This window comes from Macadamia integrifolia, unplaced genomic scaffold (assembly GCF_013358625.1).
Source record: "Macadamia integrifolia cultivar HAES 741 unplaced genomic scaffold, SCU_Mint_v3 scaffold2472, whole genome shotgun sequence".
Taxonomy (NCBI): Eukaryota; Viridiplantae; Streptophyta; class Magnoliopsida; order Proteales; family Proteaceae; genus Macadamia; species Macadamia integrifolia.
This window is the reverse complement of record NW_024868738.1, coordinates 36,874-108,962: the sequence shown is the minus strand read 5'-3', so window position 1 is coordinate 108,962 and position 72,089 is coordinate 36,874. Positions and strand designations below refer to the sequence as shown.

The following is a 72,089-nucleotide window of genomic DNA, read 5'->3' as shown; positions in this document are numbered from 1 at the left end:
CAATCTTTTTTATAAACTGGTGTATTCCCCTTGGGTAGCCCAATTGGTGTATTGGTTTGCCAAAGTTTCTTCAATAAAGAAAATGTATAATATGTTGGTTTATGGTTGTCCTTGTTGGCAACCCGGGCACGTGGCGGTGATGACGTGACCAGTTTGGGTGACATGGATGAAAATGATGATATGGTAGTGTCCAGTTTCATCGATGAGATAACAGAGTCGCTTGGTATGCATGGAATGGTTTGATATATCCTTAGTATGTGGTGCGGGTTTCTGGGTCAAAACTGGTAAAATTGGCCTATTTACGCTCGGGGCATTTTCAGCAATGAAAATGAAATTTTTGGAAGATTATTTCCTAATGAAAAATATAGATTGTAATTTATCTAGTCCACTGCATCTGATTTTGTCGCATTCTGATACCGTATAAAGAAGTTACGGCATTTGTGGTAGTCGAGGGCAATTTCAGCATTGAAGATGAATTTTTTAAAGGAAGTGTTCTCCATTTAACAATACGACAAAAATCAAATATTTCCAACAGTTCTGATTTCATCGCATTTCGATTCTGTATGGAAAGGTCTAGGGGCATTTTGATCTTTTTACATGACTGAGTCAGATGATTGAGTCTTCTGAAAAGTCGTAGAGGGTCCAATTACGGTTCCAACGCATTTCGTTTCATCTCGATCTGATATCGTATGAAAATGTTATAAGTGTTTCCGTAAAATCGGTTCGAAAATCGAAACCGAAAATCCATCAGTTGCTCTCGGTGTTGGGTGGATTTTTTGGAATTTATTTTTTAAATTTGAAGGGCTTTTATGTAATTTTGAGATTTTGAAGGTCTTAGTTGATAAGGGGTGTTTAGCACTGAAAATATGAAGGCAAGGGCTTATGTGTATATAAGAGAATCAGAGGGATCCTTAATACATGGCTCAGATTGAGCTATGTCGGTTAGATTCGATCTGACGGTTCATGCAAGAGCTTGCGTTGAAGATGCTTATCTGAGGCTTATCATTGGAGAAGTTTATTAGATATGATGGTATGGCGCCTCACCATATTGAGTCTTTATTGTGTGTAGCACATGTGCATAGAATCTATAAAGAGATTCTCTATATCTTGATCTGAGCCAATCATATCATATCGGTTCCGATCGTTAGTTCAAGATTGATGGAGCTTTAGTAAAGTTAGCCAACAGCGTACCGTGAAACTTGCTACACCAACCAATTGGTGATCGACAACGCGTCTGACAATGTCAGCGCGTACGTCATGATGACGTCATCTAGATTCAAAATCTATGGTTTAGATCTATTGTCCGTTGGTTCAATCGGACAACTCATATTAAGAGATACCTTTTGATGAGATCTACGGCCAGATCTGCACCTCTATTGTGCGCACCACCGGTGTAGCCTACGCCACCCCTACGAAGATTTCATTTCAGGCTATCTCATTGCTCGAACTTCAAATGGTCATATCTCCCTCATTTTAACCTAGATTTGGGTGATTCAAGTTGGGGATTCTTCATCTCTTCGAGCTCTACACACTAGAGGGAAGAAATCAGGCAGAGGGGTTGCTGAGGTGATTGGAAAAACTAGTTGAATCTCATGGAAGGCTAAGGGTTTGAATGAAAGACTTTCATCATCTTGCACTTCATCCATAGCTCCCATTAGAGGCTTAGGAAGCTGCTGAAAACCAAGGCAGAAAGCTCTATTGGTTGTTGCCAAGAGAAAGGAAAAGAAAATGGAAGAGAAGAGAAGAAGAGGGAAATAGAGAAGAAGTTTTTCCCTCTCTTTGTGTGTGTCTTGAATGCCTCTCAAGAAAGATTTTTTCAAATCCAATTAATGGACTTTGATGGTTCTTGTTGAGAATACTATTTCTCTATTAAAGCTTTATTTACAAGTAGAGAGAGAGAGAGAGAGAGAGAGAGAGAGAGAGAGAGAGAGAGAGAGGAGTGTGTGTGTGAGAGAGAGAGTCATTGTTGCTCCATGAAAGTAAAGACAAGGAGAAAAGAAAGAAGAAGAATAAGAGTCTAGAATTTGATTCTTGTGAGTTGCTTCAAGAAACCCAAGTGCCAACCGGGGTTAAAGCATTGGCGGCACTGAGATAACGTGGTTATGGTCCGCATCAAGTGGAGATTGACATTATTGCATCTCCGACGGTTACTCTTGGCCAAGGTAACCTCACTTTTGCCAAATTTCTATTATTATAAATCATTGTAGGCTAGATGTTTGATAAAATACCTAAGTGATAGTTTTAGTCTATTTGGGGGGAAATTTGCATTATGAATGCTTCACTATAGGGCATTGTTATAAGCCCAACTTTAATTTTTTTTGGTGTTCAGTGGGTGCTGGATACAAGGGCTATGTGTTCCTTGGTAGTTACAACTACCTAAACCTATTTGCCGTGGGTGTGGCCTCTCATATCATTATGAGAAAACGATGGTGAAGACCTAGCCATTGTATGTCATTGGTGGAAACTGAAAATCTGTTCCCTTGGCTGTGGGTGTAGTCATAATTAGTATTGAGTAAATACTGAGCCCGACAGTGGGCATTACTCCGTGCATGTAGGCAACTGGCCGAAGCACGTATTTCTTGCGTTATGGATGTGTATGCTAGTATTTGTATTGTAGATTGGAGTGCTTAACTGCAGAATGAGTGTATACATCTGGTAGACCTGATCACTTAGTGGTACAGTGTGGATGTGCATACGATTGTGTATGTATGCAATAGTGATTACCATGTGAGGTTTATGAGACAGCGCTGGGCAGCAAATACAGGTTATGTGAGTAAGTTCTGTGCAACAGTAAGAATGGTCAGTAGTATACATAGCAGCTCTGGGAAACATTAGTAGACTATGCCATTAAAGTGTAAATAGTGATTGCCACATCAGGGGTACAGCTGAAAAATGAAAAAATGTTAGCACACTGATTCACCCCCCTCTCAGTGTCAATCGGGACCCAACATAATAGAGTTATGATTTTATTTTATCATGTGATGATCGAGAAGAAATCAATGACAATGATCGTGAGACGAACAGAGATGTTAATCGGAGATGTTGATCGCTTAGAGGTAGCGACCAAGATCATGATGAATTTTTTTTATTGTTTCTAATGTTATAATTATTTTTTATGTAACTTGCATTCACATTATCATTTAACTTAAGTTCAGTGGGAGTAGCTAATGAAACTATGTTACTCTCACCCATCATGGAATCAAAATGACTTGCATGAGATGCAAAATGAATTTGACTTCGGGTGCCATCCCATAACTACTATAAGTTATTTACATGTGTTATTTATTTTAATTGTTTAATATGAATTACTTTATTAAATGCAATGTAAAGTTAGTTTAAATACATATAATACAATGGTATAACAATGCGTTGAATGTATGTTCGTATAATTATCTATGTATATATAATTATCTATGTATATGAGTTCCTGTTTTCTTCATTATAAAGCAAGTGTAAATGAGAAAACATAACTGGTGGGATTCTCATGGCCCCCCATGGTCGCTGAGTATAGAGATTTTGGAGGTCAATTATAGCAAACACTAATGGGATAATGCTTGTGATTGATCAATGAATGGTCTATACTCATTTCCTATGTGATAAGTAGAGGACATGGTCAATGAGAGGTGTACTACGATAGTAGACACTAGCTCACGATGCCATCATTCACTCTGAGATGATGGGTATACACTTGGCCTAAATATATGTCAGTTGATAGGATTGGGTATGGTACTCATGTGGTTAAAATTATTGGAAGTCTGTGAAAAATAGAATCAATCCAGTCAATCAATATGTGTACAATGAACTCTGATAAGTTAAGTTGTGCATGTAAGGGTCAAATTATTCCAATACACACCCCAAAGCTTTGAGGGAAGCTTAAGGTGTAAGAAACCGTTAATTGAGCTTTTTTCACTTGTATTTAATGGTATACATCTACAAATTAATTGTACATCATTGCTTATTTTACCATCACTAACTCACTAATTATTATAATGTTGACCCCTTGTCTGATCTAAATTGTTTGGAGTAGATAAGACCATTTGCTCATGCTTGTATTTGAGTAAATTGGTTCATCCTGAAAGATAATACTCTTTCTAGTTGACTCTATGATGCTATTTAGAAATTGTCAAGGGTTATAGACATGATGAGGATGCTAAAGGAGATGTTTTATGAGTAAACTAATAATGCTCATTGATCGTCAAGTAAGGTCTATCATATACCCAAGATGATTTAAGGTTCTCTAATTCTTGACTATGTCATGATAATGATAGGTCACTTTATGAGATTGGAATCCCTTAAGGTAGTCATGGATGCTTATTTTAATATCTTAACCATTTCACCGACTTCATCTAATGTATTGGTGAAATGTTTTTTTCAAAAAATCAGGGCAAAGTAATGGTGTTTGTAGTTTTCTCTTCATGTTCAATGCCAAATGGTCAAAACAAGAAGGAATGTGTAAATGTGATTCAGGAATTCAAGTACTAAGGGAAAGAATGATACAAAGAATTGTCAGTTTTTTCTAGTTGCCTTACGAAAATAGCTGGATGAAAATTTTCATGAAACACTTGTCCTGTTTAAATATAATGTGTTGGTATGATTGACCACCGTATGATATGAGTGTACTTCAGTTCTATCATACATGTTTATAAACTAATTGTATGGTTTAAATATGAAAAAAAATGTTTTATGGAACCTAAAATCATCTTTTAACTAGGACTAGATTTATTACCATGATATGGTGATGAAAAAATTTAAAATTTATATGTGTGTGCTAGTTAACTTCACACTTTTGGTGCTTGTTGTAAGATTGTATAGAGTTGATAGAATTTGTAAGTTGGGAAGGATAAGCCTCCAGAGTGTCTGAAGAAAAATCCTATGTCAACTTATAAATCATGTTTATGAGGATATATGAGCAAGTCTTTTTCCAAAAAGGCTGTAGCTATTTATGTTTTGGAGTTAATTTCTACTAATGTAGGTCATCTAATAACTACTTTACCTGACAAAGGTATGAGTGTTAACTCTTGATTAAATCAAGTGAGAGTATTTATCATATATTATTTGGATTATCTAAAACAATATAAGATCTCTAATTGAGATATCCGGTGACATCATATTGTGTGATGTAGTAAAAAAATCGAACTAGACATTGTAAGACAATGTTCAATAGCTATTTTATTAGCATTGTATTTTTAAATTACCAGCATTCATTTTGAACAAGTATCTATCTAAATTTATACCTAATGAGCCTTTTCAATAATAAAATGTGTGAAAGCCTATTCTATAATTTCTTAATGTATAGGGATTGTTTAGCTTAAATGTGAAGGCGATTGATGGATGAGATGAAATACAACAATAAATAGCACAAGGTTTGATAAACCTATTTGGTTGAATTTTCTTTAGGAGAATTATATTACATTGTAATATATTTCTAAAGACATAGAATAGTTTTATGCGTACTAACTAAATCGATATTTATGTCCCATATTTTGTGTAATATCCCTGAATGTCTCAATATTGTAGGAGAATGATTAAACTTCCTACATACTATACATTCCTTATAAATGAGGTTGACTATGTAGAAAAGTTCTACAAATAAGTATGATTTTTTAGAATCAAATAAACTTTTGTTGAGACTGTATAAGATGTATACATAGATGATAATAGAAAATCGAGCTTTAGAATAGTCTCTTTCATTCTTACCAAGTCTGGATTTTTATAGATCCATTATAAGGTGTATACCCATTGGATGTTAGTGGATTTATAAATATGAAAGAAAATGTTGAATGTTGAAAGAAAGGAAAAATTCAAAGCATGACTATTAACAAATGTTATACCCTCAGGGTTTCATTGTCGATGGATGCACACTATGATAGTCACATATTCAACAGTTAATATTTTGAGAAAGTATTGATGTATAATAGCAAAGTGAAGTGTGTAGGTCACTGAGATCTAATCGATCTCTTGAGAGTTTCTATTATCCGACACTTTCACTTTTGATCAAATAACAAATCGTTTGTTTTGATCAATTTTTGGATGGACCATGTGTTCAGTGATATTATAACTTTTTTTTAGAATAAAGTAGTTGGATTATTGTCAAGCTTTAGTAGTTGAGAATTACTGAGAAGTGGACCTAAGTTTGTAATGTTACTGATGTGATAAAAATTGAATAGCCAATCTTCCTTGCAGCTCCTGATGCTCCAATAGATCTGCACAGAAGAGAAGATAGGGGAGAGTCGGGCTAACCCAACGGGGGACTTTTCTATGCCTAAGTCAGATCACAGCAGATACTCAAGAGAGTTTTCAGTGAAGAAGTGATCGATCCTCATAATGGAGGCTTACCTTGGTATTTATAGGCTGCTGATGGAGTAGAGAAAGGGGGAACGTCCGTGGAGAGTCCTACTAGGTGTGGAGTCCTTAAGGAGAATGGCTCTCTAATTTCAGGAATATTCCAGATTCTAGGGCATCTTTCAAGAATATTCTTCTTTTATCTCAGAGGTGTGGGTTGTGAGAGGGGCGGATACCTCTGATAATGTGTAGTGGATAGAGTCCTGCCCTTATGATCAGAGATTACGTTCTTTGAATGTAGGGGTGGATGAGAGCACGTTTCTGGGAGCCCTACCTGATGATGTCGAGCCGAGGTGGATGCTCTGCCTGTGGAGGGGCCAAAGTGGTAGGTCAGCCTGAGGAGGGGACCGAGGTGGTAGTTCGATATGAGCCTATGAGGGGACCGAGGTGGTAGTTCGATATGAGTGATTTAAACGCTCCTTGGTCATGCTGTGGTCAGAGACATTTACCCTCGTCACTAGCCCCCCACTCTAGCAGCTCGATTAGACAGCTAGAGCATTAAATTCAGTTGACTTTCACGTGCATGCGCCACTCGTTTAGCATAAAATGCACTGCTTCTGCCGCATGTCACTGCATCGTAACTTCGCCTTAGGCAGGCGAAGAGGCTACTATGGGTGACCGTTGATCTCAACCCGATCCAGCTGTCCATTTTTCATCGCCTTCACCTATAAATATGACACATTTCTTCTCAGTAGACTTTACATTTGTTCGAGTGATAAAGTCAATTCAGCTCGCTCCTAGACTTGGCACGGTCATCTATAGAGTCTCAGAGCAGCCCGACGTCTTGACTTCAACCAACCAGTCTCCAACTAGCTCATCCTCATCAGCTCGTCTTCTCTAGTGCGTCATTCTCAAGCTTGTCCTTCAACCAGTAAGTAAGATCATACTATGGTTGTGACTCGTTGTTCTTGTTCTGCTTAGCCTCCGTGTTTCCTAGCTATAGTCCTAGTGATCCCGACATGGCATCTGTGCATGACCCTGAGTCACCCAGCCAAACCCTCTTGATGGCTGTGAGGCCTGGAGAAAACCACCCAGAGTGTCCCATTCCTGATCCTTCATCCTCCAGTGACGACACTTCAAGCAGTCCAGGATTTAAAGGCAGCTCAGGCTCGAGCAGTAGCTCGAGTACTGAGTCTGTCGAGGTGGTCTCACCCACGATCATCCCGATTAGGGGTGATCCTGGCTCGGTTGCCCCAGCTCGGCCCCCCAGTGCTGCGACGGTCACTTTAGTGGCAGGTCCATCAGGCGCTGAAGTCCTTGAGGTAGGCCTAGCAGAGTCTGAGGGAGAAGGATTTGCTTCATTCTCCGGAGAAAAGAAAACCACTGTCAACACCTTGAGCATTCTTATGCCTAAAGTCCTTAACTTGATCTGGGGTGAGTATGGTATCCCCGATTACGTGGTAATACGCGTCCTAGGTGAAGATGAATGTGTAGATGCCTCTTGGGATGAGGTGGCACTCTATGATGTCTCCTTCTAGAGCAGCCTTAGGATCCCAATGCCTGAGCTAGTTAGCTCGGCTCTGGAGTACTAAGGGCTCACCCTGAGCCAACTCACATCAAACTCCTGGCACACTATTCTCTATTTTGAGGTGTTCGTCTCGAAGCTGGGGTGGATTACGACATTGGAGCTCTTTCGTAAAATGTTCCTGGTGAAGAGGCACACCTTGAGGTGGTACTACTTCACCAAGAGGGACAGGGATGGTGTCTACAGTGAGTTGAAGATGTTCATCAACATGCCCTCCTCAGTGAAGAAGTGGAAGGAGAGGTATGTCTATGTGGCGATGGAGGGGAATCCCTTCAAGAGCAGTTAGGCAAGGCTCACTCTGTCGGTGCTGAACCAACCTCCAAACCTACTAAATGTGTTTGGGCAGGGAGACCGTGGACGTCCGGATGCTGCAGGACAAAGACTTCCTCCGAGAGTGGGAGCTGAGTGAAGCCCCTGGTCAGGGTTTAATTGAGTCCAGTTATCTTTTCAGGTCAGCTCGGTCTTCTTACTAACTCAACTCGGCTCGTCTTTGTTTTGCAGTGGTGAACGTAAGGATGGACAACAAGGCTCTGGCCACGGCGGCGGTGGAGGCGAGGAAGAAGGAGGCCATTGAGCAGGCCACCAAGAAGAATGCAGACAAGGGCAAGGCCGTGCTGAGCCTAGGCCTTGGCGTGAAGGCCGTTCTACCCACTAGCATGGGTCACAAGGCCTCGCCAATCACCATAGGGAGCAAGCCCAGAAAAGAGATGTCCTCGCCTGTCCAGTACTCAGCTTAGCACGGGACTTCGGGCTCGCTCAAGGGTAAAGAGCCAGTGGGTCCAGGAGAGAAGGGGCTCGGGCAGACTGGTACATTGGACCGAGCCACTATGGGCTCGGATGGCCAAAAGAGGAGGTGCTCGCCCATTGATGATGCACAGCACGGTAACCCCCCCAAGGTGGCTCGGATAGGGAAGCAACCTATGGATCCATGAGGGGACCTGATAGAGAACGACACCATGCTAGACCCTAACACTACTCGGGTTTGGTGTTGCCGGAGCTGTCCCAAAAGGGACGTTGATCGCATGAAGAAGTTATCTAACATTGACTTTGCGGATCAGATATAAATTCGGGTTGGCGATGTGAGTATCCTTAGTTTTTCTCTCTTCTATGTTTACTTTGTTGTTTTGAGTACTGACCATTCCGTTGGGGTCCTTACAAAGTTTTTCTTTTGAGGTTGAGGCTGCTCAATGGTTTGACAGCATGGCTGTTGGCCGTGCTAAGGTAAAGGATGAATTGAAGCGCCTTCGTGGAGATCTTCAGATATCTGTGGGTCAGTTGCAGAATGAGAAGAAAAGGGCCCATTTTGAGGAGCAACGGGCGAGAGATAATGAGGAGAGGGCTAGCGCACTGGAGCATGAAGTTGCTAAGCAGCTTAGGACCAATAGTGACTTAGTCAAGGAGAAGAAAGCCCTCCAGAGCAAGCTGGCTGAGGTTTAGGATGCCAGCAAGAAGAGAGATGCAGAGTAGGAAGCTTGGATTGCTGAGCTGAGCGAAAAGCTGGCAGCGAGTGATGAGGTTATGGCTGAGAGGTGGATGAACTCTGTGGTGGGTCAGTAGTGGTTGATTGATATCAACGTTGCCTCCTTCAATGCTGGCTCGGACAACTCTATTCAATTTATCCTGAGCAAAATGCCAAACTATGATCTGTCAGGTTATGAGCAGCGTGCTCTGGCCTCCGCTCCTTCAGTGTAGCTATTGGTCAAGCTGAGGTTGCTGAAGAGTTGACTTAAGCCGACCCAAAAGCAGCCAAATGAACTAGCTCGCCCACTCCTGAACAAGCCCCCCAAGCCTTGTAATTTTGATGTTATCTTCTCCTCCTTTTCTTCCTTCCCCTCTTTTTTTTTTTATGGAAATGTCTCCTTCGGGAGTAATGTAATTTTAAGGGTTTTTACCCTCTTTTATTAATGAAAAATGTGTTCTTTTAGCCATTATGCCTCTTTTATTTCCTTGCAAGCGTAGTTCCATTATCTGGTTGAGCTCGGACTTATCTTGTACATCTTACAATCTTTTGAAGTATTATGTCTAGACTTGGATCATAGTGATGCCGAGCTAGGGCTCAGCCTTAGCACCTTGGGTGTCTAATTCTTGAAGTGCCAAACCTGGGTTTGGTCTTGGTAGCACCGAGCTGTGGCTCAGTCTTAGATGTTGCCGAGCTGGAGCTCGGTCTTGATGGGTGCATAGCTAGGGCTTGGTCTTTTCACCTTAGATGTTAAGGTCTTAGGGTCTCAAACCTGGGTTTGGCCTTGGAAGTGCCGAGCTGGGGCTCAATCTTAGGTGTTTTCGAGTTATAGCTCGGTCTTGAGAGGTACCAAGATGGAGCTCGGTCTTAATGGGTGCTAAGCCGGGGCTCGGTCTTTATGCCTTAGACGTTAAGGTCTTGGGGTGCCAAACCTAGGTTTGGTCTTGGAAGCGCCGAGCTGGGGCTCGATCTTAGGTGTTGCTGAGCTGGAGCTCGATCTTAAGAGGTGCCGAGCTGGAGCTCGGTCTTAATGGGTGCCGAGCTATAGCTTGATTTTTGTGGGCATTGAGCTAGGGCTTGGTCTTAATGGGTGCCAAGCTGGGGCTCGGTCTTTGCGCCTTAGATGTTAAGGTCTTGGGGTGCCAAACCTGGGTTTGGTCTTGGAAGCGCCAACCTGGGGCTCGGTCTTAGATGTTGTCGAGCTGTAGCTCAGTCTTAAGAGGTGCCGAGCTGGAGCTCAGTCTTAATGGGTGTCGAGCTGGGGCTTGGTCTTTGTGCCTTAGATGTTAAGGTCTTGGGGTGCAAACTTGAGTTTGGTCTTGGAAGCGCTGAGCTAGGGCTTAGTTTTAGGTGTTGCCGAGCTGGAGCTCAGTCTTGAGGGATGTCGAGCTGGGGCTCGGTCTTTGTGCCTTAGACGTTAAGGTCTTGGGGTGCCAAACCTAGGTTTGGTCTTGGAAGCTTCGAGCTGGGGCTCGGTCTTAGGTGTCACCGAGCTAGAGCTCTGTCTTAAGAGGTGCCGAGCTGGAGCTCAATCTTAATGGGTGCAGAGCTGGGGCTTGGTCTTTGCACCTTAGATGTTAAGGTCTTAGGATGCCAAACCTGGGTTTTGTCTTAGAAGCACCGAGCTGGGGCTCGGTCTTAGGTGTTTCTGAGCTGGAGCTCGGTCTTAGGTGTTGCCGAGCTGGAGCTCGGTCTTAAGAGGTGCCGAGCTCAAGCTCGGTCTTAATGGGTGCTGAGCTGGGGCTCGATCTTTGCTCCTTAGATGTTAAGGTCTTGGGGTGCCAAACTTGGGTTTGGTCTTAGAAGCCTCGAGTTGGGGCTCGGTCTTTATGAGTGGATATTTAGGAGAGAAGCTTCTTCATTTATTGATATGTGGCATACACTTGTAACATATACATTGCTTCGAAATAGAGTCCAATCCACTCTATGAATGAAATCGAATAATTGAAATATAAAAACTAAGGTGTTGAGAATATAAAATCTGTAAGACTAACACCCGATTGTGCAGGACTTCAATGTTATCTACTGGTAAAATTTTTTCAGATTTTTGACATTCTATGCTTTTGGTTAGCTGTACCCCCCTGAGTCTACAAGTGGTAAGTACCAGGGTGAACCACTTTGGAGACTATGTAAGGGCCTTCCCAGTTCGTGCTTAACTTGCCTTCACTTCTTGGGTCTGTTGCAGCTACTTTTCTAAGGACAAGGTCGCCTACTATGAATCCTTGTAGTTGAACCTTTCGGTTATGATACTGTGGCACCTTTTGCTTGTAGGCTTCATTTCGCAGTAGAGCCTCTTCTTGGACTTCATCTATAAAGTCGATGTTTGCTTAGAGCCCTGCCTCATTTTGTGATGAATCAAACATTGTTGATTGGAATGAAGCTTGGGTTATCTCCATAGGGGCCAAGGCTTCAGTCCCATATGCTAGTCGGAAAGGCATTTCCTTTGTGGGGGTCCGAGCTGAGGTGCGATAGGCCCAGAGCACACTGAGTAGTTGGTCAACCCAATTTTTCTTCTCTTGATCCAACCTTTTCTTAATTCCATCCAGAAGTGTGTGGTTGGCCTTTTTTTCCTGATCGTTCGACTGTGGGTGTGCGACTGCAGTGTTTCAGAAATCAATGTTAAAGTTACTACAGAAGAGCCTGAATTTTTTATTGTCGAATTGTCACTTATTGTCCATCACTAGTACTTTTGGGACACCATAGCTGTATATGACGTCGTCTCTTACGAACTTTTCTACCACTTGCTCAGTGATCTTTGCTAGGGGACACACTTCCACCTACTTAGTGAAGTAGTTAATAGTAACAATCAAGAACTGGACACCGCCCTTGCCTTTCTTGAACTGTCCTAGGATATCCATTCCCCACATTGTGAATGGGATCAGGCAAATTATGGAGCTGAGTTTCGTGACCGGGACATGTGGTATTGGGGCGTGCACTTGGCACTTGAAGCATCGTCGGACAACCTTCATTGCATCCTAGTGCTTCTTCGGCCAATAGAATCCTTGGTGCAATACCTTTTAGGCTAGTGCTCTTCCACCCATGTGGTTTCTATAGATTCCCTCATGGACTTCTTGTAGTGCCTCATCTGCTCGGCTTGGAGTGAGGCATTTCACTAGGGGCCAGGAGATTGCCCTCTTCTATAGCACTCCCCCTTGAAGGGTATAGTTGGCTACCCTTCTCTTGACTACTCTTGCCTCTGTCTGATCTTTGGGATATGATCAACTCACAAGTAATCTGTAATAGGGCCCATCCAGCTCGGCTCGGCTGGCTGCGTATTGCTGCACATCATTTCTTGCTCATAAGTTGTTTTTTTTAGCACTTCAAAGTATACCGAGCTTGCGCAATCATTGAGTTCTACTGTGGCCAGTTTAGAGAGGGCATCTGCCACTGCATTTTCTTCTCGTGAAACTTGTACCATTTTGAATGTACTGAAGCTGGTAATTAGGCGACAAGCTTCCTGTAGGTACTTGACCATTCTCTCTTCTTTGGCCTCATATTTTCCATTGATCTGGTTCACAATCAACTGTGAGTCACTATGTGTGACCAGGTACTCTACTATTGTAGCTTTTGCCAGTTTGATTCCCACTATCAGGGCTTCATACTCTGCTTCATTGTTTATTGCGGGGAATACAAATCTGAGGGCATACTGTATCTTGAATTCCTTTGGACTTTGCAACACAAGTCCTGCACCGCTCCTTATCAAGGTGTTGGACCCATTGACAAAGAACTTCCACTTCCTGCTCGGTTCGGCCTCTGCCCCTGATTCCTCTGTTTGTGTGTATTCTACCAAGAAATCTGCCAGTGCCTGGCCCTTGATTGCACTCCTTGGTTGGAACTCAATGTTATGCTCACTTAACTAGACAACCCAGCTCACCATCCATCCTGCTATGCTAGGGCTGTGAAGTGACTTCCTCAGTGGCTGATCTGTAAGTACAGCTATGGTGTGAATTTGGAAGTAAGGCCTCAACTTCCTGGCTACCATGACCAGTGCTAATGCAAACTTCTCGATTCTTGGGTACCATATTTCTGCATCGTGGAACACATGACTTATGTAGTAGACAACCTTCTGGGTCTTTCCCTCTTCTCTTATGAGAACTACGCTAACGACTACCGAGGATGTAGCAAGATAAAGTTGTAGCACCTCCTCTGGCTCTGGTCGGCTCAGCAGAGGAGGCCTGGTTAGGCAGGCTTTGACTTCTTCAAAAGCCGCTTCGTATTCATCCGTCCAACAAAATTGTTGGTGTCATTTTCCTCTTTTCGGTAGCTTGAAGAAGGGAAGACATTTGTCTCCGACTGGGGATAGGAATCTATTCAGTATAGCCAGGCATCCTATCAGCTTCTGAACTTTGAGGATGTTTCTTGGGCGGGCGCATTTCTTAAATGGCCTCAATTTTTGATGGGCTTGCTTATATTCCCCTTTGTGCTACTAGGAATCCCAGGAGCTTCCCAAAGGTCACCCCAAATGCACACCTGGTAGGATTCAGCCTCATCTGGTTTTTTCGCAGGACATCGAAGGCTTCCTTCAGATCTAACACATGATTAGCGCCTTTTGCACTCTTGACTAGCATGTCATTGATGTAGAATTCCATGTTTCTTCCAATCTGGCTTTGGAACATTGTATTCACCATCCTCTGGTACGTGGCTCCTGTATTCTTAAAACCAAAGGGCATTGCAGTGTAGTAGTAGTTGCCCTAACTGGTGAGAAATGTAGTCTTCTATTCATCTTCCACCTTCATCTTTATCTGGTTATAACCGGAGTATGCATCTATGAAGGTCAGCATCTCGTGGCCTACAATCGAGTCTGTAAGGGAGTCGATCCTGGGCAAGGGATAACAGTCCTTGGGATAGACTTTTGTTCAGGTCGGTGTAGTCTATGCAAATCCTCCACCTCCCATTAGACTTCGGGACCATGACTACATTAGCTAGCCAGGTTGGGTATTTTACTTCCCTCACAAACCTTGCTGCTAGGAGTTTGTCAACATCCTCGTTGATGATGGTATTTCGCTCAGTTGTAAAGTTCCTACGCTTCTGCTGGACAGGCTTGAAGCTAGGGTTAACATCCAGATCGTGCTCAGCTATGACCCTTGAGATGCCTAGCATGTCAGAAGCCTTTTCATGTGAAAATATCAAAGTTTTCACCGAGGAAGTTCAAATCGGGTTGGAAGGTTGCAGGTCGGCCTGAGGAGGAGCCGAGGTAGCTGCTTGGCCTGAGGAGAGGCCAAGGTGGTAGGTCGGCCTGAGGAGGGGCCAAGGTGGCAGTTCGGCATGAGTGGTTCAAATGCTCCTTGGCTGTGCTGTGGTCAGAGACATTTACCCTCATCAGTTACTACTTGTCGATCTAAGTAATAACTAATTATTTGGATATCTTACAAATGTGATAGACAATCCATAATATTCAAGGCTTTTCTTTCAAGTGATGGTGTTATGTTTTGGAATAAAAAGTAATTTATCTTGAATTTTACTATAGCAGTGGAATGTTTGGCGATTAGCTAAGTTTTTTGTTGAGAAAAGTTCTTAATTAAACAAGAGACTATTAAGAAGCTTGTAAAACTACTTATTGTCTAGATATGTGATAATGAGAATGTTTTACATTTGAATAGAAAATTCAAGTTGCGTCCTTTAAAAAAATTAATCCAAGCAGCTGATGAGATTAGCTCGAAAGAATAATTTTATAAAATCTCATTACTAAGGGATTGATGTAGGATATGTATATGTTGAGAACATATAATATAATTTGACGACTTTGATGTACAATGGAAGCTTGTTGGATTAATGAAATTAATTTGCATGATTTAATAACGGGCCTTGGTACGTCCTTAGGTTTCAACCTAAAACTGTTCACGACTAGGTACGGGACTGGACATACTATGTAAATGGTCATTGTATTGTGTGTACCTAGGAATGAAGATTCTAGGGCATAAATGCGAGTGTACATTGAACCGGATCATATAAAAATTTTAAGTGTGTTACTGTTTGTTGATCTGAAACAAAATTCTCGTGAGTAGTGTACGGTCGGTCCTTTGCCCTGAGGGGTTATTATTGATGCGATCACACATTGTGATTTTTGGTGCACCAATGGTTGATGTGTCCCTGACTATATATCGATATACTGGATTTGTATTATTTGATCATATTCAAAAGAGATTCCCAACAAAGAATCCACTACTCTTATCGGGAGAATATCAAGGAGAGAGAATGATTGTACTTGATTGGACATAAATCCGGTATCGATGATATTTTTTTGTAAATTTTTTTACAAATTTTTTAAAATTAATATTATTTATTAATTATATATTTTCACAAATAATTTTGAAAAATATTTTGTTTGGTCCAATCGGAATTACTGAATCTCTGAAAATTTTCTATAGACTGGGGATATGACATTATACACATTATAAGTTCAACCCATATATATATATACCATTTTAATGGTCATGAATTCTTTTCGTGATCTAAGATTTTGGATCCTCATAAGAGATGAGATCTCATATTAGGATGGAGGAGATTGTTAGGAAAAAGAATTTTATATTATTTATTTTTCTATTGGTTGGAAAAGAATTTTGCATTATTTATTTTTCTAATAAATTTGATCTAATAAAACTTTTATGATAAGATTTGTTTTGGTTTAGTTTTTGGCTCTGAATAGGAAACCTGTTACTTAATTGGATGTTTCTAATATACTACGTAATAGGGGATTCTGATTAGATCAGAATATATAAGATTGACTAACCAAAATAATGTGTGGAAAAACTAGAGAATAGCTCTCACGGTTCTCTCCCTCTAGAGTCATCTCTCTCTCTCTCTCTCTCTCTCTCTCTCTCTCTCTCTCTTTCTTTGAATAATTGAGTGTGATGATCAGAGTTTTATTAAAACATTGACAATTGTGGAGGAGCCTGGATCTAAGGGAACACAAAGTTGTACATGTGAGAAGGACTCATTGTGAAAGGGCTAAGATCACGTGGAGACCTTGTGATAGCGAGGTTAAAGGTAACGATCGAAATCCTCGTATTGATTATTTGTTGAATGGTCAACCTTATCGATAGGACGATCTGAATCGCTTCCGCGAATATAGTCTTTCAGTCATGCAGCGTCATATTTCCATAAATCTCTTGGCCATCTCCTCTTGGGCTTCCCTTTCACTCGAGCGGTTTGGTTTGGAAGCTCCCTCTCCTACCTTGTGCCTCAAACAGAAGAGCTTCTCTTTCATCTATGGATTAAAGGTTGGAATGCATTAAGCTTTGGTAATCCAAACAACCTTCAAAGAAACTATGGGCCTTGCCTCCTTTATTTTCTAGTTCTTGTGGAAGGTCTATAACAACCTCATCTTTAAGAGAAGAGACTGGACACTGTTTGAAGTGGCTTTGAAGGCCCAAAGAGCACACACTAAGTATATCCATGCTAGTACTACTATCTCCCCTCCTCCTAGGCCAAGTCCAGCCGGATCATCCTTAAACAATTATAAATAGGGGACCCCCCCCCCACCTTTTGGAGTTCTCAAGGTAAATTGTGATGCAGCAAGACTCCTTGATTCGGCTAAACTCCTGCAAGCATGCTATATCCGACCCGATGCAATTTGACTCCATTGATGGAGAAGCTTTGGCCATCCGAGGGGCTCTCCTCCAGTCCATTGGTGAATGTTTTGACAAGATTAGTGTGGAATCAGATAATCTGGATTTGATTCAACTGATTAAAAACCCTCTAAATCACCCCCTTCACTTGTTCCCTATCATCCAGGACATTCGTCATTTGTCCTCTTTTCTTATGGAATGTAATTTTCCACATATCAGTAAAGAGATTAACAACATTGTTGACTCTCTATCTCGGAGGGCTCTATTGCTATCGTGTCTAATAGTTTGGCCTATCTCCATTCCTTGGCTTCTTGATTTATGTAATGGGGAGGCATCAGCCTTTCCACAATCTATTATTCAATAAATCTACTTCTTACCAAAAAAGAGAAAAGAAAAAGATAAAGAACCCAAAAGGGTGGTTGGAGGGGTGGGGGGAAGAGTATGTTCCAAGGATGGCCCTATTTATAGAATATCTATGGACGTCCACCTATTAATTTGTACTACATGCCAAGTTTGATTGGGGGCTAAAATTTGTGTAGGGTTTTTCTGTGGTGTGGCAAGGTGTGCGACACACATCCTATGTCTGGGAATCTTGTGGGGTGCCCCCCGTGTGTTGTGGTGCATCTTCGGGTGCTCTCAATCGTCGGATGTGTGCTACATACCATGCCACGCCATAAAGGAGCTAGATCCTTGTATTTTTTTTTATTTGGATGGTAAAAAAAGATCCCTAAATTTTGTAGAGAGGTAAATCCTAAGTCAAGTCTAAGCTGAATTGAAATCAATCAAGTGGCCAATTAAGCTTTCATAAATCTAGAACTACCAAGAAGATGCTTGACAATAAAAGAGAGGGTACATGATTGAATTTAAGTAAGGAATTTAATAAGTGACCAATCTAGATCATTCTCTAAATATTTAATAGTCAAGATTACTATATCATCTTTCACTAGTCATAACTAGATGGGTTATCCACCAATACTCTATGAATGAGACCGCCTATAAAATTCCAAGGGAAAATAACGTAAAATAAATGTAAATTATTCATGAGAGAGGGTTCTCTATGTAAGCAATATATGGGAGTGCACCAACAAGTTATGGCAAAACAATATCATTTATTGGAGGGTAGCGAAGTCATTTTATGTGAGGAAGAGAGATAGACACAAAAGATACGAACGTACCCTATCTTAGCGGCTCAAAGAACCTTTTCTTAGGGAGGGGGTTCCTTAAAAATCAGCATTGTTCCTACACCAACACAGGCTCAATAGAAGCATTACAGTTGAATTTCTGCCATTCATGAGGGATGGGGTAGACATTTCACCTCTCATTGTGTTTGCCTTTTAGGCCTCTCTTTCCCATTATTCTTATCACAAAGATGTGTTATTTAAAAAATTAAATAAATAAATATAAAACACGTGAAACCATGGTCTTAGGTATTGGTATCGGATTGGAAGTATCAGCCGTATCATTTTGATATCGGCCGAGACCTATCCCAATACCTAACTGATCCGAGATCAGGTATTGTATCAGTATCAGGGGTCAAATAGTCAAATAAACCTAATTTTTATGAAAAATATGGGTAAAATTGATTGATCCAAACCAATACAGTGGATCTTAGATCGTATCATATCAATATGAGCCAGGACCAAGACCGAGACCGATATCAATATCGAAATCCTTGCGTGTAACTGACACTCTAAATGTATCCAAACCTCTTGTACCTCTCCTAACCTTTATATTAAAGTCAACTTCTCGAGCAGGTGCAATGCCTTGTGCTATTATGCGAAAAAGCCTTGCAGCCCAAGACTTAATGGGTGGTTGGTTCTCTTGGCTAAGAATTTGAATTTGGTTATAGGAGACTCGAATATGAGGATAATTGACAGCAAGCATCTTGAAGTACCAACAATTCTGTGGACCATTAGAAATGTTAAATTGAGAACATACGGTTTACTATCCATCATTGAGTCTTGCCTTCTTTCGCACGTCTAATTGGTTTTAAAAGAAACTAATTTTGCGGTGGATCCTTTAACTGGCCAAGTTGTTTGAGAGATTTCCTTGATTTAATCAACCTAGATTGGACCCCACGGCTTGTGTGGTCCATTTCTCCTGCCAATGTTTGGATTGTAGAGTTATAATTGGTTATTAAGATAAAAAAAGAAAGAAAAAAAAATTAAAAAATTTTGATTTTAAGGAGAAAGATAAACACATAAAAAATCATCATATAATTATTTTTTTGTTTTATTTTTTTATATTTTTTCTTTCATTACCAAACATAATCTCAAAGTCAGGGAAATGGAATCCCAGGGGCGCATAAGTGGATAATGCTACCTAGTCTTCTACAGTGAAATTTTCTAACCTACCTTGGAGATTCCACTTCCTTGGCTAGTTGGCTGTTACCGGGGGTAGCAGGAAGCCGGTAACCCCCAACAACCGCTGAAAAGCCGGGCTGACAGCCGCTGATCCCTGAGGATACTACGTGCGAGTGTGCGACTGCCAGGGGTTTCAACCCTTCCAGCTTGCAAAGTATCTGGTTTAGTTAAAGCTTCAAGAGGAGCAAGAGAGAGAGAGAGACGATGTAAAGAAAACCATGGACGGTTCCTTATGCGGACCGAAAAACTACGGTTCTTCGTCCTCTATCTTGGAATGTAAGCGTAACTTCATTACATTCTCTTTGAGGAAGAAAAAGCAAACAACAAAAAATAAAAATAAGCTCTTTAATATTCGCAGATGATATCGCAATCTACCACATCTATCCTCTTTCGCAACAAGAAAGATTTATTTATTTTGGGTTCTTTCCATTATCTTCAATGAATTCGATTCCTATATCCATCTTTGAGTTGTTATAAATCAGTATCAGTAAATACCCGGAATTCCCTCTTCAGTTTCTGACTATCCACATTAGTTTCAAATGGGTCATGGTTTGCTTGTGCCGTCCAGCTAAAATTTTCGGCTAGGTTATTAATTCTCACCTTAGGCGGAACTTTAGTCCCCGCTATTCATTGAATTTGCAGAGCCGTTTCGAAATTTAAAGGCTGAAGTGGGTTTCCTGACTTTGCTACCTAGAAGCTCCGCCTTATTCTTTTTTTGTTCTGTTCTGAAGCTTTTGAATTCTGTGAAACGATATCATACCATGTGTATTGCTGTGTTTGTCTGGCAAGCTCACCCACTCTATGAATTCCTTCTCTTCCTCAATAGAGATGAGTATCACAACAGGTAAGGCGTTTTTTTTTTTTTTTTAAATTTAATTTTTCTGGTTATTTCGTTTAATTTGTGTCCTGATATCTGTGTGTGTTGATCATTGAAGGCCTACAAAGCCAGCGTCATGGTGGGAAGGTTCTGAAATATTGGGTGGAAGGGATGGGCTTGCAGGGGGCACATGGTTGGCTTGTACAAGGGAAGGAAGGTTGGCCTTCTTAACTAATGTTATGGAACTTCACCCCCACCCCGAGGCTAAGAGCCGAGGAGACCTGACTGTGTGTTTTTTGGAGGTAAATTTGATGCTTTCTCTCTCTCTCTCTCTCTCTTTCTGTGTGTGTATGCATTTTTGTTTCTTGAGTTTCTTTTGTTACCACCAGTTATGTACAGTTAGCAACTAATTTTCTCTTTCATGTAATCATCAATCGGTTCTTATGTGTTTTCATTACTCTTTATCTCTCCCCTTTGTTTGGTGTCCTTTTACATTGCTCTATTTCTCTTCATTTTATCTATGCTTGATACTTGATGTTTGGTATTTTCTTAGCCTCTGTGAGTGGATTATTGATCATTCTTTTGGTTAGCCCTGTTTGTTTGTTTCATTTTATATTTTCCTGTAATCCCCCTCCCCAAACCACACCATGTATTTTCTTTAGCTTCTGGAACATAGTTTCATCAATGTTATCTGAACTGGACCAGAGACCAGACCATTAGAACCTAGAAGACAATTCTCTGCCTGTCAATTTTCTATCCAAATTAATGTTTTAAAGAATGAACCAATCATCCATTTGTGCAGGCTTGGAGTAACTCATAATGCCTATTCAAATCAGTGATTGAAAATTAGTCCACCCCTAAATTTGTTAGGCTTGGCTGTTGATGATCTAAGTAGCCTAATCATCATTCAATTTTTTTTTTTTTTTTAATCAGAGTAGAATAGGGGTTGTCCAGGCCGTGATGGATGGTCCAAATAGTTCCACTGCCCATCTAATTATCCTGAAAAGAACTGGTCCAAAGGGTGGAACTGTGACATGGCAAGCAATTTAATTCAAGGAGAATGTAGGAAAACATGATAAGTTTAGAGACTGGAAACATTTGTCTGGTCCTATAGTCTGTTATGTTTCTCTTTGCCTAGAATCATCAGTGAACCTAGTGGGCATCCCCAAAACCCTCTCGTCTGTTTCACTTCTCTCTCTCTCTCTCTCTCACACACACACACACACAATACCCCAATTGTCCCCCCCCCCCCCCGCCCAATTTTCATTCTTCTTTCCCACTCTCAGGCTTTCCTCACCATCCTAAGTTATGGAACCAAGGGTAGTTTAGTTATTTTTTCAGTGAGGATTTGTCTTCTCTGATCCATGAGGTTGCTACACCCTAATAATTATTTTTGAATGAGACTGTCATAGCCTTCTCAAATCTTAGGCAAGTTTACTCAATTATCTTGAAATTAAAAAAAGATATCAAATATTTATGGTCCTTCGCTATCTCTTCCCTTCCTGGTTCTCTTCGTGTATCTTGATTACGTACTTATGGTTATCAGACCTCATCACTGGCCCGCGGCCCCCACCTAGTTGCAAGATTAGTGGGATGGGATGGATTGGGATCGGTATCAGCTTTGTCCTTCATAATATAATTATGTGTGGATTTTTAATTTTGCAATTCATGATGGCTTGGGCTGATTTTGGATTTGTAAGAGTTTGGACTGGATTGGCAAAGGGCTCATCAAAATCTGCTCCATTGCCCATTTTGTTAATGTTGGAGCTATTGTCTCCTGCTGAAGAGATATAAAGCCAAACTATCTCAAAACTTATGGCTCTCCCATCCCCACCCTGAAGCAATTTCGGGGTTGGAAAACCTTCTTGTTCTCTTGTGGGCCCACCCAATTACAAATAGCTCAAATTTAAGAACCAGTAGCAATATTGTAATAAAGCAGATTTTTCAGGGTTACTAGGTAAGAGAAAGAGAAGGAAATGGAAGGGTTTATAATTATTGACCAGGGTTAGACTTGGAAGCAAATATAAGGTAAGGTTTAGTAGTAAATAATGAGTGAGTGAGGGCTCATAAGGAAACAAAGATTAGAAAAGAAGAGTAGAAACAACCTACGGATTGGTTGTCTTTAACCTTCTGCAACAGAGCCAGTGGCAGAAAACCAGTCCCTCAATGGAACTCAAGTCAGTCTGAGGGATGCTAAAACATTAGGAATGGAGTCGCACTGCCTTACGGTTGATTCCCAATCCAATAAACACCTTAATAATTGGAGTTAAAACAATGTTATGGATCAAATACAGAAAAACCAGGAAACAGGTTGAGCACAAGTTGCAGAGTTGGTTTTCCAAATAAAGGGAATTTCTGGCTCAAATATTTGAGGGTTTGGATTGCCTGAGGGGAGTCCATACCCAAAATTCGGAGAGGAAAAAATATCGAAGAAGATAAACCAGTTATATATGGACTGTAACCATTGCCCAGAACAGGGCAAAGGTAACAGTAGCAGAAAATAGAAGAAGAAGGAGCTATCGTAGGGAAGGGGAGAGAGGAAAGTAGTTGACTCAGGTTGGGGCTTAGTGTAAGTTACCTCAGGTCGGGAGTGACTTCCCAAGTACCAAGAGCCATAACCATTCCTGTTTCCTAACTTGTGTGTATGAATTGCTTGTGGGGAATAGTTAGCAACTCCTTCATAGGCATAGCAACTACTTTCTTCTCAGTCTCAATGTCCTTTTGATTTGCCCTTAGAGCCCTTCGTCGCAGCATTTCAGCGGGCACATTTACCGGATAGAAAGTTGTAGGAACACCCTAACCGTAGCAGAAAATAGGAGGTATCGTAGGGAAGGGGAGAGAAGAAGATGAGAGAGAGATCACAGGGCAGAAGGGGGAAAGAATTTCGCACACACCAGGCTACGCAAGCACTCACAAAACCAACTACTCAATTCAATCTCTCCAACCTATTCTCCTTATTACATAGTGAACATAAAGAAAATGCAAAACATATTAAGGGAAACCCATCTAAAATAAGGAACTAACAAACTAGGAAGTAATTCCTATGTAATCTATTCTCCCAAATAAAATAACTCCTAAATATCCTACTTAATGTAGGAGTATTTTTTTCGCTAAAAGATCAGATTATATTAATGGATAAAAAAGAGAAAAATATGATACAAGAGCAAGGGCTGAGCCTCCACCTTCGGCATTGCTATCAGCAGAGGCTCACCACTGCTAAGTATAGAATCTAAATCTAGGCCGTCCCCCTTCATCTGCAATCAGCTCATTGATCATCATAGGAGGGAGGGTAGCATCATTAGAGGAGACTCCAGATGAAGCCGTTTTCTTTGCCAAGTAGTCAGCAATAGGATTAGCTTCCCTGAAACAGTGGGAAATCTTCCACTCTACAGAGATCAAGTATAAAAGAAGATGACACCATTCTTGATACACGAACCATGGAATGAGTCTATGGTGAAAGAGGGTAACCGCCGCAGAGGAGTCGGACTCAATCCAAAGGTGAGATATGCGCATGTCTCGAGCAACCGAGATGCCTTTGATGATGCTCCAAATCTCAGTAGAAAAACTGGTATCCATGCCCAAGGAGAAAGTAAAGCAACACATCATTCTCCCCTGGTGGTCTCGAAAAATACCTCCACATCTTGCATGACCAGGGTTACCAAGGGAGCACCCATCAACATTGAGCTTCACCCAAGTCTGGATAGGCTTGCACCAATGGACTTCCAGAATGCCTTGTCTACTATGAGGAGCAGTTCCCAGATTGAGTCTTCTACAGATAGTGAGATCCTCAACAGATTTGGGGTAGAATTTTTGGCAACTACATAAGAAGGAAATCTCACTTTTAATGCCACGAAAGACTAATGCTGCGCTTCTCAATTTACCCTCATAGCACCTCTGATTTCTTTCATTCCAGATCGCAGCCATCGTGACAAGCAAGCTAGACATCTAGCCCATCCGCAAGGACCATCCTTTGCCCTTATTGCGCCACCAAACAACCATGTCTCTCGCTGAATCTTTGCTGGTCCAGGCTATATTAAACAGGTCTGAGACCTTCCTCCATAACTCAGTTGAGAAGCTGCAATCAAGGAATAAGTGGTAAGTAGACTCAGAGCTAGAGCCACATAGATCACACCTAGAAGGAAGGTGAATTCCTCTCGCTTGAATTTTCTCATTAGTAGGCAGCTTGTCATGCAACTAGTGCCAACCCAGGGTGGAGAGCCTAGGCGGCAGAAACTTATTCCAAATAACCTTATCCCAAGAAACCGATGATGAAGGGGACCTGAGGGCATTCCAAGCAGACTTAACTGTGAAGTAACCCATTGGTTCTAAGCTCCAAATGCATCGGTCCTCCACAGGCAGCGATGGGAGATTTATGGCCCTAATTTTTGAGAAAAGGTCCTTTAAGAATGAGGACTCCACCTAAGGCAGCATTCAGAGACCGTCATCAATGAAATCTGACACAGTAGGAGCGGGATTATGAAACACGTCCTCACCCAACTCCGACAGCTCCCAAATAGAATGAGCCCCTACCCAATTATCTCTGCAGAAGTCAATGTGTCTTCCGTTGCTGATGATTCATCTCTCATTATCGGATATAAACTTCCACATTCTCCTCACCCCTGGCCAAATGGAGGAGCATTTGTAAGCTCTCTTGGGTTTGCCATAGCTAGTTAAGAATCTTGCTCTAATAATTCTGCTAAGATGAGAGCTGCCATGTTTGATCTTCCACACTAGTTTGGAAATTAGGGCCCTATTAACATCCCTGAGTCTACGGATACCAAGGCCACCCTCCTTCTTGGGCTTGCAGACCTGATCTCATTTGACAGTTACAGCTTTGGAGGTATCAGTCTCCCCTGTCTAGATAAAGTTCCGCATCCATTTTTCAAAGCATTTAATCAGGGTAGCAGGCCTTGGATATAGAGAAGCTGTGCAAAGGCATACCAGAAATAACTGATTTGATTAGCTCCACTCTACCAGCCATAGAGAGGAGTTTCCCCTTCCAACCCGTTAATTTTGCTTTAATTTTATCCATCACAGGGAGAAGGGGGTCCCTTTTCACTCGACCTTGGAAGATTTCAACACCCGAATATTTGGTGGGAAAATTACATGTTGTAATATTCAACTCATTAGAAAGCCACTGCTTCCTCGCCGAAGGGATTTTTCCCAAAAATAGTTTACTTTTTTCTAAATTGAAAAATTGACCTGAGCTGCTTTGGTAGCTATCGAGGAAAACCATAAGATTTCTGACATACCTTTTAGAAGCGTTCATGAATATGAAAACATCATCAGCGAAGAGGAGATTGGTAGGAATGTCAGCTCCACGGGGACCAACAATAGGCTTAATGAGATTCTTGGCAGCGAAATCCTTTAACCCATGGCAAAGAACTTCCTCGGCGATAATGAATAAAATGGGGGAGATGGGGTCGCCCTGCTGGAGGCCTCTACTAGCTTCGAAATAGCCCACCGGGCCGCCGTTGAGGAGAATAGAAATTCTAGCAGACCTTAGAATCATGTGGATCCATCCTATCATAGTGTCAGAGAACCCGAATCTGCTAAGGATCTGGAATAGAAAATCCCATAAAATGGTGTCAAAGGCCTTCCTTATGTCTACCTTCAAGCCCAGGTCGCCTCCCTTGGAGGAATTTCCCATCAGGTTGGCTAGCTCAGATGCCAGCCCAATATTCGTCTAGATTACTTTGCCCTTTTGGAATGCACCTTACTCCTGAGAAATAAGTCTGGGAAGGACTACAGAGATACGGGAGGCTAAGATTTTTGAAAGAATTTTGCAGAAGAAATTCCCTATGCATAATGGACGAAATTTATCTAATGAACTAGCACCATCCACCTTAGGAATTAGTAACAAAAAATTATTATTGATTCCATGAGGGAGAATACTTGAAGAGAAGAACCCTTTCACAACTCCGCAGACATCAATGTTCACCACCTCCGAACAAGTGCTGAAGAAAGCTCCGAATACCCATCCGGTCCTGGGGAACTATCTGGATCCAGGTCCCATACTGCTCATTTAATCTTATCATCAGAGGGGATGGAGTCCAGCATAAGTCTATCCGTGTCATGAAGAATATTGGAAATGTAGTTGAAAATTTGGGGTTGAGTATCTAGCTCGATCCTCTTATGGAACTCCCCATAAAAATCAGCTAAATAGCTCCCCAATTGATCCTAATCACTAATCTCAGCCCCGTTCTCTGTGATAATACTCCTGATGGTGTTCCTCGATCGCTTGATGTGAGCCATAACATGAAAAAACCTAGAGCATCTGTCCCCTTCCTTCAACCATCTGATTATGGACTTTTGAGCCCATAGTTTCTCATGATTATAAATGGCTTTCCAGAACCTAGTCTTGGCATCAGCTTCCAAGTCAAAAAGTGCTCGGAGTAACCCTCTTCCTCTATGCGAGATTGTACTGCCTCCAACTCAATGCTCGTGCTATCAACCTCTTGATTCAGGTTAGGGAAGGCCCTTCTTGAGCAAGATTTGATAGCAGGCTTTAAGCTCTTCAGCTTCTGAGATAAAATAAATGTAGCAGAGCCATTCAAGTTTATGTTCCAAGCTTCCCGAATCATATCCACAAACTCAGGGTGGTCCAACCAAATTTTGTTGATTCGGAAAGGGCAATTCTTAGGCTTGGAAGAGAGCCTAGAGCAAACCAGTAGGTGATGCAGATTCTTCACCAAACTAGGCTTGTTTTATTAGGAATAAGCTTAGGGTTGGGTTGTATACGTGTTGGGCCTTCAGTCCATGTGGTTTGGAGTATATTGGGCTACTTTTATGGGTCTAAACTAGGGGTTCTAAGGTTGCATACGGGATTCAGTGATATGTTACCTTTTTCTTTAGTTTCCTTTTTAGATGGGGTTATTTAGTTTCTAATTTTCAGTCATAAATTAGTTTCTATTTCCAGTTTAGCAACTAAAGGACTTTCTATTTTGTAAGTTTCTATTTTCAGTTTTAGTAACTAGTTGAGTTTCTAATTTTTAGTTTCCTATTTCAGTTTTTGGAAACTAAAGTTAGTTTCTATTTTATGTAACCCCTATCACTGTTATAAATAAAGATGATGGCTCTTTTAATGAGCTACGATTTTTACAAAACTACATGGCTGCTGCTGTTGTTTTCTCTGCGAGAGAACTTCCTTGTGTTTGATCAAGGTATTGGGTTGGTGTTCGATCCGACGACTCTTTGCGGCGAGAAGTCCAAGAGGTTCATCTTCAAGTGCTCCTTTTTTCTCCTTCCAGGTTTTCTTTTTCAAGGAGTTTATTGCTGTTCAACAAACCAGGTATTTAAATTCCAATTCTGCCCAGATTTGCCTTAGATTTCACAATCGGCTCTCTGCTACCTGAAGCACTTCCAGCCATTGGTTTGAGCTATAATTCTGGTCAATCTTTCCTCCCTACCCAAGTGAGACTCGACCTTGGTTTGGGCTGATTTTGGCCAGCCAATTTTAAGATATTAAAATTCTCTTGAATTCTGTCCTGTAGTGACCTTACAGAACAGGAACCAGAACCGATAGGTCTGATTTGTCCTCTTCTGTTTCTGTGGATGTTTATTCTGGTCTGTGAACTGTTAGGCTTCTATTTCTACTTCTGGTTAGCCCTATTATCTGGTTTATAGTCTGGCCCCATAGACTCTAGCTTCTGGGTTTGAGATCTGATTTACATAGGGCTAATTTTTTTCTTTAATTCTGATTTGTGGAATTGCTGTCCTACCTTGGGTAATATTGGTTGTTCTTCTGATTAAAAGTTCCTGCAGTTTGGGCTGGTTTGATTTGTCAAATCTATCCCTACATTAAGTGGTATCATAGCATGGCTGGGAACAACACCCCTACCCTAGCTTCTCTTATGGAGATGCTACAGACTATGAGGACTGAGATGAGGGCTGAACAGAAAACCTTACGGACTGAATTGAAGGCTGAGTTGAAGGCTGAATTGGATGCCAGGTTGTTGAATGAAGAGACCACACCCCAACAGCCTACTGGCAGTTCACGTACAACACCCGAAGTGGACACTCCAATGAATGTGGTTACTCAGTTGGCTAATAGGAGAGCAAACCCTAATCTAAGAGCACCACAGAGGGTTCCGGTAGCACAACCTACTTTTGAAGAGCATGTAAGAGGATATTTTGAGACTGAGCGTCCCGTGCAACAGAGGTATTCTGGAGATTCACAGAAGGTCAAGCTTGATCTGAAAGAGTTTGATGGGAGATATGACCCCCAATTGTTCTATGATTGGGTAGTGGCACTAGACGACTATTTTGACTATTATGAGTTACCTGAGGAACGGAAGATGAAACTAGCTCGTGCTAAGCTAGTTGGGGCTGCTCGTGAGTGGTGGAGGACCTATGAGCTAGAGTTGGAAGACCGTGGTAGAGAACCTACTAGTTGGGAAGAGATGAAGCTTGAGTTATCAGATAAATACTTGCCACGCAACTTCAGAGCTCGCATACAAGACCAGCTGAACTCTCTTCGTCAAGGGTCTATGACTGTTGCCGAGTACATGAACAAGTTTGACGCACTTTATTCTCGTACAGGCATAAGGGAGAATGAAAGGCAACTGTTATCTCGGTTTCGACTGGGATTGCGAGTTGAAATCAACAGGGGTATCGGAGTTGTTGAAGTGCACTCAGTGAGGGATTGTTTTGACGAGGCCCTACGAGCAGAGGAGCTTCTAGCATAGCCAGTTAGAAGGTTTGGTTTCCAAGCTGGGGAGGTAAAGAAGAATTTTCCAACCACTAAACCTAGTAGCTCAGCACCTCCAAAATCCACTTTTCCTCCACGAGCTAATCATAAAGGAAAGGCACCCATGACAGGTAGTAACAAGGTACAGTGTTTCCATTGTCAAGAGATAGGACATTTTGCTAAGTCTTGTCCGCATAAGCAGAGGGTTAATGCAGTAGCTGAGGTTGAAGACTCCAATGAGGAGGATGAGTCAGCTCTTTATCCCTACCCATTATATGATGATGATGATGATGATGGTGGATATGACTATGATATGGAAAACACTAATGAGGATGATACCCAGGGAATAAATATTGTTACTCGCATATTGGTGGCTGAAACCAAAGGAGATGATTGACAACGTAACTGCATATTCTATAGCCGTATGAAGTCAGGTGAGCATACTTGTCAAATTATCATTGACAGTGGCAGTTGTGCCAACGTTGTTTCTGAAGCCTTTGTGAAGAAAGCAACTTTGAAAGTTGACCCACATCCTCAGCCTTATAAGGTATCCTTGCTGAATGGTAATACCTTAGAGGTGAATAAGAGGTGCTCAGTTCCTTTGAAACTTTACCGATATGAAGAGAAAGTTTGGTGTGATGTGATCCCAATGAAACTCACAGATGTATTGCTTGGTCGTCCCTGGATGTATGACAATGATGCCATGGTTGGAGGGAAGAAGAATCTGTGTACTTTCATGTGGAAGGGTGTTCCTACAACTTTCTATCCGGTAAATGTGCCGGCTGAAACACGGCGGAAGAGATCATTAAGGTCAAATCAGAAGGGCATTGACAATGAGAAGAAGGTATTAGCTCTGCCCACAAAGGAGTTGCTAACTATTTCCCATAAACAGTTCTAACGCACAAGTCATGAGACTGGAATGGTTATGGCACTTGTTCCTAGGGAAGTCACCCCCCAACCTGAGGTAACGTATAGTGCACCTATCAGAGAGCTCCTGTCTGATTTTTCTAACTTAGTCCCTGATGATCTCCCAGATGAGTTGCCTCCCATGAGAGACATACAACATGCAATTGACTTGGTACCTGGTTCGGTTTTACCCAACCTTCCTGCTTACAGACTTAGTCCTACTGAGCATGCCGAGCTGAAACGACAAGTGGATGGGTTACTACAGAAGGGCTTCATTGAAGAGAGCTTACGTCCTTGTGCAATACCAGCTTTACTCACACCAAAGAAGGATGGTTCTTGGCGTATGTGTGTGGACAGCCGTGCTATCAACAAGATAACAGTCAAGTATAGGTTTCCTATACCATGACTAGATGATATGTTGGATATGCTGTCCGGGGCAAAGGTCTTTTCCAAGCTAGATCTGAGGAGTGGCTATCATCAGATTCGCATCCGTTCTGGGGATGAGTGGAAGACCGCTTTTAAGACCAAGGATGGCTTATATAAGTGGAAAGTCATGCCGTTCGGTCTGACAAATGCACCTAGTACTTTTATGAGGGTGATGACACAGGTCCTTCGTCCCTTCATTGGTCGCTTTTTGGTTGTTTATTTTGATGACATTCTGGTATACAGTAAGAACCAAGAAGAGCATAAGGATCACTTGAGGCAAGTCTTGAGAGTACTCCGTGCTGAGAAGTTATACATTAATCTCAAGAAGTGTTCCTTCATGCTGCCCAAGGTTGTATTCCTTGGATTTATAGTGTCATCAAAGGGGGTTGAAGCTGATCCAGAGAAGATCAAGAGCATCACTGATTGGCCCACACCTAAGACTCTAACAGAAGTCCGTAGCTTCCATGGGTTGGCTTCCTTCTATAGGAGATTTATCCGGAACTTCAGTGCAGTAATGGCACCCATCACTGAATGTATGAAGTCGAGTAAAGGGAAGTTTGAATGGACAGTTGCAGCGACCAAAGCCTTCGCTCTTGTGAAGAGGAAGATGACCGAGGCACCCATCCTACGCCTACCAGATTTTGACAAAGTATTTGAGGTAGCTACAGATGCTTCACATGTTGGGCTAGGAGGAGTGATAATGCAAGGAGGACACCCCATCGCTTTTTATAGCGAAAAATTGAATGAGGCCAAGAAGCGCTATTCGACTTATGATCTGGAGTTGTATGCAGTCGTCCAAGTGCTACGCCATTGGAGGCACTACCTCATTGGTAAGGAGTTCATTTTGTACACTGATCATGAGGCCTTGAAGCACCTTCACTCACAGAAATCGATTAGCCACAGACATGCCAAATGGGTAGCCTACTTGCAGGAGTTTGTATTTACTATGAAGTACAGGGCGGGAAAAGAGAATATAGTGGCTGATGCACTTAGCCGGAAAGTGCTCACACTTAACACATTTTCAGCACATGTTATTAACATAGATCAGATACGAGGTGAGTATACATCTGATTCTGATTTCAGCACTGTCTTTATGGAGTTACAACAAGGTGGGCAGCACTTAAAGTACTCTATTCATGATGGGTACTTGTTCTTTGGCACGCGGCTTTGTATCCCAAACTCTTCCCTACGTCATCACATCATACGAGAGTTACATGGAGGAGGATTAGGAGGACATTTTGGGAAAGATAAGACTCTTGCACAGGTGACTGATCGATATTATTGGCCATGCATTGCAAAGGATGTCGATCATGTGATCAAGAGATGCCGTGTATGTCAGTTGGCAAAAGGGGGAAAACAGAACACAGGTTTATACTCTCCACTACCTGTTCCTCATGCACCGTGGCTTGATGTTAGCATGGATTTTGTTCTTGGACTACCCCCTACTAGAGAACGATATGATTCCATTATGGTGGTTGTGGATCGTTTCTCTAAGATGGCTCATTTTATACCTTGTCGTAAGACTTTTGATGCTTATCAGGTTGCAAAGCTCTTCTTTAAGGAAGTAGTACGACTACATGGGCTGCCAACTAGTATTGTATCTGACCGTGATGTTAAGTTTATGAGTTATTTTTGGAAGACATTGTGGTTGAAGACAAATACAAAGCTGAACTTTTCAACTGCATTTCATCCACAGACAGACGGACAGACAGAGGTGGTGAACCGTAGCTTGGGAAACTCGTTGAGGTGTTTGGTTCGAGACTATGAGAAGACATGGCCTTCTATTCTTGACATTGCAGAATTTGCCTACAACAGCTTAGTGAATAGGACAACAGGTCGTACTCCTTTTGAGATCTTGCTTGGAGTCCAACCTAAGCGGCCTATTGACCTTATGTCACTCCCACCCCAGGCTCGAGTTAGTATTGAAGCTGATGAGTTCTTACGTCATATCACTGAGGTGCATGCCAACGTCCGACGGCGTATTGCCTTGAACAATGAGGTGTATGAGGCTTCTGCTGATCGTCATCGGCGTTATGTGGAGTTCAAACCCAGGGACATGGTGATGATTCGAGTAAATCCTGAACGGTTTCAGACAGGTGTCAATACCAAGCTACATCCACGAAAGACGGGTCCCTACAAGGTGCTGAAACATATAGGACCTAATGCTTATGTGCTTGAGTTGCCTGATGACATGACCATAAGCAACGTGTTTAATGTGGTTGATCTTCACCTTTATGTTGGGCATCATTCAAATGATGGAGACTCGGAGCAAATGCTGAGGTTGCCTCAACTGAAGCCACCCACTTCTGAAGTTATTGAAGACATCTTGGATGATAATTACAAGACCTCCCGCCGTGGCACCGGTTATCACACTTTTCTTGTCAAGTGGAAAGGCCGTCCCCATAGTGATTGTACTTGGATTCATGCTGATGATTTCAAGAGGCTTGATCCCGACTTGTATGAGCGCTACATGTCCCTTATCCATTTGTCGGAGTCGAATGTTTCCCAGTCGGGGAGAGTTGATGCAGATTCTTCACCAAAATAGGCTTGTTTTATTAGGAATAAGTCTAGGGTTGGGTTCCATACATGTTAGGCCTTTGATCCCATGTGTTTTGAGTGTATTGGGCTACTTTTATGGGTCTAAACTAGGGGTTCTAAGGTTGCATACGGGATTCAGTGATTTGTTTCCTTTTCTTTAAGTTTCCTTTTTAGATGGGGTTATTTAGTTTCTAATTTCAGTACCTAAATTAGTTTCTAATTTCAAGTCATTGTTAGTTTCTAATTTCTGTCTAGACTAGTTTCTATTTTCATTAGATTCTAATTTTCAGTTTTTAGTAACTTATTATAATCAATTTTTAGTAACTCTGAGTTACTATTACTTGTAAACCCTCCCCATCATTATTATAAATAAAGGAGAGCTCTCATCATAGAGAGACAATTTTGATTTTGGAAAAAAAGAACTTGCTGCTGGTCGCTGCCATGCATCTACTGGATTTTCTGTGTGTTTGATCACAGTGGAAGGGAGTGGTGTTTGATCCATTCGACACTTTGCGGTGTGAAGCCCGAGTGGTCTTTTCAAGCTTTCTTATCTTTCTTCTTTCAAGGTCTACTGCTGCTACAGGTATTTACCTCTTTTCCCTTAACAGTTTTGTCCAGGCGATAGGTTTTCTGGGCAAGAATATCGACTTCTGTTCTGACTCAACCCCTCGTCACTTTTGGCTGATATTTGGACCAGAGGTACCCCTCATTAAAAGAGCAACTCGATCCAGTTTTGGTCCCCATCTGGGCTGTGGTTCTTAAGTTATTAGGAATCTCTATTTTCTTGTCCTCTAGTGACTTTACTAGAACAGAACCAGAATCGATTGTTCTGGGCAGTCCTATTTTGTTGCTGTAGTGTCTATCGTTGATTTGGAACTGTTATCATCCTAATACTACTGCTGACTCATTCCTATTTGTTCACTGCTGGTCTGTTCTAAGTATTATTTATTATTGGATATTTTGACCTAATCTGTTCTGTTTTCTGAGATCGATAGACGCATCTGGTTGTTCCTGATTTCTGTGGATGTTTGTTCACCATTTATGATCTGTTATGACCCTATTCCTATAACTGATTTAGTCCTTTAATCTGGGCTATATTCTGATCTCATAAATTCCAGTTTCTGGATTCGAAATTCTGATTTTCTAAAAATCTGTTTCTTCCTTAATTCTGATCTATTATATTGCTACCTTACTTTGGCTATTCTTGGTTGTTCTTAGTTTAAAAGTTCTTGCAGTCTTGGGTCTGGTTTGGTTGTCCAAATCCATTCCTACATTAACTACAATAGCATTAGCAGATATTTTTCCCCTAAAGAAAGAAAAATTCTCTTGGACATCCAAGGCTCTACAAGAAAAATTCTCTTGGACGCACCTAAGGCTCTACCTTCTTTAATAAGAAACATATAGGCCCCGGTTGTTTGATTGAATAAAGGTGTGGAATATTTTGAAGCTTTTCCATAAAACTCAAAAAACCAAAGTTGTCTGTTTGCATGGGGTGGTAAAGTAACAGAAAACATGTATTAAATGCTGAAGTGCATTAAATGTTTTGTCTGCTTATATGCAAGGGAACTATCCCACCCCACCCTTCTTCAAAGTCCTACCATATTGGGTAGAATTTTCTGGGAAAGGTGGAGATATGGATTATATTATTATTTTATTATTCTACCCCATCATTTACTACTCTTTCCTTGCCTTGCCTTTACTGCTCCTACAAATTTTCCTTTCCCGCCAAACAAACAGCCATAGTGTCAAGGCCCACGCTCATCCACTTGAAATCACCTCATCACCAACATTGTCACCTTTGACCTGACCATCAGTCCACCCACGAGCCAATGCAAATTCAAAACCAGGAATGACTGCCTTCAGCTCTGCCACAATTGAATCAGTTGATCCCATGGGACCAGAAAAAACCAACAAAATCAGGCTTAAATGATCCCTAAAAACTACCCCATGCATGCTGGACCAGGGTTCCCGTTGAGCTACCATCTTTATTATGCTTAATAAAATTATGAGGGGGGAAGGGGGTCCACACATACTGAATGAGATCATGAATCACTGAGGAAGATGCTACTAGACCCCAGTGACTCACAAAGTAGTGAATAATCGCTCCCCCTAAAAGACTCAAGAGTTGAGCCAATCTAGCTGATCCCTATACGATCAACTCCCCCACTTCCTGATAAGTTCTCTTCCAACAGCGAAACATCCTATGGTTCTTCCACTCCCAAAGAGTCCATACTATCACCAGGAAAAAGAATCTCCAGATGAGCATTCCTCCCTTGCCAAGGGCTATGGACAGCCAAAACTCCATGAGATCATGTACACTTTGCTGATTTTCCAGTTTAAACCAAAAAATGCCCTATTACAGAGGATGAAGAGATGAAACACGGAATTCTATCATGATCCTCATGGCAGCCACCTAAATTTGAGATAAATAAAAATTTTGTTAATGTTACTACTACTATCGAACCTCAGCATGCTGTAACCTTGAATATATAATCATCCTCAAAAAATCAATGGCTTGAGGGTAATCTCCCAGATTTTTCCCCCTTTTTGATTGAAAACAATGCAGCTTTGCATACCATGAATGTATTGTGGGAATCAAGTTGTACCTTAATATTTGTGTTTACTTACCACCTTGGCAATTCCCATTGTGATTTAAGCTCCCTTTGTTCATCATAAAAAAAATGATTGAAATTTATTATTATTTATAATTTATTTTATGTTTTTCTGTCAGTTTGACATTTATTTTGGTTGGACGTGACAAGGATGCATGTTTGGGCCTTCAGGCATAGTTGAGTGAAGCAAAGAATCCAAATATATGATGGGGGCTAAGTCCTCCATGGGTGCCAGGTGTGTCAATGATCAAGATATCACCAGGTTTTTGGACAACGACTTCTTGAAATTTAAAATAGATGCTGTTTTCCAACTTTTTGTATTGCTAATTTGCTATTTGGTAAAATATTTTCCCCCTTTTTTAATCCTTATGTAACTTTGCATTGGATTTTACCAAATCCTGAAAAGTATTTTACATTGAAACAAATGGAGCTATACACCATCCCTAAAGAAACTATTCACTTTTCCAAAACAATTTCTCCTTCAAAATCATTTCCCGTGCTCTCCTGTAGTGGCAATAACTGCACCAGGAACTGGGTAGGTATACATGCATATGCCAAGGTTTATGATCTCCATTCCAACTATGATTTTGAATGGCAAATGAATCAGTCCATGTGCTCATTTTTAAAATAAGAGAAATAGCAAAGACAAAAGGGGAGAATATCCTCACATTATCAGGATGCCAGGCAACACTTGTCACAGAAGAATCATGTTTTTTCCTGATAAGTTTACTGACCCACCTGGAGAAAGTTACAACACCCAGAATATAACATTAGAAGCAGATACTTGAATCAAAAGAAAAACACAATCAAACCACGGAACCATTTACGGCATTTCATATAAAACTAACCACCATCATCAATATAGTAAAAGAAGTCTGATATTGAAGTTTAGATAACAATAACAGAAGCAAAGACATATCCCATACTAAAGTCTTCCAAACCCCCCACCCCTCCTTTAGGTAATAAGAAAAGATGGCCTAGTTCTATTGAAAATTGAAAACACATGATAAATTAACCAGATAGTTTCTCAAATTGAACAAAGAAAAAAAAATGTAACAACTTTTGAGAACAACAAAGAGAAAACTCATACGACTTGACATTTAGAAACTTAGACCAAACATGCAGTTAGCACCATCACAAAATGAAAACCTAGGGCAGTATAGCCTGGTGCAAGTTTCCTTTCATCAAGGTATAATTCTAAGGTGTGCCCTCCCTTGCTTTCAATAAGTATCCAGCCTTTAGAACACTTTACTAAAGAATACAATATAGGGTACAGAACAATCACACATACAAATCTAATCATTTTTTTCTATTTTAAATTTCATTTTTACCTTTTTACAACAAGAAGAAGTCAGCCTTACACCAACTTAATGGGGTCAGCTACATGATCCGTGCAAAAACAAAAGGAAAGGCAAAGTGAGGCCAAAAAAAAAGAAGGAAAAGTGAGATTAAATAGCACAACACCATCAAGTTAGGAAAGTCTCAACTAAATAGGGTCGGCTACATGGATCTGATGTAGATCAGACTTGCACAAGGAAGGGGCTGTTAGCCCCATCAAACCAAGGCTGGCCATTCCAACCCCCATCAATCAGCAGATTTCAGCCTAGATTGCAGCCCAGATTTGGTTTCCTTTTTGGGTCCTTCTGGCCAGCTCAGCAGCAGCCTTTTTGTCCATCAACCCAATCTTAAGAAGGGCAGCAACAACTGTAGAATCTTCAAGAAAATATCTACTGATTTCAGTTTGAGTGCTATCTTGCCTTAATATATAGATACAGCTAGAGGAAAATAAATGAAGTTACTATTCACGTTACAGTTCACATGAACAGTAACCAGCATATTATTTCTTCAAGGACTTGTTACCTTTTTGGTGTTTAGAATCTTTTGTTAGACAAGTCATTAGTTTATGAATGTTTTAGTCGTTAGTTTCCTAGTTACTTACTTTCCTCTTCTTGTTAGTTTCTTATTTTGTAACCTTCTATTGTGAAGGAGCTGCTGTGCCTATTTAAGAGGCTAACTGATTGTAACTGAAGAGACTTGATTAATGAATTTATTGAGTGAATACTCTTTGGCTGAAAGGCTGTTATTGAGAGGTGAGATGCCAAAACCCTTGGGGGGTGTGATACCCAAAACCTAAAGGGTGAGATACCCATTCCATTATTCTCTTTCACCCTTCTCAACCCTCCATCTGTTCTATTTTCTTCTTTGTTTCAGTCTGTGAGAGACTGTGAGAATGATTGATCCAATCTATTTTGAAGTACAGAAGTTGCAATACAACTCAGATTGAAAGCAGGCAAAAGGGTGGACCGAAAGCAGCCAACTGACAGGTTTTCTTGTCCATCGATTTCTTCAATATCTCCCAGAACAGCAGGGTTTTGCCCTAGGCCTTTTGGGATTTTATTGAGGTCATCAGAGACCGTCTTCGACCAGGAGTTGAGGACTGTTGAAGCCCTCCAGAGGAAGCCTCAGGATTTCTCCCTTACCCTGTTGAAACCTTAAATCTGTCAGGGACGATTGTTGGTTCTGTCATCCCTTCTCAGGTCTGATTCACCCACTGTTTAGGAACCTACAGCAGTATTCTGTGGGCTCTTTGACCAGGTTTGACAGTCCAAACATCCATCCACTTGTGAGTTTCAGTTCAACCCTTCTTTTAGGATTTGTTGTTGCTTTACTTGGTCCCCAAGTCTGAAATCAGAACTAATATTGGTTGAGGGGTATTTATCTTATTGGGGCTTATTTACCTAGTGTAAACTAGCTCTACATTAGGATCCTTGCCCTACAAACGGCTCTATCAAAGGTCATACTTGGGACAAGCCCTAGACTATGCATTTCATTCCTCACCAGTTCTCCTCAGGTTATTTAGGCTTGCTCCTAACTCTTTTAAATCCTTCAATCTGAATAAGATCATTCCTCCTTACTAGGGCATCCCCAGGCCTCCATTGCACATGTCCATACCACCTATTCCACCTCAACCAACTTTCTTGAAGCTTATCATTGATTTGGGCAACTCTCATATTAGCTCTAGTATGTTCAATCCTTATGTTATCTTTCCTAGTTTTGCCACACATTCATCTTAACACCTTTATCTCTACTACACATAAATTATATCTATGACACTTCTTAATTGCCCAACATTCTGCCTCATACATCATAGTCGGTCGTACAACAGTTCTATAGAATTTTTCTTTAAGCTTTAAAGGAATATGTCATTCACACGACACTCCGGTCGCACCTCTCCTCTTTATCTATCCCAATTTAACTCTTTGTGAAACATTGTCCTCTATGTTACCTTCTTTATTTATGATTGACCCCAGATATCTAAAATAGTCACCTTGAGGTATCTCTCTCTCCCCAATTTTCACCATATTGTTATCCATCATAGTGTGACTAAAGTTACCTTTCCTCCTTTGTTGAAATTTCTCGCCAACCTTTTCAAGCACCTATGCTATCCCTCTTCCTCCCACTCTCCCCGGCTCCTTACAGCCACCAGCAAGCAATTGCTTAGTTTGCATCAAATTCTTCTCTTTTCCCATTTCTCTCACAAAAAAGAAAGTCAAACTCTCAGTTATCATTTCATATTCTATTTTCAATTCTTTTGTTTTAGAGAGAATTTTAAAATTCCAACTCAAAAAGTCTTAGCCTTAGTTGTGAGCTGATGGAATCAACTAAACTCCACGCAAAGTACGGTATACCCACTAAATTACAATTATTAGATTAAAATTTTACCTCCCAATACATAGCATGAGGTATTCTAATGTTCGGTTACTTTCTTGTACTAATTTTCAATATTGGTTCCAGTCTTCCAGAATGCTGATTTTTTACCAGGATGTGCAGCCTTTGCTATGGACCCAAGGTTCATCCATTACTTGCCCTCTATACCTTTAATATAAAGTTTGACACGATGAGCTAGTTCCTAATCTTCGTAATTGGAAATAGGATCTGATACATCACAAACTCATAGTATACATCAAGATTAGTTCAGAATTCTTAACAATCTCATTGTTTCCAATATAAAACCTAATACGGAGATTTCTTCATGTCCCTTTGGCAACTTTTAGCATAGGGATTCGGGTGTGTTGAGTTAATAGAGTCCTGTGAATTGCATGTCTTTCCAGCCAGTGTAACTGGCATCACTAGCATATTTCCAGACAATCTGGCAATCTGAGAATGCATAGCCTGATGGAAGTCACACGCTTCAAGGTGATGGCAATAGTCGGGGGAAAAATAGTGCAACCCCACCCCACAATCCCCTCCAAAGAGAACAGTTAAGATGGAATCAAAATAAAAATATCGACTAGGGAACAAAGACTACATCAACATTTATTTTCAGTAAAAATATAGGAATATTCATTTCCTCCTAGTAGATTTGCGGTAAATTGAGTTGAATCGATAGGGGATGATACAAACATGGTTTTAAGACGAGCCGAATAATGAAACAGAAACCATGCAGCCAACCCCATTTAGTTGGGAAAAGGCTTAGATGAACTCAGTTGCGTATATTTTTATAGAAATTTTAGGTAAATAGTTTCTTTGATAATGGTATAAATTTGTAGAGCATAAGGGTACTTCAATAATATAACAAAAAGTAATAAGATGATCAAAATGAGAAAATTCCAATAAGTTGTTTTAGCATCAAGATGCATATGCATTAAATTCAAAAATATATGAGGGAAAAGAGTAATTACCAATTATTCTCTTGTTCATAGTAGCAGATGCAAACAGTTTTGGCCCCACTTCCAACTGCAAACTTGTTTTCTGAAAAACAATCAGAATAGACATCAAAAGGATTAGAGTACATAAGAAAACTAAAACTTTTAAAATTTTATCTTAATCCATTACCTTTAGGACTCCATTGAACACAAAGAGCAGCACGGTTTAGCCTTAGAATAACAAGGGTTGGTACCCATTCTGATGCTTCCTGGCTCCAAACATATCTGGAAAGCAGAGAATTAAATAGAAAAGAACCAAAATTTTGTTACACATTTCACAGGGTGATATTTCCTTATAAAAAAAATGTTTCAAAATGTATTGGATAAGCATTTACTCACGAGTTCCGATCATGTGATACAGTAACAATTTGATTTGATTTTGCACTCCAATCTATCCCAGAAACAATTTGATCATGCTGTATGAGAATGAAATACAAGAAGCTAAGACATTGACAACTCACAACTTGCACTCTCAGCCAAAGTAAGAGTGGACCCATGTAAGGTCTAACTATTAAGAACCACTGCATTCATAAAACAAAACTATTCTATTAGAAAAAAAAAAAGCATACACTTTTGTGAATCTTACCTTGTGAAGAACATGTACTCTCTCCCATTTGTCTTCCAAGGATCTATAGATGTGGATCTCATTGTTGTTCGGACAAAATGCAACCACTACCAAACCCAGGGGGTGTTTGACAAGAAAACAGTTACAAATTGAACAACAACAAAAACAAAACGCACAAATACAAAATACAGAATAGAAATTTTTGATACCATCAAACAGTCACTCACTATTGCAAAATCAATCACAATTATAAGAAATCAGCAGAAGCGTCAACTCAAATGATAACACAGAATTGAACGCAAACTCGCAAAAAAATCCCCCAAGCTACTAAGATGAATTAAAGCAATAAGTTCTAAATATGTTCAAACAAGAAATTAAGGAAACCTGGTGATTTAAGGGCAGCCCTTCTGAAATTGAATGAAAATTTCACAAGGGCCTGAAGCATCTTCTTGTTCCATGATTTGGTTGGAGCCATGGACTCCTTCCTTACGCTTCTATTGTAATAACATTATTCTAGTAGTTTCTGGAGAGCATCAGCACCGACAATGTACATTACAAATGCTGGCTGATTAGGAGCACTATGAGATTTTTAAGGAGTTATAATGATCTATTAGAACTGCCTACCTGGGAAATTTCATTAAGATTGGACCTCGTTTGGGTTTTGCAGTTAACAGTCAATCTGCAATCTTAATTTTCATAACATTATGCAAATTTTACACCAAAGACCAAACTTTTAAAGATGGAAATTTCGGTAATATCATTTACAAGAAAATTTCTGATTTTCAGTCAATCAGGCATTAAGTTACAAGCAGAGTTCAGCCAATGGCTCTTTATTTTTTTTCCCTGGGTTCATGATAGTGGATTGATCGAGAAATCTCAGCAGTCTAGTAAAGAAAATAAGAAGATTTCAAAGGAGAATGCGTAAGCTTACTGGAATGATCTGGACTCCAAGCATGGCAAGTGATGCACTGAGCGAATTGGTGAACTACAAGCGCTGTCATGTTTCTGCAAACAGAATTCACAGGGCTCTCTTCAGCACATCAAAATCACCACCACTTTCTTTTCTCCTTGTAATTAAGAGGAAATAATTAATCCAGAACCTCAGTCCTTAATCGAGATCGAAGATATACGAAACAAACAGAGAAAGAGAAAGAGAAAGAGAGAGAGAGAGAGAGAGAGAGGTGTACTGCAAGGGAAGATATGGCTGTGATGTGCGTGAGAAGGCTGAAGAGGGAAGACTTGAGGTTGTGGTAAAGTGGACCACTGGCACCCATAGAGTGACACGTGTCTACCATGAGTTTGAGAAACGTGCAACCGTCAGATTGGAATAAAGAACATAGTTGTTAGAAAAAATAAATAAAAGGTGAAAATTACGCCCCTCTCCTGTAATTTGTTGAAATTACATTTAGATCCAAGGTTTGAAGTCCAACAAAAAAAAAAAAAAAACTTATAGTGTCGGCCACTTCTGGCTTCGCTCGCCACTGCATTACCACCTTTCCTCCTCCTCCTCCCTTAAAACTCCAAGCTGACAACTGAATCAAGCTGTGTCCCAAGCTCAAGCTTTGAAAATGGCACTCCTACAGGTCACTAATATCAATAGTGTTTGCATTTGAAACCTCAGGAGCCACATCGAGAGAGAGAGAGAGCTGTGCACCGATGATTCATCGTCACTGAACAGGTTCTCCGATTTTAGACCGACAGGACCTCTTATTGTGACCCCATTGAAACAAAACATTGACTCCACGGTTGGGACTGGGGCTTGGACTGCTTTCGTGGCTCTAGTTCTTCTAGGTAGAATGGTTTTCCGATTGTCGACCATCGGATATAACAAAATGGGAAAAGTTCTTGTCGGGACTGTTGTTGGAAGGACTTATTCGAGATTTGAATCTTAAAGCCTTCCCTTCTAAATTGTTGCAACACCATTATCTTCCTTGCATGTTCTCATGTTGGATGTCCTTATCCCTCTACATAAAACACCGATCAGTTTTTTCTCAAGCATGTTTCATATCAATGGTGAATCTCAATGCCTCCAACACAATAAACCTGAATTTAAACAGATCTAACTCCCAATCCCTCAAAAGAAAGGGTTCTAATAACTATGGGGCCAAGATGCTTTATAACCATAATTCATTGTGTCAAAGACATTACATCGTTCATCAGTGGGATTAATCTTTGAAAGGTTCAACAGTGCAATCAAAACAGTCTTTAACACCAAGATCCGTATACGGTTTTTGAGTTGCAGGGCTTGAATAAATTTCTGATATTGTGGCGGTAGGAGTTTTTCCTCATTAGCAGAAGCTTGCTGACCAGAGAGAGAGAGATCAACAAGAACCCACCCCATTAAAGTTCATAATTAAGCCCAGGAACTCAAATCCCATAAACCCTCTTTCACAGGGAAGAAACCCATATGTCATCCTTCCACTCCTAATGAACCTAAGCTGACAAAGGCGGAATCAATCTCATCTCCCAAGAACTCAAATTCCATGAACCCTAAAATTTGTAATTATGTTTTAAAAAGGGTGTATGGGTAACCATCCTTCGCTGGAGTCATTCGAAGGTTGAAGAAAGCACAGGTTGAAGAAGCACAAGTAGAAGACAATCTCTTCAAGCCTCTTTTCTTTTGTTACAATGGAAGGGCATATAGGTAAGTTCATCTCTAAAAAAAAGGGCATTTTGGGCATTAGATGTTATGATATTACGTGACATCATGAATTAACAATATCAAATTAACAGGGATTAATGGATTGAACCTAATTGTAAGAATCTTAGAAATATTAGGTGATAGGGCGTAACTCCTTCAAACCCTTGGATCCACGTGTAATTTCAACAAAATACAATAAAATGGGGCATAATTTTCCCTAAATAAAAAAGGTTGAACACCCTCTTATGTCTCAACTTCGGATCCCCTGAGACGTAGTTGCTCATTATTAATTTTTTTTTTTATAAGAAGCAAACAAGTATCATTAAGTTAGAAAAATAGAAGTATTTATTAGAACTTTTAAGGATGGATTTGTTACTTGTACGATCATCTATTCGTATATGTGAGCATCTAACATCTGTTCCTTTTGCTTCAAAATACACATCTCTTCACTTTTGTAATAACAGGAAGTGAGATAGGTATTGGATGCTCGTACATGTGAGCATCTAACATTTGTCCCTTTTGCTTCTAAATATACCGCTTTTCACCCTTGTAATGGCATGAAGTGAGACATGTGTTGGATGCTTACATGTGAGCATCTAACACATGTCCTTTTGCTTTAAATATACCTCTTTTTACCCTTGTAATGGCACGAAGTGAGACATGTGTTGGATGCTTACATGTGAGCATCTAACACATGTCCCTTTTGTTTTAAATATACCTCTTTTTACCCTTGTAATGGCACGAAGTGGGACAGGTGGTGGATGTTCACATGTAAGACCAAGTAATCTTATGTGCAATGAATCCAAACTCTGACATTTCATCAGCTTTCCAGATCTTTTATGCATCATTGTAGATACCAACATCCTAAATCAAAACTTCACCTCCTTTAGCTGCTCATTAATTAAAAACCAGGAATCAGGGATGGCATCAATGCCAAGAACCTTAAAATCGATGATTTAATCTAAAAACACACTTTTTCTTTTGTTAGGGCGGAGTTATCGGATATGATTTTTGAAGCAATGACCACATGACTTTGAAACTATTTATGAACAAAGGGATAAAGTTGAGAATTTTGAAATACTTGTGAACCTGTATTTAGCACACTTTATAGAGTGGGGAGCGTCAAAAGCCCATCCTATTAGGGGATTTTACGAGTGAAATGTCTTTTTATCTATCGTTGGATGGAACTCCCTAAGGGACTTGGATCCTCTCCATCTAGTTGACTTCATAGGTGCCAAATGATTCTAAATATCTATTCTATTTCATTTTTTTTTTTTTCTCTTATNTTTAAAGATGGAAATTTCGGTAATATCATTTACAAGAAAATTTCTGATTTTCAGTCAATCAGGCATTAAGTTACAAGCAGAGTTCAGCCAATGGCTCTTTATTTTTTTTCCCTGGGTTCATGATAGTGGATTGATCGAGAAATCTCAGCAGTCTAGTAAAGAAAATAAGAAGATTTCAAAGGAGAATGCGTAAGCTTACTGGAATGATCTGGACTCCAAGCATGGCAAGTGATGCACTGAGCGAATTGGTGAACTACAAGCGCTGTCATGTTTCTGCAAACAGAATTCACAGGGCTCTCTTCAGCACATCAAAATCACCACCACTTTCTTTTCTCCTTGTAATTAAGAGGAAATAATTAATCCAGAACCTCAGTCCTTAATCGAGATCGAAGATATACGAAACAAACAGAGAAAGAGAAAGAGAGAGAGAGAGAGAGAGAGAGAGAGAGGTGTACTGCAAGGGAAGATATGGCTGTGATGTGCGTGAGAAGGCTGAAGAGGGAAGACTTGAGGTTGTGGTAAAGTGGACCACTGGCACCCATAGAGTGACACGTGTCTACCATGAGTTTGAGAAACTTGCAACCGTCAGATTGGAATAAAGAACATAATCGTTAGAAAAAATAAATAAAAGGTGAAAATTACGCCCCTCTCCTGTAATTTGTTGAAATTACATTTAGATCCAAGGTTTGAAGTCCAAAAAAAAAAAAAAGTGTCCGCCACTTCTGGCTTCGCTTGGCACTGCATTACTACCTTTCCTCCTCCTCCTCCCTTAAAACTCCAAGCTGACAACTGAATCAAACTGTGTCCCAAGCTCAAGCTTTGAAAATGGCACTCCTACAGGTCACTAATATCAATAGTGTTTGCATTTGAAACCTCAGGAGCCACATCGAGAGAGAGAGAGCTGTGCACCGATGATTCATCGTCACTGAACAGGTTCTCCGATTTTAGACCGACAGGACCTCTTATTGTGACCCCATTGAAACAAAACATTGACTCCACGGTTGGGACTGGGGCTTGGACTGCTTTCGTGGCTCTAGTTCTTCTTGGTAGAATGGTTTTCCGATTGTCGACCATCGGATATAACAAAATGGGAAAAGTTCTTGTCGGGACTGTTGTTGGAAGGACTTATTCGAGATTTGAATCTTAAAGCCTTCCTTCTAAATTGTTGCAACACCATTATCTTCCTTGCATGTTCTCATGTTGGATTTCCTTCTCCCTCTACATAAAACACCGATCAGTTTTTTCTCAAGCATGTTTCATTTCAATGGGGAATCTCAATGCCTCCAACACAATAAACCTGAATTCATTGTGTCAAAGACATTACATTGTGTCAAAGACATTACATCGTTCATCAGTGGGATTAATCTTTGGAAGGTTCAACAGTGCAATCAAAACAGTCTTTAACACCAAGATCCGTATACGGTTTTTGAGTTGCAGGGCTTGAATAAATTTCTGATATTGTGGCGGTAGGAGTTTTTCCTCATTAGCAGAAGCTTGCTGACCAGAGAGAGAGAGATCAACAAGAACCCACCCCATTAAAGTTCATAATTAAGCCCAGGAACTCAAATCCCATAAACCCTCTTTCACAGGGAAGAAACCCATATGTCATCCTTCCACTCCTAATGAACCTAAGCTGAGAAAAGGCGGAATCAATCTCATCTCCCAAGAACTCAAATTCCATGAACCCTAAAATTTGTAATTATATTTTAAAAAGGGTGTATAGGTAACCATCCTTCGCTGGAGTCATTCGAAGGTTGAAGAAAGCAGAGGTTGAAGAAGCACAAGTAGAAGACAATCTCTTCAACCCTCTTTTCTTTTGTTACAATGGAAGGGCATACAGGTAAGTTCATCTCTAAAAAAAGGGCATTTTGGGCATTAGATGTTATGATATTACGTGATGTCATCAATTAATAATATCAAATTAACGGAGAGAAATGAATTGGACCTAATTGTAAGAATCTTAAAAATATTGGGGGACAAGGCGTAATTTCTTTAAACCCTTGGATCCAAGTGTAATTTCAACAAAATACAAGAAAATGGGACATAATTTTCCCTAAATAAAAAAGGTTGATCACCCTCTTATGTCTCAACTTCGGATCCCTTGAGACGTAGCTGCTCATTATTAATTTTTTTTTTTTTATAAGAAGCAAACAAGCATCATTAAGTTAGAAAAATAGAAGTACTTATTAGAATTTTTAAGGATGGATTTGTTACTTGTACGATCATCTATTCGTATATGTGAGCATCTAATATCTGTTCCTTTTGCTTCAAAATACACATCTCTTTACTTTTGTAATAACAGGAAGTGAGACAGGTATTGGATGCTCGTACATGTGAGCATCTAACACTTGTCCCTTTTGCTTCTAAATATACTGCTTTTCACCCTTGTAATGGCATGAAGTGAGACATGTGTTGGATGCTTACATGTGAGCATCTAACACATGTCCCTTTTGCTTTAAATATACCTCTTTTTACCCTTGTATTGGCATGAAGTGGGACAGGTGGTGGATGTTCACATGTAAGACCAAGTAATCTTATGTGCAATGAATCCAAACTCCGACATTTCATCAGCTTTCCAGATCTTTTATGCATCACTGTAGATACCAACATCCTAAATCAAAACTTCACCTCCTTTAGCTGCTCATTAATTAAAAACCAGGAATCAGGGATGGCATCAATGCCAAGAACCTTAAAATCGATGATTTAATCTAAAAACACACTTTTTCTTTTATTAGGGTAGAGTTATCAGATATGATTTTTGAAGCAATGACCACATGACTTTGAAACTATTTATGAACAAATGGATAAAGTTGAGAATTTTGAAATACTTGTCAGCCTGTAATTAGCACACTTGGTAGAGTGGGGAGCGTCAAAAGCCCATCCTATTAGGGGATTTTACGAGTGAAATGTCTTTTGATCTATCGTTGGATGGAACTCCCTAGGGGACTTGGATCCTCTCCATATGGTTGACTTCAGAGGTGTCAAATGATTCTAAATATCTATTCTATTTCAAATTTTTTTTTTTCTCTTATTGCAATGTTGTAACTCAAGATAATGTTAATCATTTGTTAACATATTGACCAAATATTTATACGATGTTCAGGTTGACTTACACAAGTATAGTAAGGATACATTTTCTGAGATTGAATCGAATTGAATGATTAAAAAAAAAAAAGGAACAACTAGATGAAACTTATTGTTTAAGCTTTTGTTACCACATTGTAACTTAAGATAACGTTCATATTTATTACTCTTTGGCCAAGTGTTTAAACAATGTATAATTCGGCTTACACGGTATAATAAAGACATATTTTGTGAGATTGAAGCAAAGTGAAAGAATTAAAAAATAAAAAATTTAAGAGCATCTAGATGGAGCTTTTTATTTAAGCTCCTGATACCATGTTGTAATTCAAGATAATATTAAATCTTTACTGGACTCTTTGGATAATTTACACAATGTGATGAACTCAAACATTGCCTAGGGTTTTCAGACATCAATGGTCTACAGAATCTTGAAGTTCTAGGTGATAATAAATCAGAATAGCATCTATACACAACATAAGTGCAAGCAAGAGTTAAGTAAACTATATAATATTAAAATTCAAAGTTCAACTATCTATTTGATTTCAAATTTAAATTAATGTTGAATTAAATTACGTCGTCAAAATATAAATCAAAGTTTACATCATCTAAAAATAAAAATCATTGTCTTTTTCAAAGCCATAAGCAATGTATTCCTTGGTGATTAACAATAGTTTCAACATTCACTTTCTCTCCATAATAGTCCTCACCAACGTCATCTGTAAGTTATGAAGGTAAATCTCTGAGAAAAAACTTGGTAAGTAGAACCACCATGCTAAATAGGTTTGAAATCACAAACATACAACCAACACCAAGAAAGACATATATAATAATATAATATAAAAAATTTCAAGAAAACAAAAAAAAAAAACATACCATACATACTTACATTGCTACATTTATATCGTCGTACACATAATGACTCAAAAGAAACAAAATAAAAATTTTACAATATCATTCATAAATGACCAATGCGTCATATACCACATTGCCTCCACTCAACATACAGAAACTCGTAGAAGTTATCTAGTGTCCAACCTCTAAAAAACTAAGTCATACAGCCCGAAGGTAAATTAACAATTGATTAATTCTATCGAGAGTAGGTTGCATCATCTAGTAGTCCACAATTGTACTAAGAAAAAATTCAATGAACCAATCATTAAAACAAAAATTCAATGAACCAATCATCGAGAGTAGGGTATTTACATTGTCAATGTTGATAAGGTGAGACGAATAACAATAATTCCATCCAAGAACAAAAATACATATAAATACAAATAAATTCAAAATTCAAGTGTGATCAATACCCTCATTTCATCCTAGTCGGTTTCTGAAATTAGCTTCAGTTTTTGTAAAAAAATCATTAAAACAATAATTATAAATAACAAAGCAATGATCAATGAAGTCACACATCCCACCTCAATCAAGACCGGTAATGTAAAGCACCCTTACCACAACAACATATCATATATCAAAATAGTAAATTTATGGTAAAAAAAAAAAAAAATACATGCATAGACAAAAGCTCGTGTGCTATAAGAATCATGCAATGCACATAGTACACTATTCTATGCAATCACAATCACAACTTAACACATAATATTAGTAATTAATGTTATGTAATCAATACTCAATTTAAAAATTCTACTAAGCACATATAATGCAAATCATTGAATAAAATACAATATGTTCTTCATTCTCTCATGTACATAATATTAGGTTTGCAAAGTCAGATTTTTTACGATAAAACACTATGAAATCAAAGGTTTAGAATGGATCTAATGTTCATAAAATTCCATTTTGGATAATATTTATAAACATAAGCAAGTTAGGATAGAGGTTCCTCTCACCTTGATGTTGTTCCAAATATCGATTTCGTTTATTTTTCATGTTATAGCAAACACCAAGAAATATGAAAATAAACAAAAAATAGATCCGCACTACACAGAGATTTAACGAAGTTAACACACCGAGGTTGTGTGCTATGTCCTCGTGCGAAGAAGAAAATGTTTCATTATGCAGAAAAGAGATTACACTCAAACAGTGGCGAGAAAACTCGCCCTGAAACCTTAGCTCGAAAAACCCCCATAGATACAATGACGTTCTCAATGAGACAACAATACATTATATACTCTAAGTTGTGGGTCGACCCATCGGGTCACGGTCGATCTGGTCGAACCTATCGGCCCAACCCCTCTGCTTTCATCATAGATCTCAGAAAACTTTCCATTTGGGTTGCCACCAAAATATGTTGGAGCAGGTCAATCTTCAAAACAGGTCAAGAATTCGAGACAAACTTAATAGTTCAAAATAGAGTGCAAGCAGTGTCCGCACCTTGGATTGAGTGACACTGCTTGCACCCTATTTATCTTATAAATTAAGTTAAAGATTTATTGTTGAAGTTGCATTTTCTCATTCAAATTGGTTTGTTGTTGAATACTTAACATATCTTCCAATTGGATTGAATGGCTAACTCTACACTTGGGGGTCATGATGAATGATATCTTCTCCAAGGCTCTGATACCAAACGATGCAATCTTCCACATGCGAGTGCTAAAACTAACGGATCGGGAGAGTACTAGCTCTTGTAAACAAAACCAATCTCGGACAGAATGACGTACAATAAGTAATTTGGAAATGACTCTCTGTTCCGATATCGATTTAAGATGATTCGAATTGGTTTTAAAAATAAGAGGTGGGGCTATAACTTTTATGAAATAGAATTATTTCATATTCTGAGTTGAAGATGGTTTAAAATGACTACCAATGTGCTAGAATTACATAGATCCGAATTTGAAAAATGCTAATAGCTTCAATTATTCAACTCTTGTAGGTTAGATCTTTGGGAGGTTGTGACTTAAACTCTTAAAGATTGAAACTCAGCTCTTCTAGGCAGATTGAAAGCCCAATCTCTTCAAGGATGGGTGAAACTCAACTTGATTTCATAACATAACTCATCATGGTTCAAGTGTGCACTCAATGAGACAATAATGATTTTTATTCATCAAAATTTCACTTTTATTACTATCCTTTTGCTTCTTATAAACTATTACATATAAAGAAAAAGAAAGCTAAATCCTAAAATGGTAGACCATTATTTAGTGGGTTGAATTGTTGAACCAATATTAAATTCCATCACATAGATTCTAGTTTCTATATCTTGGTAATTGCTTCAATAATTTGATTCTTTCTTCCATATATTTATTCATTATTCAAGACATTGGTTCTTGTTTTAATGCATTGATTCTTGTTGCAAGATAAGACTTTAGTTCTTTAAGAAAATATATGTGTAGGTGTTTGCCAAATCATCAAGAACTTTGAATTTGAAAGAATTCACATCATCTTCGTTGCTTCCACATTATCTTTTCACTAAGGTAGTTAAAAAGGCATGTAATAGAGACTCTCTACATCATTAATCCACTAGGGTAGTTTAAAAAAAAAAAACCTTGTAGAAATTCTCCACTAGCAAGGTTTTATTGATCTCCGGTTGGTTCTCTTTTGGTCTAGTGGTTTGGACTTGATTCATGAGCTTGGACCACATCTTTGAGCTGGGTCTGCATCACTTCTCCACTAGCAAGGTTTTGTTGATCTCGGATTAGTTCTGTTTTGGTCCAGTGGTTTGGACTTGACTTCATAGGCTTCGACCACATCTTTAGGTCAGACCTACATCATCATGCAATGTTTTTTACTAGGTATACCAACTTATTTCATTGACTTTCAAACTATCTTTACAGTTTCTGCCATTTTCTAAACATGGAAAGTTATTATAAAGCAGTACAGTCATAGGTTATTTAAGGACAAATAATGATCTAACACATAAATTATTATCACAATTTTAATCATGCTGGTTCATTTAGAGACAAGAGTCTATTGTATTTCTAAGTTGGTTTGTAAACAGTATATTTACAGCTGGCAGGAGATCATTAGGTCCTTGCCATGTAAATAATAAAACCAAACTTGGTAGTTATTTGGAAAGCTTGATTACTAATACTTTCAGAGAGTATATGAAGTTTTGAGTATTGTTTATTGCTTAACGGGACTCATTTTACTATCTTATATCTTATTCAATGGAAAGATCCAATCATACCATCATGGATGAACATCTTGTCCTAAATGGATGTTTATTTGGTTGCTCCAATGGAAAATGAACCTTCCAATGTTTTGTGGTCAATGGAATTTAATCCACGGTCTGATAACAATACCAATCACCTGGAATTTAATTCACAGTCCGATAACAATACCAATCACCTCCAATATCGATACTGATATGTATTTGCCATATCAATCGAGAGTGCCTATAAAACAGCTTTAGTATTGACTGGAGATACCGATATGCCTTCGATTATAATAGGAAGAAACATAGACTCCAACTTTTATTCTAACCTCTATTACTATCAACCTAAGATAAATAGAAAAAGTTTAAGAATATCACAACTCTGATATATACTGAGAATATATACAATAGGGAGACTATTCCCACTACTACATACATAAATTTAATTTTACAATATTTGTTCAATAGAGTCATGTGAACTATTACCTCTTAAAAGAGGTCCACTCTCTTCTTTATCTATATTTGACCTAGAGGAATCAGTTTCAGGCCCATTGGTTGATATACTAAAGGTTTGACTCGGTTGTTGCCAAAAGTGATTCCTAATGGCCTTAAATTTTGAATCAACAACTGAAAATCCTGGATCAGAAAGTAAATCTTGAACATCTGTTCGGCCTTCAAGCATGCTAACCACTTGAGACATAATAGGCCTAAGTGTGGGAGATGCATTGGTGCATAAAAGAGCCACATTCAGCATCACCATCGCTTCTTCTGATGAATATTGTGATCCTAAGTTTGGATCAACTAACTCCAGTAGACTACCTCTTTCCTGGAGAACATAGGCCTGCAATAATAAAGAAAATAAACAAGAGATTTACTAGGATGCCAGACAATGAAGTACATGTCCATGAACAGAAACAAATATTAAAAGGATCTCTGAATTACCCAATCAAGAATCATAAACAAATATTAAGAGGATCTTTGAATTACCCAATCAAGAAGATATACAAATTCCTCTTTTGGCCTATAATTTGTGTTGCTTTTGCCACTGACGATTTCCAATGCAACTACTCCAAAGCTGTAAACATCTGCTTTGTTGGTCAAGTAACCACGCATTGCATATTCCGGAGCCATATAACCTCTGCAATATCATAAAGGCCATATATAGTGAGTTTTGCAATCATATACATCATCACTAAACTAATAGTGTATAGCATATATTCTAAGTGGACTAACAATAAAGTATATTGGACCAATACTTTAGTATATAAGGAAATAAATGACTTAGGAGGTACCAATTTTTTCAGAAAAATCAATTTTCTATCCTCCTTTTATTTTTCTTGATGAAATTGTAAACAAAATTTTCAGAAAAAAATGGCCCTATATTCCTCAAATAAAAGGAAGTAATATTAATACCATTTCCTATCTAAACACAAAAAGGAACAAACTACTTACTAATAACTTAAAAGATCTTAATCATCCAAAAAAAAATAATTAATTCATCCAAAAAAAAAAAAAAAAAATCTGAAAAATGAATTTAAGCAAGTTCGCAAATGTATTAAAAATAATCAACATTTAACAAATTACTAGGAAATAAAATTCTTTACTGATGTTTTCAATTACTTATAGAGAAGGATGTCACTTACATAGTCCCAGCTACCCGAGTGCTGATGTGACTATTATCGTCTTCATAAAGCTTTGCCAAACCAAAGTCGGATATTTTTGCATTGAGATCCTTGTCAAGCAAGACATTGCTAGTTTTGATATCTCTGTGCACAATCTTCAACATTGATTCTTCATGGAGGTAGGCTAGACCTCTAGCTATGCCTATGCAAATCTTACGCCTAGTTGGCCAGTCCAATTTCAATTTGCATGTTGCATCCCGACCTATATATCATCACAATAAGTTGTTTACCTTCTCTACAAATTATCAAGTATACTTATTTGTAACACAAGCAAAAACACCTTAGAAAGTTGGCAACACAGCTTACCAAATAGAGCATGGGAAAGGCAATTATTTTCCATATACTCATAAACTAGTATTAATTGGTTGCCTTCCACACAGCATCCATGAAGCTTAACAAGATTTGGATGTTGCAATGCAGAAATCATGCCAATCTCATTCACAAATTCACGGCTTCCTTGCTTCGATTTTGAGGAAAGCTGTTTCACTGCAATCACTGTTCCATCTGATAATTGACCCTACATTCAATATTGAGAATTAGAATTAACAGAAAGGAATACAAGCATTTACAAGTGAAAATTGTACTTGACTGATACAAGATGGTAGAAGGCACTGCAAGAAGAATGAATTTTGAGTATTAATGTAAAACAAAAAGGAATTGAGGAATTCAAGAAAAAAAATTGAAAATGGTATACATGTTCATTAGTTCAATTTCAACAATTATCATTTTGCATCTGCTTCTCTAATGATTTTAAACCAATTTGCAAGTGAATGTTTATTCAGACTATTTATATTTATATTATTGTGTGGTTTTACTCTGGGGTGGGGTAGTTTCGTCATTCAACCAATCAAAAACAAAGGCATGAATTATACAATGTTTTTTACTAGGTATCACAACTTACTTATTGACTTTCAAATGTCTTTGTAATTTCTGCCATTTTCTAAACATGAAAAATTACTATAAAGCAGTATAATCATAGGTTATTGAAGGACAAGTAATGATCTAACCTAGTGATCATAGTCACAATTCTGATCAAGGCGGTTCATTTGAAGACAAAAATCCAAAATATCTAGGCTGATCTGTAAACAGTATCCTTTTAACTGGCAGGACATCGTTAGGTCTTTGCCTTGAAAGAAGACAATAAAACAGAACATGGCAGTTATTTGGAATACATGGGCCGATCAGGGATTACTGCTTCTTTTAGAGAGTCTATTAAGATTTGAGTGTTCATTGTTGTTCGGGACTCATTCTACCATCTTATACCTTGTCTCATTGGAGAGATCCAATCATACAATCATTGATGAACATATTGTCATAATGGATACTTATTCAGCTAATCCAGTGGAAAATGAGCCCACTAAATGTCATGTCATGGAATTAAGTTCACGGTATTGGTGACAGTACCAGTCACCTCCGATATTGATACTGATATGTATTTGGCGCATCAAGCTCATTCCAAATCAAAACAATTTTTTTCTTCATAAAAACCATATCCATACCATATTGGCTGATCCATAGCGGTCAGGTATCGATATTGTCACGGACAATACCAACATAACCGATCCAATACCGACTCTGAAAACCCCGTGTGTGGTAGACAGTAATTATTAATCGTTCTACAAAATAGCATTGCTTTGAAAATGTGTTCATTGGTTTGTGGCTTTGACATCTAATAATACATGCATGGTATCCTCTTCCCATTCCAAAATTTGGATTTCTTCAATTGGAATGCCACATAGAAAATTTTGTGAATTCCAATCTATAATGCTCAACATGTATCCTTTTTGTCAAAATTAAACCTGAAAAAAATATTAAATTCAAATCTTCTTGTAGATATCTTGATAAGGAAAATGATTTTGCAACCTTTCACAAATGCTGGGTACAAGAAAATAAGCATTCATAAATATGTTAGTTTTTAAGCATAAAATAATTATTGTTTTATTTATTTGTGGATATTTTATAGTGTAACCTTGAGATAATACAAGAATATTTTCAAGTGTTTACTATACAGAAAGATGAATAAGAGAATACCTCAGTGATAGCATGTTAACAAATATATACTAAAGAGAAAAGTTTTAGTGTAGATACTCAGGGACAAGCCAAGACAACACATGGGTTTAAGATAAAAGTACCCTGTAAACTGAACCAAAACCACCTTCCCCAATCTTGTTTGCGGCATCGAAGTTCTTGGTTGCAGCTTTAATCTGTCTTAAGCTGAACGATCCTGTTTGTAGATCTAGACTTCTAAGATCTGTGCAAGTGAAAATTATGAAAATTTAAGTTCAACAGAAGTGAGGTAAGAGTAAATATATTGTTAATTTCCCCCTACCACCCATAAATATTTTGTCCTATCCAGATCCATGGAATTAAATACAGTCCATAATATTCAAAAGTAGCAGAAATATAGGAAAAATGCCTTTTTCATAAATGTAGCATTAGAAGCAAATTGAGAGCCAAAGCAAAAGAACATACTATATTGATTAAAAAATAAATCTAAAATCCTAGTTTCTGAATGAAAATAACTTGAAGAATACAAATACAATTTTATCATGACACAGATTTTAGGAAATTAACATTTTTTTCAATATCCCAGATTCTTCAAGAATCATTGAACTCTGAAGTTTCAATGCACCATCTTAAATTAGCTTTGAGTTTTCATAATTGAATAGTTATACATGAACTGCTACAAGTTTCTCTTCACTCAATTCAAGCTTATAAATTCAAGAATTAGAACAAGAATGAATCATTTGAAAGCAAACTTTGAGAATATTAGCTTCTAAGATAGCAGGCAATCCTTCTACCAGTTCTACGTTACCTATTTAACTTTGATGTTTGAATGGTTTAGTGGCAATGAAAAGGAAAACAAGCAGTACACACAGTAAAATGTTTTTACCATTATCCAAGTTGAGTTTTCCTCCCAGCAAGCCTTTCCTCCAAAGAACACCCAAAAGCAATAGTGTGAGGGCCACTAGTGAAGCTAAAACCCCAATCACAGTTATGATAGTAGTCTTCTTGTGACTGTCTAAAGGGGGTTTAAAGTCTGCTCCATAGAAACAAATATAGGCATTATTAGCAATCAGATTATAATGTGCGATTGACAAATGAAGTCAAAACGTAAGCAATGATTTTTTTTCAATAAAATGTGAAAGAGTTCAAAAAAAAAAAACATATTTTTTTTATTTAATATCATTAAATTATATTAATAATAGTAGTTAGCAAGTTCGCTTACACAGTTACAATTAGGAGGAGGAAATGAACGCTCCATGGTCGCACGACCCTTGCGCCCAGACACAGAGGGCAGAGATATGATGCCCCCACCCCTGTGAAACCCAAAAAACCCACCCCCTATTGATACCCATGTGCGCCCCCTCATTGGCCCCCACACTGGCGCAGGGGTTGCCCGACCAGGGAGTGTTCTTTTCCCCATTTAGAATATGATAACTATCCTATTTCTTGAAACAATCACAAAATCACATATATAATATTCACTGCAAAATAAATTTAGATATGTTAGTAATGACAGCAAACACAGAAGACTTGTTGTAGTGTTAAAGCTGCCATTCCAGATATGAAAAGTAACTTTGAGGAACTACAATGAGATAAAAATCCTATGAAAAACGTACTAGGATCAACTGATATGGCTGATATGAGAGGACCATAGAATCCTCTATCTGGGATGCCTGTTGTCCCTTTTCCTGCCCAGTAAAAGTGGATTTCCAGGGTGTGATTTGTCACAGTTGCAGTAAAAGTCTTTACAATAGGCTTACTAGGTCCACCAGCCGCCTCTTCAATATTGAAATCCTTCAGAACCAAGTTTTGCTGAAAAGTATATTTCTAAAGATATGATATCCAAAATCAAAGGAATACGAAGAGGACAATGGCTTTCAATGTAGCTCACTCACCTGAACATAAACATCAAATATACGCTTCCCATTGTTGTAAAATGAACTTTCGTTCGTGTAAACTATCTCTGCAAAGTGGAGCTTCACTGTGTAATTCCCATTTATAAGACATAGTCCATAGTAGGTGAGAGAGAGAGGAGAAACACGTGCTGTTGTATACAATTTAGAGTTGGCCTCAGAGACATTGGAGAGTGCAGAATTGTTGGTTATTATATAGACATCCGAATCAACATCATTATCCATGAAGTTCCCAGTGCTACTAAATGCCCAGTTTTGACCTGGGTTTGGGTAAAACATTGAAGCACCCCGTGCTTCTAAGTCGGCTTCATACTTGGTCTTGCCATCACTAAATTCCTTTCCTCCACAATTGATATACACATTAAAATGATCTGTTCAGCGACACAAACAAAACAGGTCAGAAATAGAAATCCAAAAAAATATCCTATAAAAACGTAGTTCTGAAGTTGTCCTTGCCAAGTCATTCAATGATTAAGCTAAGCCAGATTCCAAATTGTTCTCATCACATAGTGATTTCATTCTTTTGTTTTCATCATGCTGAAAAGACACCCAGTTTCTCTCCTTCTGCAGGTGACTAGGGAAGTCTATAATTTATAGTTTTCAGAACCAAATCATTTCAATCTGGGGAAGGGGCGAGTGTCAAAAATGAGTTGACTTCGATGTGACAATCTTAATTGAACTGCTTTTTCAACAAGTTAGGAATTTGATTAAGATAAGTAAAATTAAACCAGTTAAGCACACCTAGTCTGTGTTTACCAGCTTAGTTGATGTAAATCCAATTTTACAATATTAAATGGTTATGGGGAAAAAAAATTGCAAAGCAAGAAAAAGAAGAGTTTTAAGTCAGAAAGAAAAATTTCAAGTTAATCATTCATGATTAAAATCTAGAATGATATACTCACATTGATTTTTTGGAGCATTACAGGGAAAGTTTCTCATTAGGCATGGAATTCTGCTTTGACAACATAAGATGAAAAGAGAAGCATTACTGGTGAGTTGCCAATAACCTACAATAAGGAGCTAGAATTATATTTCACAGTGGCAACTTTCTCTAAAACTTAGTTAGGAAACTAGAATCTTACAATCTGTTTGTTGAAGAGTAGCTCTCCACCAAGTTACTGTAGAAAAAGAATGAAAAGGTCAAAATCAGGTTTATTTTTTATTTTTTGTTTTTTTATTTACGAGGTTAAAATGAAGAAATTATAGGGAAAAAAAGAAAAAGAAAAAGAAAGTCATGTTATCTTACACACTCCCTCGAGGACATTCAACTGGATCCGAGCCTTCTTCCCATGTGAAATTGTTGTAGGAAACATCACTGCATTCCATATTCAAAGAATCATTTCATAGAGATACATAAATGCCATGGTAAGAAGAGAATTGATTGTGTAATGTTTATCATGGATGTAATCAAGGACCCACTTCAAAAACCATTTTATAGATAAACATAAATGCCTTGGTAAGAAGAGAAATGATTATGTAATTTCCATCATGGATGTAACTTTCAAGTGGGTAGTTACTATAGGATATTAGATGCCTTTCATTTAATTTGACCAAAATAATCGAATTTCCTCAAAGAATCATGGCAGTAAAGCATGCAAGTTTCCCTACAGCAATATTTTGCTTCAAGTAAGCATGGAAATCTCATTCTCTTACATATCTTTATTATTGAAAAAAATCTGATAGTAGGGTATGGTCTTAGAATTGGAGTTGGTCAAGAACATTTGTTTCAGATATGGAGGCATTTCCAACTTTCAATACGCTGAAAGTAAACTATGAGTACCATTCTCCTGCTACAATCTTCTATGGTATTAATTTTTAATTATATGAAAGTCAACTAGAGTGAAATAAGATTGGCAATGGGCAACAGTAGTCATAACTGATAAACCAGTCCAGTGACGGATATATATTTGCAGTCTATGTGGATGTCCTTGGGATGCTTGGCCAATTTTGAATTCCATTGTACATCTCAAAGTGTGGTTGGAATGTATCTGGCACACATGCAGGAAAGTAGATAGAACAGCAGAGATTTTTGCTACTTCTGCAATCTCAATTAATGTAACTATTCTCCATTCTGATCCTCCTCCCAAACCCCTTTTTTCCCCATTTCCAAAACTATATAATTTATGATGTGAGACAAAACTGAAGGTTTGGGTTGGGGGGGGGGGGGCATGGTCAGGCAATAAAGAACAAAAGGCTAATTTCCCAAGTTCCATGTGTTGTATCAACTGTAGAGAACTTATTCTGAATTTTATGGATGCTCCATGGTAAATTATTTATGTACCACCTGGATGTTGAATTTCCATATGCTAAAAAAATGATAAAAAGCAATCATATACAAATAATGCATGTTTCTGTTTTAAATCCTTGCAACCATCTCTCTTTGCACCCAAAGTCCCAGAACAAGAGTACAAATAATATAGAAGAGGCACATAATACAGGTAAAAACAAGATTTGAGTAATGTTGCCACATTTAATTTTAAAAACAGAAAAGTTCGACCATCCTTCAGTCTTCAATGAAAACCAATAGAAGTTTCTCAAGAACCATGTATGGAACAATTGGTTTAAACAGGCCTTGTAGAAATCAGAATGAAGCTATTCAAATATCAAGATTAAAAATACTCTTTAGAGAAATTGGGTCAAATTTTTTATGAACTGAGGGACTCCAACTAAGTTGAGAGCATAAACATGTTTGTCAGAGAAGCATACGCATTCTTGTTTCTTCCCAAGATCCAACCAGGTAAACTTCCGGAAAGCATGTTTCCCGTTAAATACCTAATGCAAGACAACATTATCAGAATGTTAAAGATAATAACCAGTGATTACAAGATGAAAAATTTAGTAAGAAGTTCCACTTACAAAAAATCTACTTTGGATAGTTTCCCGAAGGATGTTGGAATTTCACCAGTCAAGTTATTAAAGCTCAGGTCTCTGTATTTGGAAATTGCAGAACATGAAAACCAAATCATATTCCAGGTGAGACATCATGAATGGATTGTACCTTTTCAAACGATACTAAGAAAAAACTATAATGAAAATAATAGGAAAATATGATACATTACATGATTGGTGAATATGATGCACATCTAGTTATTTAATCATTTTGGCTTTTAATGATTACAATACTGTCATGCAGAATATCCAGACATGATCCTAAAACTTTTTCTTGGAACTTCATGGCATATTAGCAAGAGTGGAAGAATTCTATTTTTGACATTTCTGTGTTGTCAATCATCTAGGATCTTGGTAACATAAACTGTGCAAGCAGCACCGAAGATAGTGACCCTGATATTAGTGTATACAGTTTGGTAGTCATCAATCATACACTGTGCAAGCAACACTGAATATAGTGACCCTGATATTATTGGACACAGTTTGGTAGTCATTAATCATGGATCATTCTTTATTTTTTATTCAATAGTGACGTCACAAGAATTAACATTTAACCAAGACATTTTGGAGAGGTAGAATAACTCTGTTACTGGAAAATATTTTATTGTGAGGAAAGATTGCTCATTTAAGAAATGGGGTAGATTTATAAAGAGGTACCTTTGTCTAGTGAACTCAACTCTTCTCAATATTGTAAAATTTAGCTTCCTTGTAGACATAAATATGGCTTCTTATTGGGTCTAAACTTGGCCTCCCGTGAACTGGCTTTGAGTTCTTTATAGGTCTGTTGTTAGAAAGCCCAGAGCTCTCTCTATTTTTCGCTGTAATTTCTCTATATGCATGCGAATCCGACAAAGGATCATATGGTACTGGAAAAAAGACAGTTTCCAGATCAAGAGGGGACTTTCTTTATTCCCGGGATGGGGGTCTAAAACCAGCAGAATAGAAATTAAAAGCTGAGGTCTATGCACCGAGAAATCGCATTTGAAGCCAATGAAAACAAGTTTCACACTAAAAGAAATACGGACTACAAATCCACATGATACTTATATAGAAATGAGGAAATAAACAATTGAATAGAACTTTCTTTTGATATACTTCAGACATAGAGAAGAAAGTTTACCAGTTACAATAATGCATAGCAGTTAAGTAGGAATATTAATTGAAACAAAACACAAACATTGGCAGTAAGGCCTGCGATAATGCATAACAATTAGAACTTACAGATTTTTTAGTGTCGTCATCCCCCCTATATATCCAGGAATACTTCCACTAATCAAACAATTCCTCAATATCCTGTATTTCAGAGTCAAAACCAGTTAAAGCAGAGATACCAAAACTAAGGAAGCTAGGGCGAAAACAATGTGAATCTAACAAATCCAACTCACAGTGTCTTCAAAGATTGCATCTTACTCAACTGTGGGAAATCAGATCCTCTCCCATGTAGGTCACTGATCCTCCTAAACATCAGAAAGATCAAAAATATCAATTGATATCCAGATTTTGTTTATGAGATTCAAAAAAAAAAAAAAAAAAATATTATTATTATTAAAGCACAGAAGTGAGAGAGGGAAGGACAAAAGAAAAAGGGGTAGCTAGATGCTTTCATACAAGTCATTTAATGTTGTCAACGCAGAAATGCTGGAAGGGATGGGGCCCTCAAGAGAGGACCCTTGTATTGTACTGTAACATAAGAGTTAAAAGCCACAATTAGTAACAGCTGAGATTATGTATATTTCTTTTAATTGATTTAGGAAGGCACATAGAGATAGGAATTGCTTACAGCTTTTCAATTTTTGTCCAGTTGCTTATGAAATCTGGTATCTTTCCAGAGAAATTATTGTCACATATCCTCCTAATGATATCAAGAAAAAAAGGAAGGAAGAAGATTCAGCATAGATTTAGATATAGACAGTCAGTGAGTTCATTAAGAAATAATATACACTCACAGGTCAGTCAAGTTGGTAAGCTTGACAAGTGCTGCAGGCAATTCTCCAGTGAACTTATTCGATGACAGAACCCTAAAGGGATTGCGATACCAATCAATCCAAGACACCAGAAAAAGTAGGAGTGAAAAGTAATGAACATGAAGAGGGTTTAAACGTTACAGTTTCTCCATATGGATCAATTTTGCAATCTCCGGAGGAATGGTTCCCGAGAAGCGATTCCCTTCTACGCTCCTGTAATTTGTCTCTCATAATTTTTCGTTCCAGAGTGAAAGAATTCAAAATCAATTTCAAAACCATCAGTGAAGAAACAGTTGAATAGGAAGTTACAACATACAGGTTTGTGAGGGTTGTGATATTGGTGAGCACTTTTGGAAATGGCCCTGACAGACGGTTCCCCATGAAAGAGCTGCAATATAACGAATCAAGAAGTATCCATTTTTAACTATTTGGTCACCAATTTCGTTTGATTATCAAGTTGTAAGTGTGAAGTGGAGCTTACAGTCCGACCAAGCTCATGTTAGCCCATTGGGAAGGAACAGAGCCACTGAGGTAGTTGCGACTGAGGTCACTGTATTGAGAGGGAAAGCAGATGATTAGGTGATTCAAGATTTCAAGTAAAGGTAAAGGTCAACAAAATCCATGATGTAAAATTCGAAGGGGTTGGCTTACAGTTGCTGGAGGAACTGAAGCTTTTGAAATTCTGGCGGGAGCTGTCCCGAAAGGTTTAGGGCCTTTAGTGACCTGCAGGAGTCCAGCATTAGGTAATTCTTCCTTTTTTTTTTTGACAAATGCCAATATAAATGTACACCCCCAAGGCCCCAACCCACCCTAGGGGAATTATTATTATTATTATTTTATTATTATTATAAAGGGAGTGTATAAATGACACCTCTATAGGTATATTTAGAATTTGACACATTCTTTTAGTTGCCTCTTATTTTATTTTCAAAGGTTTTTAAGATAAGGGTATAAAAGGGTTTTCAACAATAAGTTGAAAGTGACATATTATTACATCATTATCGAAAATTGTTACACATTTGTCGAATATGCATGTGAAAGGATCTATTACCCTTGTTAGAAAATTTTTGTATCATACGAAAAGGGCAAAAAAAATTAAAGTTACAAATTATTTACACTGGAGAGGTGTCAATAATAAAATCCCTATTATAAATATCAAAAAAGCATTTATAATAGAGATTTTCTTATTGATACTTCTAGGGTGTCAATAAACTAGTAACTTTACTTTTTTACCCTTTCAATATATCACATTTTTTTTCATTGAAGGTAAATATTGCCATTTCACATGTATCTTTGAAAATATGCATACAATTCATAATGATAAGTCACTTTCAAATTATTTCTGAGAATCCATTTATACCCCTAACTTAAAGAACCTTTGAAAATAAGACAAAGGGCAATTAAATGAAAGTATCAAGTTCTAAACACACCTATAGAGATGTCATTAGATACTCCCTTTATATATTGCACCAATTTTTTTTTTATTTTTTTTTTTTAGTAAACATTAATTGTGTTGTTTCAACTAATTATATGTGACATCTCTTGAATATCTTTGGCAAAATCATTCTAACATTATATTAAGCTAAAATTTAAATGCCTACAAAAGAGTAACAAAAGTTATAATTTACAAATGAGATTTTTCAATCATTATGAAATGCATAGATTACCATTAAGCTTGATAGAATGAGTAGAAATGTATTAAGAAGGGTCTATCATTCTAGTACACTTTTAAGCAACCTTATATATTGCATTATAGATTTTAGGTTCAATGTGAAAAATCACAATTTGCCATTTGGCAGTACATGTATTAGTCCATGTGACAGAAAATTCCATATACATTTCAATGGCCAAATTTTAATGCAAAGTAAGCAAGGATCATTCCTCAAACTTTGATTTAAAGTATTAGTAAAATTACCAAAATGCCATCAAATGGAGATTAATATACAACATTAAATACAAAATGGTATCTTTTGTAAATTTTGCTACATTTTACTTATTTTAAACTGAAATTGTATTAACGAGATGCTTGTCTAATCCTCTATTATATAGACTAACTCCCATTTAGCAAATAATGAAGCATTATACTTCACCGGGCATAACTTGTTTAATTTGTTTAGTTTTTAGGAGATGATTTTATAATTTGGTATCCTGGTTCATTCTCGGCATAGGGCTGCCAAACCAAATCGTGGAAGATCCATTCAAGTGTAGGAAATTGGAGCCAAGCCTGGAATACCGGAATAATGGGTACCCCGTGACTCTTGAGAATGCAAAAAAGCATGTCGAGTGGGGCCTATTAGCATAAGCATTACATCATGCTTTCCACACGTGTCACACGAACGTTACACTGTTAAATGTAATAGTGTATCAACTATCATGTACGTGAGTAACATGGTACAATTTTTTTTTCTTTTTTAATAACCCTGAGATCTCACACGAATAATGGTGAAAACATTCTCTTAGTGCGGCGGTACGGTGAGAATCGGATGGTCGAGACACCTCGGCCGACATGCTTAGATGCTCTCGACCATCCGATGCGATGAGCACCGCCGCACCAACCGTAGACAATAGAGAGAGAGAGAGAGAGAGAGAGAGAGAGAGAGAGAGAGAGAGATATATGCTTGCTTGCTTAATGTTGCAGAGGAAAGATAGAAAGGAGAGGAAGGTTAGGGAGATACATGCTTACGACATGGCAGGTGGAATTGTTCTTGAAAGAGCAGTCGCAGCTGACGATGCTTTCGGATCCCTTCATTGGTTCGGATCCCTTCATTGGTTCAGTATAACTCCAATTTCCTTCTCCACTGCAAGGATCCACACTGAAATCCCAATCTTTCATCCCCAATCGCTTCGCGATATTTCGCAGAGCATAAACTGTTTCGATTTTGAACAAATAATTGAGAAAAGAGTGCACATTATAAACACTCAGAAACAGAGAAAGAGGAAACAGAATAAGTTCAGTTTAATGAAAGGAAAAAAAATGGGAGTGTTCATAGAGTATTTACCTTCATCACTCACGAGCTTGGCCGATTCAGCGGACACGAATGTTGAGAAGAAATTCAAAGTAAGAAGACTGATGAGAAATCCACAAAAGAGCTTCTGAGCTACCAAATCAACTCCCATTTTGTTCTTGCAGCGGATCTTACTCCAATTCTGATCTAAGAATTTGCTAGTGAAAGCAAAGGGAAAGTGAGAACAGAGCAAAAAGAGAAATACTATAGCAAAAGACTACAAGAAGAGAGAGAGAGAGAGAGAGCAAGGGAGAAATTCATGAAAGCTATTTTAGGTTTTGATTCTCAATTTGTTACTTTTCAATTAATTCAACTCAATTCAATTTTTTTCCCCAATAAAACGAATCCACTTCAACAATGGCTCTGCAGTTGCAGCATTTAGGGATTGGTGTTTAGAGAACTGTAACAGATAGTGCGAGTGGGGACGACTTAGTTGACCAGATTGGCCGACATAATTGAAAATCAAAATGAAGGTTTTTGCGAACTCCGTGGATAAAGACAATGACAGATCATACATTATGAACATCTCTCTGTCATTTATCTTCTACAGTAACTGATCAAAAGAGCTGTACAGAAATTGATTGGCGCACCTTCTTCTGCGGTGGGAAATGGAGAGCTATCTCTGGAAGTGATTGGATGTTAAAGCTGATAATGAGACTCAGCTACAGAACCAGGCTTCAACGAAGAAGACGAAGACGAACGTGGGGGCTCTTGCTGTATTGATCAGAAGATGAAGAGGAGGTTCTCTGATCCCACCATACTCAAAGATCTTCATCACATAGAAGAAGGTGTAAAGTGGCACATTTAGATCTCGAACCTTACTCACTCTTTAATGGTGAAGGGAAATTTTCTGCTAAATCTGCACGCGTTTTTAGAGGAAATTTGTACTGGTCTGTTTTCCAGTGCGACTAGGAGGCCACCACCACAGTAGGAGGTTAGGAGGTATCACTATTTAGGGGAAAGAGAAACTAATATTCACCATCTACCAAAAAAAAACTAATATTCACCGGACTTGGGACTTCTCCTAGACATTGTCATTAGGACCATTAGGGGGTAGGTTGTTAAGAAGACATTAATGTGTATTAGTGTCACCAGAGATTTGAAGGGTGAGTTACTGTTATGGAAATCCCTTTCAATTCATTGGGTGATTAGTAAAAATTATTACCTACCGAGGGTTTTCAGTTAAAATATATACATTAATTTTTTTCCTTTTTTCTTTTTTTTTGTTAACAAATGTTTTCTCTCCGAGAACAACCCTTGCACCAGACACAACAACACACCCTCAAGAGGGGCCCGTGGCCCTTACTATGTAGTCTAGGGGCCGCTCTTGGCCAGAAAAATTATCTCCTTTTATAAACATATACATTCAATATTTAATTTCTCAAAGATTTTTTACGAGACAAATATGCATTTTACGAAAAAATGAGGCGAAAGGTGAAAAACGAAAGTTTCTGCATGACACTTGCGTGTGGAAACTTTCACTCACTACTTAAGACACATAGACAACACACACACTCTCTCTCTCTCTCTCTCTCTCTATCTCTCTCTCTCTCTCTCTCTCTTCAAAACCCCTATTTGACAATTGTAACGGGGTTTTTTCACACGTCTGAATTAGTACTTTAGGGTTATGGAAAGCCTCTTCATTACAAAAATATATAGAATAATGCCTAAGTATATTCTATCCCTATAAAATGGATAATTTTTCTCCTAACAAACTCACTATCACCTATTTCACGCCTCTTCCACTTTACACCCTTCTTCAATGTGAACAAATCCAACTCTTCTCCTTAGTCATTGTAATCATAATGTTAACAACGTCTCTGCTCAATCTTCTCATTGTAAAAAATGGTAGCATGATTAAATTGAAACACTTTCTTTCAAAAAATTCGACAATTTTCTCTTAAATTAAGCCAACAAATATACTCAATGCATTTGCCATAAATGCAACAAAAGTTATGGCCTTATTGCATTCTCATATAGATGAGTCATGTGAAAGGTATTTTAACATCAAATCATCTCTCGAATATTCACTACTATTCGATCAGTTTATATATTGTGAAAAAATCCTCTATGACGAGCAGTGAGTCAGCAATGAGTATACAACAATTGGGGTGCATGTCGGGGTCCCAGGCATTAGATGCTCACTACCAGACCAAGTTCACTACAGAGGATCCAAACACTTATATATCTAACTATAAGTGCACAAAATTTAACTATGAGCAAGAGAACACTACCTTCTGACGTCGGTACTCTGATAGGTGTAGCTAATTTTTTTTTTTTTTGGGTCTAGGGGAGGGGGCACACACAAGCATCTTCAGGTCAATGCTTTTACACCTATTGTGTGTAAAAATAGAGAAGTTTTGCTAGTCCTATAGCTAAAAATCTTACTTTTTTACGATTACAAGGTTTATTCAAATATGAAATCAAATCTTGGAAATACAGCATGTCGCTTTTTTTTACGACCCAAGAATTGGATTAAGACAGTATTATGATATTTATTTATTATCAAACGATATATTTTATCATATAGAAGTGGTAAGATGTAGAAAATAATTTCTGATATAAAGTGAGAAACAAAGAAAAGAAGGCCCACACATGGAGGATTAGAAGGCTTCGTGTTCAGACCAGAGACGCTTGGAAGTTTGACCTTTAAAGATGGCCTGGTTTCAGTTTATGATAGGAAGGCCCACTACTTAAGAGAAGTGGAATACAGCTACGGATCAGCTTGCCAAGCGGATTGTTTTGCCTCAGGAGAAATTCAGATTTGGTTTCATATGTGACTTTTCTTTTTTTCCCATAGTTGTTTAGAGTCTTGTCTTTAGGGGTTTCAAAACTCAGTCCGGATCAATAAAATCTGTTGGATCCAACTGGAAATAGCTTGGATCGAATTAAATTGAAGTTTTATTGGACTGATTCTGGTTTGGAATATTATGATTTAATACTATTTTGGAACGGAATGGATCGAACAGATTTATCTCTGTTTTCTTAAAAAAGAATAACAATAAAAATAAAAAATCGAAACCGAATATCGAATCCAAAACCAAGCCAAATTAATTGGATCTAATCGAACCGAATTAATTTGATTCAAAATCGGTTTGAGTATATGAGTATGGACCTCGGTTTGGCTCGATTTTGATTTAGGGTGTAAGAACCATCGGTTCGAACAGAAACCGAAACAAATTGCTCTTAAAACCAAAAAAATGAAAAAACCCTAATATCATTAAGAGATATTTTTTAGGTGATAAGTGTTTTTTATAATTTATTATCACATATTTATATGCTAAGACAATTTTTGGAGTTAACAATGGCCATAAGGACCATAACTTGAACCCATTATGGTCTTTGATCCATCACAGTCATGATCCAAAAGTGAAACCGTTTTCATAACTGAGTTAAAATGAAGTACAAAATTGAATTAAAATTCATATCAGAACCGAATTGAAATTGAAACCGATCCAAGCTGAATTGAATTGACTTGAATATCTAAATACGAACCGAGTTGATTCTGGATTTAGTTCCCATCCATCTTATCATCATTCGGAATCAAACCAAATCGAATAACCAAAACTGAACCTATTGACACCCTTACTTAAACCATACATGTGGAACAGGTTCAGAAAAATAAGGATTAATAATCGGTCAAGATCGATACCATTCTGAACCGACCGATACTAAGGGCCTGTTTGGTATCGTTTCTGTTCCAGAAACGCTGTTTCGTTTCAAAAACGAAAATTTCAGTTTCTGTGTCAAAACGCAGTTTTTAAACGAAAAAATGGTGTTTTAAAATTTCAGATTTTTATCGGGAAATTTTTTTATTTTTTTTTGTAAAATGGAACGAAACTGGGAAGACGGAACTCCATTTTGGAGTTCTGTCAAATCTCGTTTTTTCAGTTTTTTTTTTCACTTTTTGTTCCAAAAAAACAGAAACGGACCGTAAGTGCACCAAACAGAAGATTCCGTTTTTTCGTTCCAATAGAACGAAAAAACTCCAGAAACGTTTTTTTAGAACGATACCAAACGGGCCCTTAGCCTTCTTGAGATTGGGAGATGAAGTTTGGACTCTTGTAGACGGTCATATAGGTATCACTGATGTCATCTATTTCAATGGTCAATTCTATGCTATCACTAGCAGAGGGAAATTGTTGATTGTTGACATTTCCAGTCCTCATCCAAAGACGATTGAGTTTGCTGAACCAGCAGAGGGTATAAACAATTTTGCTTTTTTTTTTATCTTGTAGAGTCATTAGGAGAACTCTTTATGCTTGCATGGGTTTTTAGTGACTGACGACTACACTTACGAAACAGATGGTTTTGTTGTTTACAAGTTCAATTTTGATAATAAGAAGTGGACACAGGTGAAGAGTCTGGACAACCGTGCACTATTTGTGGATGCTAATTCCTCTCTTTCCATCTTTGCATCTACCCATTTAGGATGCAAACCCAGTTGTATCTACTTCACTGATAATGACATACCTGGTGTTGAGAAATGAGGTGGTTATGATATGGGAGTGTTTTGGATGGGTACTGAGGAAGTGGATGATGTCAATGTTGGCTCTGGCATCTTTTCTCGTTTTCTGCACCTCTTTGGATTTGTCCTTCTCTGTAAGAGAGAGGTTGCTTGTTTCCTAATGACAACTTAATTTGTGCTTTACATTGTTTGAAGGCGGTTTGTTTGTATTTTTTTTTTGGTTTGTTTACTGTTATTCATGAAAGTTATGAATTTCTTCCATTTATTTAAGGGTAATTTACAACGCCACCCCTTGGAGAATGCCAATATTAGAGGGACACCCCCTCTCTTTCACCAAATTAGACTCGGACCCCTACCGTCAGTCAACGTTATATGATGCTTTGAAATGACGTTTTTGCCCTTATGAGTAAAAACTAATAAATTAGACATTTTTCATTATCCCAAAAATACCCCTCCTTACCCTTTTATCTCTCCTTCTCTCTTTCTCTCCTTCTCTCCTCTTCTCCCTACCTGCGACCAAGGGTTCAGACGAGTTCCAGCAGAGATAAAGAGGGCAGTCGCCGGAAAATACTTCTCCTTTTGTCCCCGGCGAGTAGTGCTTCCCATCCAGTTTCTGTCGCAGGCGAGAAGATATGTTTGTTTGTTTTTGTTTTTGTTTTTGTTTTTTTTTCTCTTCTCTATTTTCCCCATTTTGATCTCTAGTTCTCTATTGGGATTTTGTGTGCTCAACGAGACGCCGAAGATAGACCCACGAACCTGCATATGCCGTCGTGGAGGGGGTTCGCTGTCGTAGTCGCCGTCGTCGAAAGAGTGTTCGCAGCCGCAGTAGTCGATGGAGGGGGTTCACCGCCGTAGTCGCTGGAGGGGGTTCGCTGCCGTAGTCGCTGGAGGGGGTTCGCCGCCGTAGTCGCTGGAGGGGGTTCGCTGCCGTAGTCGCCGTCGTCGAAAGAGTGTTCGCAGCCGCCGATCTGCAAGCCTACCCGTTCTTCTTTTCAACTCATTGAGGCTGACTTGGGAATAGAACCATTAAGGGCAATTTTGGTACTCCATTATTTTGAAGGGCAAAATGGAATTTAGAAAAAATATTAACTGTTGATGTCAGCATTCTTGGTATATTATGTAACGTTGACTGACGGTAGGGGGTCTAAGTCCAATTTGGTGAAAGAGAGGGGGTGTCCCTCTAATATTGGCATTCTCCAGGGGGTGGCGTTGTAAATTACCCTTTATTTAATAATATGCTTCGACAAGCTAAATGAACTTTTGGTGTATATTCATAAAAAAAAAAAGAAAAATCTTTTGGTGGATAATATAAGCTAGGTTGGTCTCCAATAGGCACTACCTATTGACACTATTGATACTGCTTAAAAGAATTCAGATACATAAAAAAAAATATATTTTCCCCACTTAATGATAAAGGAAGAATTAAAGAATAACATTAAAATGGATTTCACATATTAAATGAATCTCTATATGGTTTTTGGAATCCAAATTGTTTGCAACGAATTGTGAGGTGTAGTGAGTATTCAACGGTTGGGAAGGTTCAATCAGGCATTCAGTCGTTGGATGCTTACAACAGACGATTTTGATCTAGGTGTTTGAGTTAACAGATGATAAGGCTTCACTGCAACCAAAGAGAGAATTCTTGTTATCCTTCTGTACGTTATGGATTAAACTTATTAAACCATTTTGGGTTTATAATTTATTTTGGCTTCACGGTTTCAGCTGATTTTGGTTTCAATTTTGTTACCAGCTTAAGGTAATAGATTCATAAACAGTCCTTAAACAGTCCTTGGACGGATTGTTAGCTGATCTTAAATGATTTTACTCTTGATTTTGTGACTAAACGGTTTAATTCACTACAAGTATATTTAAGGATGTGAATTTGAAACCGAAATCGAACTAGGCCATTTACATCGAAATCGCAAAACCATTTAGAAAAAATGGTTTGATTATGGTTTCAAGCTTAAGACCGATTAGTTAAATGGGTCGGGTTGGTTTTAACTATTCAACCCGTTGGTTTCGAACTGAATTGACACTGTGAAAATCGAACCTTTAAACCGTCAAAACCGATCCGATTAACCCATATAATGATTAAATATTTGGTTGTTTTAACAAAACATAATGGTTTAATTTAGGGAAGAATTAAGTACTATAGAAGCTGTCGAATAGTCTATTCAATAATTTACTCATATTATATAGTTATGTAGTTAAATCCTTACTTGTTTAATGTCTCATTTAATTTGATACAAGATTGAAGCGTTTATCAACAAAAATAAGTTTTAGTAAGCATATGAATAAACTAGCAAACTAATTATTAACCATTTAGAAACCGAATGAAATAAACTATGATCAAAACTGTTGAAAACCATGAAATCGACACCGTTTAAAAAACTTGGAACCAAAACTGTTTACTAACGGTTAAGGTTTCAAAAAGTGCAACCGTATATTAAATGATGCAGTTTTAGTTTCAGCCAAATAAATGTGAATCGAACTAAACCGCACCGTATACACTGAAACAAAACCGATTAACACCCTTAAGTATATTCGGTTCACGATATGTTTGCTTTAACGGATTTTGCACCG

At 38.5% G+C, this 72,089-nt stretch overlaps 2 protein-coding genes across 5 annotated transcripts; both read right to left on the bottom strand.

Moving 5' to 3' along the window:
* Positions 1–24,019: 24,019 nt before the first annotated feature.
* Positions 24,020–41,733, bottom strand: LOC122066576 (actin-related protein 2/3 complex subunit 1A-like). Its single transcript, XM_042630404.1, has 9 exons — positions 41,448–41,733; positions 40,538–40,623; positions 40,291–40,367; positions 40,082–40,176; positions 39,928–39,997; positions 35,914–35,983; positions 29,482–29,487; positions 25,327–25,634; positions 24,020–24,149 (listed from the first exon to the last, which is right to left on the bottom strand). Exons 1-9 carry the CDS (start codon positions 41,515–41,517, stop codon positions 24,020–24,022), a joined length of 912 nt encoding a protein of 303 aa, XP_042486338.1. The 5' UTR covers positions 41,518–41,733.
* A 10,209-nt stretch (positions 41,734–51,942) lies between these two features.
* On the bottom strand, positions 51,943–66,056 carry LOC122066577 (probable LRR receptor-like serine/threonine-protein kinase At1g07650). Of its 4 annotated transcripts, none has more exons than XM_042630405.1 (25): positions 65,629–66,056; positions 65,033–65,196; positions 64,709–64,901; positions 62,685–62,756; positions 62,515–62,583; positions 62,350–62,421; positions 62,175–62,246; positions 62,016–62,087; positions 61,850–61,921; positions 61,678–61,749; positions 61,455–61,526; positions 61,291–61,362; positions 60,037–60,108; positions 59,887–59,952; positions 58,427–58,495; positions 58,263–58,298; positions 58,083–58,135; positions 57,163–57,551; positions 56,884–57,079; positions 56,154–56,300; positions 55,393–55,511; positions 53,567–53,777; positions 53,222–53,462; positions 52,566–52,716; positions 51,943–52,419 (listed from the first exon to the last, which is right to left on the bottom strand). In XM_042630405.1, exons 2-25 carry the CDS (start codon positions 65,148–65,150, stop codon positions 52,027–52,029), a joined length of 3,099 nt encoding a protein of 1,032 aa, XP_042486339.1. In that variant the 5' UTR covers positions 65,151–65,196; positions 65,629–66,056; the 3' UTR covers positions 51,943–52,026. The 4 variants fall into 4 exon arrangements, with proteins under 4 accessions (XP_042486339.1, XP_042486342.1, XP_042486343.1 ...); XM_042630408.1 differs by having other exon boundaries at positions 65,033–65,185; XM_042630409.1 differs by having other exon boundaries at positions 58,083–58,132; positions 65,629–66,054.
* Positions 66,057–72,089: the final 6,033 nt, after the last annotated feature.

Bases quoted from the DNA above. Each gene is read 5' to 3' on its own strand.
- LOC122066576 (XM_042630404.1), bottom strand. From the start codon at position 41,517: ATGACAGCGCTTGTAGTTCACCAATTCGCTCAGTGCATCACTTGCCAT. The intron at 40,624-41,447 runs GTAAGCTTACGC...TGGGTTTGGTAG, and splicing joins TTGGAGTCCAGATCATTCCA to TGGTTGCATTTTGTCCGAAC. The intron at 35,984-39,927 runs GTAATTACTCTT...AACTTTCTCCAG, and splicing joins TATGAACAAGAGAATAATTG to GTGGGTCAGTAAACTTATCA.
- LOC122066577 (XM_042630405.1), bottom strand. From the start codon at position 65,150: ATGGGAGTTGATTTGGTAGCTCAGAAGCTCTTTTGTGGATTTCTCATC. The intron at 61,363-61,454 runs GTGAGTTGGATT...TCTGAAATACAG, and splicing joins ATGCAATCTTTGAAGACACT to GATATTGAGGAATTGTTTGA. The intron at 60,109-61,290 runs GTAAGTTCTAAT...TTCCAAATACAG, and splicing joins ATGACGACACTAAAAAATCT to AGACCTGAGCTTTAATAACT.